Genomic DNA, 63,615 nt, shown 5'->3' on the forward strand with positions numbered 1-63,615 from the left:
GGAGTGACCATAAAACACAAATAATTGAAAGCAAGTCAAGATCTAGCAGACCTAATTGCATGTCTCTGTTAAACCCTCAACACTTTCTAGTTTTATGAGGAGTTTTGGGGAATCAAGAGCTATGTTGGTTTCTCCTGTCAATTGTTTCCAATGGGTTTGACATATGAACTACACTGATTGGTTTTTCCCTAACTTTTCAATGTTATATGTAAATCCCAGCAGTGTTAATGTACTAATTAATGTCTTTCCCTGCTGTCAGTCACTGCATTTCAAAGTTGTATTTTCCTTCAGTCTGCTATCCAGCATTTTCAGTCTCAGTATTTATTCTCAGCTTTTGAGTGTGTTTCAAATTGTTTGCTTTGCAGACCTATTACCTTCCAGAGGCAGAAAGTACATTATCTCTAATGTCAGCTCTCTTTTTAGTTTTCCAGAGTTATTATTCACCATAGCTGCTTCCTGTAATGCTTTTTCCTTAATGGATAAGGGAACAAGGGGCTGCAGTTCATTTAATTGTTCCAGACTTTCTTCTCTTCTCATTACCTGCCTCTTCCCTAGCATGCAGTAAAAGTGCACTTCATAGGACTAGATCTCCAAGTACCTTTAATACACACTGAAAATAGTGTTGCAGATAAGTCTGTGAATGGGCAAGCATGTAATGCTTCCTTTTCCTGAGACATCATAAATAATAACTTTAATTTCCTTCCTTTTATTTTTTTCCCCCCTAAGCAAGGGACAGAGTACATCAAACGAGCTCTTTCTCAACTTGTATTTATTTAATTTCTTATGCTGGAAGATGTGACAGAATGAGAAGAAATTCCATTTTGGAAGTTTACCTGATTTTAAAATAAGTCAAAACATCTAGGGGCCAAACATCTGAACTATTGTCCTCATACATACATCTAAAGCACAAGTAGTATCAAGTAGCTATATTTCTCCTTTAGAAAAAAAAAAATAGTACATTCACAGATTAAAAAGAAATAACCTGCCTTCCATGGTCAAAACTGTGGGTCAATGAGAGACAAAACAGACATATTTTGATGATGAATTTGGATATAAAATCTACCACTCTTGATTGCTGCAGAAACACAGATAGATGAAAAGCTTCATAGATTTACCTTGAGCTGTCTGATACCTCAAATATTTTGCATTTTGTTTTAATACAGATGGACCTACTCATACAAATTTCTTCTCTATTATTCCTAACATTGAATATGCAAGATTAACCACTGAAACTGGTTTTTCATTCTTTGAAACTAAATAATTTGTTCTAACGTTTTAGGAATCACACAAGAGGAATTTTAAAAATCTGTCACTTTGCAGTTTTCACTGAGGTGTTTGATCTTGAATGATTGATATAAAGGGAAATCATAGAGGCATTTTCACTACATTCACTCATTACTTACACTTTTATCTAGTGTTTGTGTCTGCAAGCCAACAGGCTGGGAGCTACTATGGAAAGACATAAGGGAAGTGTCCTGCTCTATTCTTAAAAATAAAACTAGATGCAATCAGAACTTGTTATCTGCTGGTCTTTACAGAGAAGCTTGAACAAGGACAAGTGTCTTATTTTTGGCTGAATATTAGCTAGCACAAATAAACAATGAAAGTATTAATCTCACAATTAGACAATTAGCTTCTTGATGGCAACTTTGATACAAAACCAGAGGATAGCCACGCTTCTTCCTCTGTAGGGAAACCATGGCCTGTTGGATGAGAGAATTGTAAATGTGATAGCTCTTCCTTTATCTATGATTTTGACAGTCCCACATAAGATTTCATGAGCAAGTGAGAGACTTAAATAACATCTCCTCCCATGGGGTAAATGGTTGAAAAGCCAATCTTAAGGAATATTTCTGGATGCTACACCTAATGTAAGTCCTGCCACTCTTTCCTTTGAAGCTTCACCCATGGAAAAGGATGCTTGGATGGCACCCCACGCATAAAGATATCACTCTATATGGTTCAAAATCATTCCCTTCTCGTATTTTTCCATGTAAACTATTTCTGTAATCACAAGTACTCCAGGTGTTTGTAAACAATGATAGGAATATAGCAAAGCTGATCTTTCAAGCTAGGGCTCAGACTAACACATATCAGTTTCTGAAGCCATTAATACGGAAGAAAGTGATATACATTCTTCAATCCTTTGCTATAACAGATAGACCAAATTTGCTCTTGCACCTCTAAATCCATTCTAGGATGTCATGATTGCTCTAACTTATGGCTGAGGGCACAAAGTCATACCATTCCAAAGGAATTTGAGAAGAAAATGGAGACCACACTTTCAATGCACCCTGGGTTTTGTTCTTAACATTCAGATAAATACATAAATTCTCATTTCAAAGAGCATCAGACAACATTCTGGCTGAAAAGCCTAGGATGAATCTAAGAGTAACATATGAATATTATTTGTTGACAATGTGCATAGAGATCTTGCATCCCAAATCTTCTTAAAATAATTCAATAAAGTTTATTCACTTCAGAAAGTATTTATACACTACACTGAATTAATTAGCTGATAATTTTATCTACTCTGAAAATTATGACTATGTATAAGACGAACATAAAGAACACAAAAGGAAAAGGTCACTCATCTCTCCCTCTCCTGACTCACCACTCCTTTTCTCATGCAGTCAGCCTGTTTTTCCCTAATGCATAAAATGCTGCATCTACAAATTTTTACCAAGGTATATCAGGTTGCACCACCACAAAAGAACTCATCTTAGATGATCTGAATATTTTAGGGGAGTGCATTAATTTAAGAGCAATTATTTCTGATCAAAAAAGCTTGCCAGAAAAGTTGAGTGATAAATTCAATAACAGGTTAACTACTGAAAAGGCAAAGAAACATTAATAATATATTGTAGGTTTACAGAGGATGTATCCAACAAAAGGAAATTATCTCTCTTACAATTATAATTAATTATATATTCATCTACTTCTATTACTTATGTAAATAACCTCTATTTTCTAACAACTTACTTATGCTGCTTGGCTGTTCAACTACAAGAAGAAAAAAGCATCCAGATTCTGAAGAGAAGATTAACAGAATATGTGTTCAAGTATTTTAAAAATTGTGCAAGAAAACATTTTGATGGAAAAAAAGAAAAAAAGGCAGGAGGAGGGGTAGGGAATCAGAAGCAAGGCATTCACAATCTGGTCCTGAGTAATGGACCCTCAGTTTCTAAAACTTCCTTGAGTTGTTGCTTAAAAATTCACTATGAATTCTCTAATGGTCAGAGAAGCAGAGAGATTTTTTTTTCCATAAAAAGATATAATTACCACATCAGCTGTCATCTTTTTAACAACCATCACTCTGAATATTCTCAGAACCCTTAATAATATCTCAAATCTTTCTTACAAGAGCCATTAAACTTTTTTCAAATCCAGGAAAGATTTTCTGTGTATGATCTTTTCCAAAATCTTGGTAAAAACCAAAAATTCTAGATAAGGGTCTAGATGCAAATAGATGGAGAGAAACTAGTGCAGTATTACTGTGCTTAATGTTCTGTTACTAAAATAAGGGACCATAACAATGATTAACATTTTAACTGTTTGCACAATAACAACAATAACATTGAGGCAGTAAATTATGGAGTCTAAACTGTCATTTCCCTATTAGATCAAGTACATTACAGCCAAAAGGGCAAGGTCAGACTTAGAATCCTGTGTGATGAACAGTAGCTATCTCCTTACCTTGTGCAGACATTTGATATTATATGACCCTGTGACAAGTCAGATCAACTGGCTATTTTCACAGATGCTACCCCTGTGGCCACATAATCATCAATGCTCATGCAAGGGAAACAGTGGGAATATACAGATGAGGACAAGTCTTGGATCTGCTCAGTCACCGCTGGAAAAGGTTGCCCAGGGAGGTAGTTGAGGCCCCATCCCTGGAGATCATAGAATCAAGAAGGTTGGAAGAGACCTCAAGGATTATTGAGTCCAACCTGTCACCCTACACCTCATGACTATCTAAACCATGGCACCAAGTGCCATGAGATATTCAAGATCAGGCTCAACAAGGCTCTGGTGACCTGATCTAATACAGGATGTCCCTCTGCACTGCAGGGGAGTTGGATTAGGAGGTCTCCTCCAACCTAAACCATTCTACGATTCTATTAAATTTGACCGATCAGAGGAAAACAGAACTAAAGCACTTTTCATTAAACATTCAGACTTAACGTAGCATTTTCCAACAGATCAGTGTTTTAAGAAATAATTCCTCTCTAGGTCTACTCTTGTGTAAACTCAAACTGACACCTACTCCATTGAGCTCAGTTTGCATCTAAGCAGTTCATAAATATTCAGTAAAGGGGTACTTATAGAGCATCTGGATTTAAACATCTGGTCATTAAGTATATGAATTTCAGTTACAAAATTCAAAACTGCTTAAGAAGTTCATTAACAGCTTTTCATTCACAGCATTTAACAAAGCTCAACAGAAAAAAAAATAGAGATGCAACAAAAAGACAGTTACTTCATATGTAAGAGAATTTAAAGCCAGAAGTCCAAGTTTTCCAAGCTCTGACACCAGTCTCTGGTGCCTTTACCATAGAAAGGGTTTCCACTGCTTCAGTATAACTGACTGACATTCAACCTTGTGAAAATCATGCCAGTTATATTGAGACACCAATTATGGCCTTGGAATGTGATTTCAGAGTTTCAAATTTAAAATTTTCCTCAATATTCACAGAAATCCACCAACTAAATAATTACCAAAAAAATTTAAAATTTCAGTTTACATTTACTTTCAATATATTAAGGACATGTTTTCAGCTAAAGATAAAACAAACATGTAATACAGATAACAGGACTTCAATTAGACTCCATCAAAACCAAAAAGTAGCAACTCCTGTCCACCTCACGTGAGATCTACAGTAAGGCTGGTTATACTTCTAACTAAAAAAAAGAAGTTAGAATGTATTTGGACCACAGAGCAGCTGAATTTCTAAGAAAACTCTCTTCAAAAATAAACTCTTTTGTACCAAATACTTTTTATAATTTGGGCAGAAGCATTTAAAGAAATTGTGGTGTCATCTCTGATGGCAGGCCTGATTCTCTTGTAAAGAACTCTCCACCCTTAATAGAAGTGCAATCATGCACTAAACGAAGGAAAATAACTTAAAAGCTGGAACAGCAGCAAGAAGAAAGAAAAAAAAGGGAAAAAAAGGCCACATGCTCATGCAGTGATATAAAGCTGTAATAAAAGCTGTCAATAACAAGAGTAAAACAGAAAAACCCCTTCATCAGTGCTTTCACTGTATCACGTTTGTTTTAGGTTTGTGATGTAGGGAGAAAAAAATACTCTGTTCAAGAAAAATCTTTGCAAATTCTTGGTATTATTGCAAATAATCTGTATTTTTTAAAAAAATCCATTCAGAGAGTTTCATTTAAGACTAACGCAGCACATGAAGCATATTACACATACTTTCTCCTTTATCATTATTTTACCTTGACTGTCAAATTGTTTTAGAAGTGATATTCAGTGCCTCATCCTACCATAAAGTCCAGGTGAAGGATTATATATATTTTCAAATCCAAGTCAATTTGGAATTAATCGAAGTTCCAGGGAATTCACAGCAATACATAATGAACATCCCCATAGACATGTCAAATACAAAGGGCACCAGAAATTATAGGGAACCTGTAATCATCTGATATTTTGGATGATATAATGGTGCTCAGAGATAGTTTATATCCTTCTTTCAAATTCCAGGACAAAAAAGTAGCTGGAATACAAGAAAGCACCCACAGACAAAACTATATGTGGCAAATATAGCAGCAAAGGCTCAGCCATGAAGCTTGATAATAAAGGCTAGTGTATTATTCAGCACTGAAATTTCTAAACTTATAATGAGATGGTTCATGAACATTCTCATTATGCTAATCCAGATTCCTTCAGGAACATCCAAGATAAAAGCTGACTCTGACAGAAACCACTTGTGGCTAAGCAACAGTTTCTGCACTCACATATCTGAAGTGCATGTTAGCTCTACAAAAATGCTTTGTTCCTAATCTTCTGAGCTGTTCTTCATTAGACATGCAAAACTTCCTCTTGTATAATTTGACTGAGTTAAAAAGGCAAAACAGAAAAAGTTTACATCCTACGCAAGTAGAACAGAAAACAGGTAACTGAAATTCTATTCAGATGGCCAAGCAAGTGAAGCAATCATTTATTCTTTTTTGCCAAAATTCTGATACAGTTTTAAATGCACTGTGGGTAACACATAATTGTTAAACCATCAGAAATAGCAACTTAATTACATGAGTTCAAGCATTATTTCTTAAACATTTCTTATTCAAAGTAATGTGCAAGAACTTGAAGACATTTCTTTTGGAGATTTGCAAATGGACAAACCTGATACTTTTTAACTTTTTTTTTTTCAATTATTCAAATACTGAACAGAGTTAAAAGAATAATAATACTATTACAAAAATTTTCCTTCATATTGGAACCTCATGATCTTTAGTCTAGCAGCAGGATTTGCAAACCTTAATGGAAGTTGGCATTAAAAATGCCTCATGTAAGCTGGAAGCAAAGTCTTTTCTCGTACACTCAGCAACATTCCAACTTACATGTGTAACTATTTCTCAAAACTATAGGCAAGTTTTCTACCTTCCAGTAAGCCCACAAAAGGACATAAAACTTTCAGGGAACAACCTATTCACATTTTTCATCTCCTGATTACAAATATAGTATCTTTGTGCTTAGCAAATACAAACACTCTTTCATGGGGAAAAAAAAAAATCCAAGAAAGAATCCATCTTCCACTCAAGATCTATGGTACAGTACCCTCACTAAAATCACCAAGACTATCAAAAGCTGAACATGGGTCATACTTGAACCTGAACTCTGATCAGTATCACAGAGAAGAGCTTTTAGTAAAAAAGCAGTTAGTGAAATACTAATGGTGTGCAAACAAATGCTGACCACCCCTGTTACTTTTAGTTCAACTACAGAAGTTTATATTAAAATAATTGTAAATGAGTCAATACCTACAACACTACAAATGTTTTTCAATTATTACTATTATTACGTTTACATGGAAAGAATTAGCTATCTCCATTGTCTAATATTTGAAATCTCTGGGGAATTCTCCATCAGTAAAAGGAAGTCACCTTCTCTGGAGACTTTCAAAACCCACCTGGGTGGGTTCCTGTGTGGCCTGCCCTAGGTGATCCTGCTTTAGCAGAGGGGTTGGACTCAGTGATCTCCAGGGCTCACATCCAATCCCTAACATTCTGTGATTCTGATTTCCAAGTTTTTATTAGAATTTCTTTAAAATTAATCATTGTCTCAGGAATATAAGATTATTAAGATAGTTACCTAGTTAAAGATGTCCCTGCTTGCTGCAGGGGAGTTGAACTGGATGTTCTTTAAAGATCACTTCCAACCCAATGCATTCTATGATTTTTTTTTCCAAAAATCTGAAAATATATATACATATATAGGTGTGTTAGACATCATCACCATCATCTATAAGAAAGGCACTAACTTAGACTAAGCAGTTACTAACTAGTCTAAGTAACTAATAAAACTAAGCGATAGTGAAGAGTTCTGTATGTCTAGGTACTAAAATTTTGCAAAATATATCACATTTTTCTGACCAAAATAATCTAGATTGAATTTGTAAGGGTTGTGGCTTTACATTGATTAAACATTATGTGTCATGAAAATGATGCAAGAACCTTTCTCAAGAATCATCAATAGATTAGGATCTCATCCTAAAATATGCCGGGAGGAGGTGCCAAAGAATGGCTGTAATGGAGGTAGCACTTTCCCTGAGGAGGTGCTGAAGGCAGAGCAATCATGAAGGTGAAACGTTTTTAAATATCTGTTCCTTTACTTAGGCTGGAGTAAAGAATGTAATTGGGCAATGTGCTGGTTTGGGGCCAGACAGATCGTCTCTTGCCCCGAAAGGGACAAAAGAATAAGACTCACACAAACGGATTGGAGAGTGATGGAAAGTTTAAATGGAAAAGCAATTGGTGAAGCTACAGAGAACTACAAGCTACAAAGCATAGTGACAAAGAGTATCCCAAAGCGTACAGAACCCCTCACAGAATTCCCAAAGCTTCCCAATCCTTCCCTTCTTCCCACCTGAGGGTAAACCCAAACCCCCCAGGGCTCTTTCTTCCCCCTCCCACTGCTAGGCAAGTCTCAGGCTGGCCAGGTCTGAGACTGCCCCCCCGCTCCATTCTCCTCCTGGCATTAGGCCTAGACAGGCCTAAGAGGCCTTGAGGATACTCCCCCGGCATTACCCGATAAGAGAGGACATCTCCCGGGGAGCAGAGAGGGAAGAAAGAGGAAGAGAATGACTTTGCAGATGGCCTTATAGGGTGCAGGATTTATGGGTAGAAATACGCCGTTTCCTGTGTCCACCCCTGTGGGTGGGCACCCAGGACACCAGAGGTGTATCTCATGCGGCAGTGGCAGGGGGCACCCAGCCTAAACTGCCACAGGCAAAAATTCTGGATCTTCTGCTGTTCCAGTGAAAAAGAGAAGTTCTTCACTGCTTCTACTTAAACCATCCAGACCACAGAGAAAGAGAAAGCAAACAAGCATGGAAGAGCAGTAAAGCACTGAAGTGAATTTATAACTATTTGACTTTGTTATAAACAATCATGTTGCTATCTAGTTTTCTTACATCTAACATGCATTTTCAAGCACTAATGGTTCAGAAATGATGTAAGTCTCATAAACCATATTTCATTAGTAAATAAAATAAAGATAAGGGGGGAACAATGCCTTACTATACAATTCTTGTAAGAATATGTCATATGCAGCTTAATAAACTAAACTCATAGAACGACTGGATCAGAAGGGACCTCCAAAGATCATCTAATCCATCAGGTACATCCTCCATTAGATCAGGTTGCCCAGAGCCTCATCAAGCCTGACCTTGAATATCTCCAGGGATGGGACCTCAACTACCTCCCTGGGCAATCTGACCCAGTGTTCTACTACCTTCATGGTAAAGAACTTCCTTCTAATGTCCAAACTAAATCTACTCTTTTCCAATTTAAAACCATTGCCCCCTGTCCAATCACTACAGGCTTTTGTAAACAGCCTCTCTCCAGCCTTCTTGGAGGCCCCTGATACTTCAGGTACTGGCAGGCTGCTATTAGGTCTCCCCAGAGGCTTCTTTTCTCCAGGCTAAACAACCCCAGCATGATCTATCATCATCTGGCTCAGGCTCTGTGTATCTAGAGTTCTTTTGCTTTTGCTGCACGTAGTTTTGCAAAGCAGTATTTATTTTGCTGTGTCTCACTACCTCTGTATTTCCTTTGGGTTTACCTACAACCATATCAACTACAACATGAAGAGCTTAACAGAGCTGCCAGACATTTGTAAATCTCCCCTCATAGTGCCTAAGAAAGGCTAAGTATATCAGTATCCCCACCTCAACACAGAGTGACTGAAGATTAAATTTTCTAAAGCAAACAGCTGCAGTGAAAGGAGATATTATATATATATACAAATAGACAAGTAAATCTGAAAAATCAGGATCATTGACATGTGAAGAACTTCCAGCTTTTCTTTAAGTGTGCCTGACTTGTACTCATCTCAAAACCACTGTACTGGAAATTATGCCAAAATGACACATCTGGAGGAAAATTCTCTCATACCAGTTTTGCCTTGTGAGCATTAGGAGCTTATACAACTTAGCATTCTGTGGCTATTCAAATAGCACCAGAAATCAGCAATATTTGTCTACCCACTCTGATTATTACTTTTTGTCTTATTCTAAAGTTGAAACACTGCAACAGTATTCATTATCACATTATGGATAGTTTTTTAAATTTAGCAATAAACATTCATGCAGAATAGTACCTAACAATGGCTAGTCATTTCAGTGTACATTTGAAAGTAAATGCTTCTGGAAATTCCAGTGCAGAATTATTACAGTATCTTCTAGACAACATGAGACAAAGAATGCCTTATTTAGACATTTTTAATGTTATGCTAGCTACTGATTTAATCCTTAAGTCTTATCTCCAAAATATGATAGTCAGAAATCCATAAACAGTTTCAGAAGCATTTGTTCTCATTAACAGCTTATCAGGGATGTATTAAAAAACAAAATAAAAAAATTAAAGATCAACATTTACTTTTGCAACTTATTAGCAGCCACAAAGAAGAATGCTGAGTAAAGATTAAAACTACTGTTTTAGAATTCTGGTGATATTGAGATTCAGTGACACACAAAAAACTTCCATACACAGATTTGCTGAAAGGAGATATTATATGCTTTACCCTTTACCCACAAAAGAATATGTCTACATCTTGGTAGACATAAATATTTATCATTCATGCTATTCCTTACTGGCTTTGATGAGTCATCAGTGAGTGGTCTAAGAATTAAATGTGGAAGTCATGACATAAAGCACATGAACACAGGCATCATTCTGCACTGAATGGCTCAAACATTCTCAAATGTCATTAAGCTTGTTTCTGGTACATATTTGAATCAGAGAACTAGAAAATTAAGTACAACTCAAAGAAAAAAAATTGAATAAAGGGCATGAGTTCTTCTCCTTGGACTACTCCAACAGATTGTTTCCTTTATGTCATGTTATTAACGATCACTTCAATTTTTTTTTTTTTTACCCTTTAGTCACCTTTCACTTTGTGTGAACCAACACTTAACCAATCTGATTTAATTGTCTCCATTCAGCAAGTTCTTCAGTACATGGCTTTTAAAAAAACACCTCTTTGTTGTGGTATTTACAATAGCCTGCACTTATCAACTATGCACAGTTACAAAGACTGACAGTGCTATTTAACGTAGGGTTTTAGTGAAAAAATTCACTTGCCAATTTATGTGGTCAACTTATTGTTTTGAAGAGGAAAAGACACTTTCTTATAAACATGATTTATACTGAGGAAATGAATGAGTCGAAAATAAAGAAGGATGAGTACGTTTGAAACAACGAGAAAAAACAGGTATGTCTTCAGCCATTGTGATTATTTTCTAAATCAGTCTTAGAAAACCACATGGAATATTAAATCTAGTTCTATGCTTAAGCTTATGGAAGATTAAGACTGTCACAGCAGCTAGCAGTCCTTATTTTAAAATAACATTAATGTCCTTAAAATATTAGTCTTCTCATCCTTTGTATTTTAATATGGGAGTTTCAAAAGTGAGCATGGTGGGATAGTAAATTAATACCAACAAAATGCTTAGTCTTTGGCTATATCTGAAGGCAAGTGACATTTCTGATGGTATTTGGTGAGCATAAATTGAACTGACCTTGGAAGAAAAATTAATGTCCTCATGTGCATAAACCAGTGAGGAGCTATCTATATGCAGTTTCACACCTCATGAACTTTTACACATTAGTCATCTAAATCAGAGATCCAAATACAAAATCTGGCACTTGGGATGTCATGTGGATTTCTGATATACCTTAGCAAATGTAGGTCCTGAAATAAATGCATAGATTTAAATGATTTACAGATGTACGGGTAGAATAGTAGGGGAGATGGTTATTTTCATTTTTTATTCCAGAGATATACCTAAGGTACAGATAGTCATTGTTATGCCTAAATGGTGTTTCAAAACACCATATTTGAGAGAGCACAATGGCATGGAAACTGATTATACAAAACATGAGTGGAGACTGCAGAATTTCCTAGCATCTGGCACACTCAGTTAAATGAAGAGCTTGTCATATGCTGGCTTTTCAAATGTGGCATGTCACTAAGAAGTCTGCAATGCTGCAGCGTGGGTGAAATGACACGGCTGAATGCCGGTATGTGACATACCTTTAATTTCACATGCCTTGCATAGATGCAGCCCCCACAGTGAAATGTAGCAGGGGCATATTTTTGAGGTGACATTACTTTTTTTTTTTTTTTTTGCTGGACTATTTGCTCCCATTTAAAGTCACAATTAACATTTGAGATTAGAGGAAAACGTTAGCCATGCTGGTACACTTCAACTGGAGACTGTTTTTTATCCTCTCATAATGCTAATCACCATTGCTACTGTAATTTATTTTATGTCCAGGAGATAAACAGTTTTTTTTCTGAATTGGACTATCAAAGAAGGCACATAATAGATGCGTGACGGAAACCTCTACATAACTATTTTTGGCAGAAGTGAAAAACAAAATAAAATGGCAAAATAGGCTATATATTCAACACAGAGAAATCAACAAACGAAGTGGTTTAACACATATTACAAATATTTCCAGTAATATGTTTTCATTTAAAAAAAATGACAAAATATACTTAAAATATATAGGCTTCAAAAAAAAGCTAAAACAGCAGCAGAAATAACAAAAGGATGCAGTGCTATAAATGCAATTACAGAAAAAGTTCTCATATTGCACCATTCAAACTGTAAAATTGCAAAATATCATCACAAACACATAGCTGAAACAGAATTCCAAAACAGGATTTTTAAGAGAGCTCCTCATGAAACGACAGGGCGCTCTGAAACTTAAAGAGATAGCATGTTATGCAAATAGATAGCATGTTATGCAAATAAAAGAGGCTGTTCTCAGTCCTCTCTTTATTAGCTTCTGCCATTCATTGAGTTGAATTTGCTGCTGATATTCAACAGCATGCTGCTGTCTTGACAGGTTCAAAATGAAAGTGCTCGCTGGAGCAAAGTACTATGGGGCTTGAAGTTCAGATTGTAAGACGAGAGCCTTCCTGTTCTGGTTACTGCTTTTGGGTTTTGGGGTGGTTAGCCTTTCCCATTTCACGAGCTCTGGGTCAGGGGTTGAGGGCACTGGTTTCTGCTGCTGCTTCTGCATTTTGCTGCTCTGTTCTGCAAATAGGCTAAGGTAGTTTTGTGCTGTATCACTTCCAGTAAAACTCTTTATCTCAGAGGGGTTTTTTTGGTTGGGTTGGGGTTTTTCTTGTTTGTTTTGGGTATTTTATTTTGGGGGAGGGAGTGTGGGGGGGACAGTGTTCAGGGTTTTGAGGTTTGTGTGTGTGCGTGTTACTTCACCTCCCATCTGCATGGAGAGGGAGGGGGGGCTTGTGAGAGCAGGCTGTGCTAACCCAGGACAACTTGCTTCTTTAAATCTGAACTGCATCTCTACCTCATGTCTGCCTTTGGGAGAGTATCTCACATCTGTATTTCAGAAGGAACATAAAATGCTGACCACTTGATCATTAATAAACATTTCAGCTAGGTTATAACTTTATAAACATACAATATATAACAATTTTTTTTCTCAACAATAAAAAACAATTTCAAAATATCAACATCATTTAAATGCTACTAGAAGTTTTGGGTTGGGTAGCAATGGATGTTTGAAGCTATGTTTGAGAGGACAGGTCCAAAATAAGGAAATAGACATATAGGCTTTAACACCGATCTACCAATATTCTTCAGTCATTGTCTGTATGTACTTATCCTAGGGCAACTCCATCTCTTGTCTATTTAGTCCTTGGTCTTTCTGCTGAAATGAACCTCTAATCTGCCTGTATGGTGGGTTGAAAATTCTGCTCCCCCCAGCCCCCCAATTAAATTTGCCAGGCCAACTCAGTTGGAAGTAAATGAGAGCTGTATTTACAAGCAAAACTACAATCTACTATGAAATGCAACGAGTAAGTACAAAGTATACAGTATTTACAGCTATTTACAATTAGTAAACAGCACAAGGACCCCCTGGTCAAAGACCAGGGAAGCTGCTAGTAGTTTCTCCCCCCCTGTCCTCCCTTACCCCCCTGTACAAAAAAAGAGATAAGAGAAAGAAGCAGAGAGATGTAAGACTTAGCCAAAACAATGCAGCCACGGTCAAGCAGAAGCAAGTTAGTATCTCCCAGAGCGAAGAGGCAAGAGAGCGACAGATTGTTTTGGTGCAACTAGTTTAAGTCTTTTATCTTTCCAATAGGATTGCTTACAGCTATCATTGTTTTCCCTTTTTACACCCAATAGTGATTTATTTACATTTTACTACTTTCTGTTCAAGATCTGTGAAAAAAAATTTAAAGGCATAGCCTAACACTACCACAGCCTATTCAGAAGAGAGTTCGGTAATCCAAAGGATTTGGTCTCTGCCACAGTGTGGATCAATACCCCCAGTCAGTTATTATGTGACAGTCCAGCAAACCAGTGTCCAACTGGTTTATCCAACGTTGAAGCAGTTGAAATCTTGACAAGCTCTGTATTCTATTGCCACTCCAACAATTTTATTGACAACATTTTGACACAATAGAGGGGAAGGTAACAATCCATTCAGTTCTAATACTTCATGTATTCAAATTTTAGCATGTACATATCCTTTTCCACTTGTATATAACCCTATTGTTTTATATACACTTCTAATCTAAAAGCCTATCATTCTTTTAGGTTAATTAATATTTTTTGAAATCTGGAACAAAAAGTCGGTTATTTCCAGGAGCTGGGCAGAAGGGAAAAAGAAAGACAGAAAGAAAATAATACAGAAGAAAAAACCTATTACTACTTTCTCAGAGATGAACAAATGGTATTGAATCATCAATAAATGCAGTATGAGCAGTCTGTATAATATACGCTCAGAACCAACAGAGAAAATAATTTTGAAATATAAAAAGAGATCCAAAAACTCGATAAAAGAATGTAAACAAGAGGTATTCTTTTTATTCCATATTACCCACCTGACTCACTCCCATAATTTTCTAGGTAGGAGGATGAGAAAGAAAAGAGAAAGCTTAAATATCTTTTCCCTTTAGTCTCTTTCTTAGTGAAGAAATAGCTGAAGAAAGCATAAGAATCTGAAAGGGCACATTTTCCTTTGTGATTGCAAGAGCTGTGATAGACTGTAATGCCTGGCACCTTTTAGCTATGTTCAAAGTTGTGATGTTATTTAAAAATGAATAATTTATGAAAAATTATAAAATTAAAACGCTTCCCATAACTCCCTTAACAATTTCATGCAAATATCTTAACTGCACATCACTTGTTCAACACCTTCTACTAACCCTTTCTGGTGGCATAAGGAGCTCTCTACACTGGGTTGTATATAACCCTAGGCATGAATAGCCTTGAAGGTAAAAAATCACAGACCAAGCCATTTCTATCACAATTGTAATTATGTAGCAGAACAACAGACATACGTTGATTTAATTATTTTCCCTAGGATTTTAAGTGAAACCATCATGCATTTAACACAGTATAGATTGAATATACAGCAACAATGCAAACCACTGTGGACCACATAAGTACACTGAAAACACTCCTCCACAAACACTGGCCCAGGAGTGGGCTGGCTGCACATTGGTTGGCCCAGTCTTTTCATAGAAATCATAGCTGTCCTACATCTAATCGGATTTGTACTGGCTGCCAACGTTCCTAAAGGCTTCTGCACCAGCCAGACTCACAGCTCTGTAAGGAAGGCCCAGCCATGCACTGTGCAGCCTCCAGGGAGAATCCTTATGTTGAGCACATCCCTCCATGGCCAATTAAACTGGCTTTAGAGTCACCTTGCACTGCTGGCATGGTGCAAAGAGCCTGCAGTGCAGCTGAGGACTGTGGCCAAGGTGTTGTCAGTTCTGATCTTAAGGTTAGGAAATGCTCTATTAGAGAAATTAGAGAGTTACTTTCACAGCTCATTGCAAAAGCACCACACACATAACCTTCTCATAAAATAAAACCCTTCCCTGCGATAAAGGCAGCAAATGAAAGCATTCTCATCTCAGCAGCTCCCGTACTCACTGAAGCAGGACTGGAAAAGACAGTTACAGTTGTTGACTAAGGAAATGTCTGAAAGCAAGTTCAGAAAACACTATGTATATCTTTTATAGGTAGAGCAAATTAAAAGATATTTGGGAAACTCTTCATTTTAGGAAGCATTTTAAGATTTATGTTGCTTGCAGAAGTTCTACATTTATTAAATACATACAATATTATTCAGTACAGCATTTTTACTGCTATACTATACAATGACAATCAGCTATAAAATGCTGACTAACCAGCAGCAGCTGTTGAACTTGCTGGAGCTGCAAACCAATCTTTCTCAGAAGCTTGAACTACAAGCTGCAAAACCTGAAATATTAAGGAAACAGCAAATGGAAACAATGAATAAAAACTAGCAGCTGACTTCACAACGCTTCCAGAAATCAAAGACTGAAAAATCTAACACCACAGTCACCTGTAACCTGAAGAAACTTGAGAACATAAAAAGAAAATCGGAAGTACACTATAAAGACTCAAGGAAGCAGCTGTTATAATTGTAACATAAGCATTTCACATTAATTGTGGAACACAAGCAAGATTTTATGCAGAATTCTTTTTTTGTGAATATATATATGTATATAACCACATATTTATATGCATGTATATGTATGGATTTGTATATATGTAAATACAAAGCCTTTTTGGTAAGGCCACTTTTGGAGCTAAACCAAAGCTAGCTGCACCACAGAGTATAGATGGTTCATTTACTATGCATGTGCACATATGTATATGGCACAGCTCTCCTTGGCTTTACTAAGAATGCACTTGGGCTCTGTGTCAGTTAATTAGGTACAATCAGGAAGCTGTGTGAATGTCTATTATGAATTTAATTAAATGAAATTGCAGAGATATTCTTTGAAGCATATTTTTAACACATGTTGCACAGCAATGTTTCATGTTGTGGTACACATCTTAATACCAACACATTCCAGCAGGCCACCAGTCCTTTGAAATGCTAGAATTATACCAGAAACACACATTAGTCCTGGGCCAATTTCACAACTGAAGGATCTTTCCTTGCTTCTTATTTTATACTTTCTTTGCATCAAATCATGGCTTGGTTTACAGTAAAAATCATTGGGTGCATGTATTAAAACTAAAATTAATTTAACACACTACAAGTTGGTGATATTTTTCTGTGTCCAATATACATTTCATTTTTGGTCATGTGCTTGTGGTAAGAAAAGGCAATGTTAAAAGCAGAGAATATCAGAGATGGCCTAATTCAAGACACTTAACAGCCTCAGGGCAATGGAATTCAAACCCAAATCATCTATTTACCTTGAGAAAGAGCAAACACTGAAAAGCAGACAAGTCTGCATGCACCCACATTTATGATAGTGTCCTTTCTTGAATGGAAATGGACAACATCTCTTTATATAAGTGGACTCTTAGGGATAAATGTCTTTAATCTTAATAACCCAGGCAACAGGTACATTGAAAATGACTTATGATTGCCATGATACAGTCAAAGAAATTAATATTAATGAGCTAAGACACCTTGCAAGGTAAAGCATTATGTATTCCTTTAAAAACAATGTGTTTCAGTAACAGATAGCAGGTCCCAAGAGGCAGCTGCCTTCCTGTGCAAATATCACAGATTCTTAAGGCACGTTCATTTCATACTTTTGGTTATTTCCCAAAATACATCACTTAGACATGAACTTGCTAAAATGAAATTTTTCTTCATCTTTTTTAGTAGTCTAAACTCTACTCAGAATAAAGTGATAGGAACATAAAGAAAATAAAAGGAAAAGAGCATTGTCTGAATCCAGGTAATGTTTTCTGTGCCTGAATAAGTTTCATTGATTCAGTTTAATTATTATTTTATCAGGAAAATATAGTCCATACAATAAAAAATTTTTAAATAAAATAAAAACCACTAAAAATCAAAACTTTTTTTCCGTTTATAATGCATGAGAAACACAAGGAAAGCACTTTTAGTCATACTATGATCAATCTCTACCCAATCAAAGTTTCTTTCTTACAGTCCCTCTCTGTGCTGTAAGCATCTCAGCAGAGGGAAAGAGAATTTGAGATGCTTCATCATGTCAGTAGCAAAGTCAACACTGAGCAGAAAAATAAGACATCTTTATCATTTTAACTTCAGGCACAAAAAAGTAGCAATTTACTCCAAACAAGGAGAGAACTCAGTCTTCATATTCTGGATTCATAGGGTCCTCTATTAGCCGAAACACTTTCTATTCAAAGAAACGTAGGAGAAAATTAAAATCTTGATTCTGTTATATTTCAAAAACATTAGACGAATTAGCACTGAAGTAGGAGCATGAGAGTCCAAACTTCAGGTTACTTCCAGCTATTCAACAGTCTTTTTGTGGACTCTCAGTGTATCTTTCCATCTTCATGCTGCCACTTTCCTATCAGATGTATTCAACATTTTCAGAAAATACCAGGAACATGAAATGCCATAACACTGTTGGTGAGATTTAAAAATTATACACTAAGTTCAATAAACACTGCTGTACCACAACTCTTCCAGATAACTAATAAAAGAAAATAGGTTACAACTGACGGGGTTTGCATTCAATGTGTCCCCTGGAATACTCAGCTGAGTATAGGCACAAAAGCATTTACAAAAAAATTATGCTTCAATAATTCTGGTGTAGCTGAATACGAGGGCCAGATCTAGACATCAATGATGCCACTAATTCCAAAATTTTGCTTCCTTATTGATTCATTCAGAGAGCCCACAAATGACAGTGCCCATCATGTGTAAAATTAAAAGTTGCAAGCATGCAGCTGCAGAACTGTGTAGAAGCAGGCATGGCATGCCCACTAAATGTTATGCCCTGTAGATCAGAACTCACTATAAATCCATCTATCTAGCAATTAAACACTGCAGCCTGAACCTTCTGCTAAAAAGGGCACTGGTACATATTGTACTGAAACTAATCATTATTCTCACACATATTAATTCATAGCATGTAGAGAAAAAGATTGTTTCAGAGAGCCAATCATTAAAGGCTTCCCAGTGGTACACAAAAGTACCACCAGTTGCATCTGGCTGTGCATTTTAAATGAATTTATTCCATGCTTTGGGTGAAATGAATAACCACACTTAGTAAAAAATGGCTCCTTCTTGAAGGAATATTCACAAAACACAAGAGTAATTGTTTTGGTATGAACACAACTCAAACACACAGAGAAATGGTTTGATATAAACAAACATTTTCTTCCATGTTCTCTCTCTGCCCTAATCAAAAAGAAAACAAAACTGCTTGCAGGCCTGCATGGCAAAAGCAGCAAGAAGGTAACCAAATCATTAGGAAAGTGACATTGAGTTGAGCAGCAATTTATAAGCTGCATTTTACTATCCTTGCAAAAATATATCGTTAAAACCACATGTAAAGTTACATGTACACTTGTAAAAGAGAGTTCCATATTTCCTAACACTAACTCTGTTGCAACTTTCATAGAACTGCAGCAACACCTCCAAGGTTTGTACTTGCCATAAAGAAGGAAAAGATGACAGGCCGTGAAGGGAAATTAATAGGCAGTAGATTGTCTCTTCATTTGAAATGAAACTGATGAAAACCATTCAATGAGGAATGAGGAAAATGCCTACCTCAGCAATCTGCTATTTTTCTGTGTGGATTCACTACAGAATTTAGAAATAACATCCATTGCACTGTAGATTCTTTTTTTTAAGATGAAATTCCAGAGAAAATATTGTTAATAGCTCCCGCCAAACGGAAAGATTCCCTTGCTCAGCCTTAGAAGTTCAAGATGTTCAGTATCAGTAACTCAAGGGTTTACTAGTTTACCAGCTCTTAGACTTGCCTCAAACTTAAAACCACCAGTGCTATGCAGCTCTGCCCCTGTATCTATGAGCCACTTAACAGCCAGTTAAACGTATAAAAATGTATCTATTAGGAAGAAATTCTTTACAGCAAGTGTGGTGGAACAGGTTGCCCACGGAGGTTGTGAATGCCCTCTCCCTGGAGGTGTTCATGGCCAGGTTGGGCAGGGCTTTGAGGAATCTGGTCTAGTGGAAGGTGTCCCTGCAATGGAGTTGGAACTAGATGATCTTTAAGGTCTCTTCCAATTCTATGATTCCATGATACAGAGGCAGTTCAGAAGTGTTCCATTTTGCATTGAGAAAAAAACCCTAGGTCAAATTTTTATTTTTTTATTTCAATGATTTTGTTTCTTTTTTTTTCTCACTAGTCTCACTTTCTTGACCTATCAGGATGTACAATATCACTATTACAGCAATGTACAATTAATACTATCACGAGGTAGTAAGATGATGTAATAGCAAGTCCTATTCTACAAAGCTCACCTATGCCCCACTTTGGTACATTCAGTTCAACGCAGCAGTAGCCTAGGAAGTTTTTAACACAGATTTTTGTACTAGTACAGTTCTAGAAAGTAGGAGTGAAAGAATAGAAGCTGTCAGGAATCTACATTGTCAAGGACTGAATATGGATTCTATCACCAAAATGGTCTATTATTGTATCATATACCATAGATTTTCATCTATGTAGATCTTTAATGAGCTCTAAGTATAGCTGAAGCTAAAAATTTTTTTAAAAATTAAAAAAAAACAGGTGCATCCAATATTAATATGAAGATATCAAGGCATGGAAAGCTTTACTTTCCTCAAGGATGTCATAAGAATCTTAGCCATACCAGTGTTTCGCACAGGCTCCTTTGCCCAGAAATCATACACAAGTGAGGTTTTTAAGGTGCACTTCAGATTAATGTTGCATTAAGAGGCTTTCCAGGATACAGCTTTCCTGTATGGATGGAGTGGAGGTGACGGTGGATGGAGGGATGTGAAGCATTTCGCTAGTTGTAAATCCATACCAAATGGTATGGCCAATACTGAAATCAAACCCAACGCAGAAGTCTGTAAGAATTGCAGATTTTGGCTACTATGATGAAATGATACCTGTTCCGATTGTTAGAATTACTGATCACCCCAAAAAGCACCTGGTAGGTGCTTTTGCATGTCTGTAGCCAGCATGAGAATGCTGTAAGCCCTGATGGTGTGGATGTTGAGAGAAAAAAAACGTCAGCAGAGAAGAGTTTCTTTGTCATGGTGCTCTCAAGAATACTAAAGAGCGATGAGGATATGGCCATTATGACTGCAGTTAAGAGTGTGGCTGAGAACCCACACCTAGGAAGAAAGGGCTCCAGGGATTATGTACCTGGTGGTTTATTAATTTCGAAGCTATCAGTCATTGTCATTACAGTGTGAAACAGGAATGACTGTAGCCAAAGGTGAAACAAATTTAGAAAGTGCTAGCACATGTCTAATTCAAAAGAAGAGTCTGGCTCAGAGTTCTGTAACTAATGTAAGGATTCAAAAAAGGAAGACAGCAGGATTTGGGAATCTCTCTTTCCTTTGAAAACCCTCTTCTACTTTGACACTACACTGGGACAGGAATTCCTTAAAGTTATACCAACATAGAAAGAATAGCTATCAACATGCATTTCTAAATTCTTTGATGAATGGAAGTGAGCTGGTGCTCAAGGCTCCAGATCTGGAAGGGAGGGTTTGTTTAGATATGCCCTTTTTCTATAATTTACCGTCAAACTGTACTTCAAAACATGTATTCACACATTCCCGTGGCTTTCACGTATTTGCTTTGAGAAGAGTGAATGTTTTTCCCCAGTAGTGTAGAGACACCCAGTGGAAAAAACAAAGTAGCACAGGAGTTCAGTGACACTAGAATAACCTGAGCTGCTAAGGAAAATTGTCTGTATTATCTTATGCAGCAACTTCCAGCAATTTAAGTGTTGCCTTAGCTATCAGTTGTGAGAAATTCTCACTTAAAAATCTTCACAATCAGTATCTGAAATAAACTATACATTTTAATCTTCTCAGTAGCAATTTCTTCTTTGAGATGCCTTTTCTGTGATTTGGAATAACAGAGGATGATAAAAAAAAAAAGACAGAATTAAAACTCATACTTTTCTTTTTTTAGGAATCATGAAAATATCCACAAAACGTTTTGGATTTCTATTTTGCATAAAGATTTGATTTTTCATTCTATTTTCTGATCTGATTTTATCTTCCTTTCCTTAAAACATATTGTAATGCATAAACAAGGGAAAGGGTTTAACAGAAAACATATGCATGCTACTTACTTGGGTGACCCAGAGAGAAGGGCAGCTTACCAGCTGTGTAGAAATCAAAACAATACATTTCATTTCTTAAAGAAACATTTTGTTTTGCTTAAAGTAAGCACTTTTTCATTTTATGTCCTGTGTCTAACGAGATCCTCATACATATCTTTGCTGATCTAGCAGGAGAAACAGATTAAAAGCCTTAATTTCACATCTCTCTAATACTTTTCAGGATTTTTTTTTTTTATTGGACAACTATTACTTAAAAAAATGGTAGAGTTCAAATTCTTCTTGCATTATGTTATCTCCTACATTCTTCATCTGACCAGTGCAGCAGATGAAAAACAAGGAAATAATTACAGCTTCACAATTCTGTGGGCAAGCTAACACCAACCTAATGTACTAGCAACACATGTTTTTCATCAGACATTACTCATCAGCTGGATTAATGGATCAAAATTTTGTCCCTCTTCTGATGTCAGAGAGGCAGAAGTGTTTGGGGCAGAAGCCAGCTCTGTGTGCTTCATTCCAGTTGAGAGTTTTCCATCAACAGAACAATTCTCTACTGATTAAGTACAGCCAGCATCTGGCTCCTTTATATCACCTGAACAGTAAAAGATGTCAGATCTGTGTGGAGATATCTGTCCTTTCATGTGGCAGTTAGTGGAACCAATACTACAGGATGTACTAGTTAATTATTACATACCATCCACGTAATTCTTTGAATAAATTAATGGTATGAATCACAGCATTAAGTGCCACTAGACATGATTGATGGAAAGGAATAGCAGATTAATATAAAACAAAACCAAAACAAAAAACTCCAAAAAATTCCCAAACTAAAGACAATAGAGAGTCTTAGTTTAGTTGATATTTTCTATTAATTTTGATAAGTATCTTAAAAGTAAATCAGTCAAAGAAAATTAAGGAATAGGATGGACAAGAGAACACTTTTCAATAATTCATTTTTCTTTTCAAAAGTGGATTTGTTAACAAAGCATACATTTCATCCAAACAAATATTTTCTAAAGCCACTTGGAACAATCCACTGAAAACCTTCATCTGACATTTTTGGAGAACCATCGATGACACTTCAGAGATTTTTTTTTTTTTTCCCCTCTGAATAACAGCAGTCATTATAGAAATCACCATGCAGAATTCTATTTGGTTTTCCTTTTCATATTACCTGGTGCTTATTGAATATTTCTTATAGCATCATATAGAGCTAAAAGATCCCTATAAATCTTTCTGCAGTCAGATTAAGTTTCACTGTTTATAGTCACTGAAGGAACAAAATTTCTTCTTGATACACATATTTACTCTTTTTAGTAATAACTTAGTCATGTATGGGATTATACAGAACAGCACAGGTCTATGGACAGATCCCTGTGAGATTTCATGGGTAACTCTGTCATAAACATGCACAATCTGTTCCTTTTCTGTCTTTTAAAAACCAGTACTTCAAATCTTCTTTAAGAGTTGTTGAAGAACAGCAATGATACTTTTTCAATAGTCCTTTAAGTGTATGCACATTTGGAAGAAGCAGATCTAAATCTTAATGCATATGGTTCTCTCTTTGACAACTTGCTAGGGGAAAACATGAAGGTAACAGGAGTAGTTAACTACAACTCTAATAAATGTAATTCTTGTCTCTTTTGATAAGCACAGGTAATCACATATTCACATAAACTTTTAAAATAACCATTCACTGTAAAATTACTTTAAGAGAAATATGCAAAATCTTACTCTGTATGACTAGAATTCAACAGATTACACCAGCACTGCAGCTTTACAGTTGGATCTCTAGACGCCCATTACATTTTGTGAGCTGTTTGTACTGTAGCTTTTGATATTCTTAAAGGATTGACGGCATCCATTTCCTTTCAAATAAGGTCGTTTTCAATTTAGCAGTATTCAGCAACCTGCAAATCTGAGTCTGCAAGGCACTCTTAAGAATATCACTTGCAGACGATGGATGTTTTCCAGGTGGTTTCGCAGAGAACCATGAAATGCAGCTGCTACAAAAGCTTTGATGAGACATAAGTAGAACAACATCAAAAGTGCACTTCTTTTTGAGCAAATACATGAAAGCACAAGACTAGCTGACAGTATCACATCATGGAATTCATTTTAACTTGCAGACAGAAATCAAGAGGAAAGATGATTTCTGTAGCCATTGCTTGGACTGTGGCTTAAGAAGCACAAAACTCATTATATGATCAGACACAAACCAAGAATTAAGGCTTTCAAATAGAAATATATATACAGACTTATATATGGTATCATAAATCATGATATTGACTTCTCTAAAATTTCATGTTACCACAGCCAGCAAGGTGCTTACATAAAATTCCCAATAGCAACTCCCCTCAGAGCCTGACCCAGACTCCTAAAAGGTGTAGCGGCTGCTATGGACAGCGATGCTCAGTAAGCCTGAGGCAAGCACAGCATATTTACACTCATTTGCCTAGTTTGTCAACAACCAGTTCAGTCTGAGTGTTTCATCAAACATTTATAAAACAAAGAACTGGCTGCTATATAGAAGGTCACTTCTCCAGGCAGAAATAATTGATTCCCACTTCATTATATGCCTAAGTTCCTAGTACGTGCTTCTTTACATCCTTTATAATTTGGTTCAGATTACTTTTCTGACTATTCTACACACGTGGACTCATTCTTACAATTCTTACAATTGTTGTATTTTGAATTCTTACAAAAGTTGATCCTGAATTGGGGGGAGGGAGAGAAATCATTTTTTACAGTACGTGTGGTTTATTGAAGGGAGAAAACTGTTCCTATTGCAGCCACAAGTGTATGTTCCATGCTAAAGACTAATAAGTAAAATATTTTGCCTTAATTAAACTATTATTAGCAGCACATCTTGTTTCTACAGTTAAGGATGTCAGCATTTCCACCAAACCCTTTATCAGGGCGTATGGAACCTAACTACAAAATGTGCTCAAGGCTGGCAACTAGTACATCTCAACTACAGATAATTTCTTACATTTTCTAGAAAAAAAATGTTTTATGTGTATTTCTCTGGTTAAAGCTACAGGTACAAGACTTGACTGGAAGTTTTGCCGCTGCTGTCAACAGAATTAAGTTGGATCCAATACAAATATGTACTTAGTATCTCTGCTGCTATTAATATTAACCTTGACTGTAGTCATTCCTCCAACCCCTACCACTTATGGTCTGCTCATGAGCACACTGTATCAACTTAAACAGAGTTTTTTTATGGACAGACCACACAAACTGATTTTTCCTTGCTGAAATCCAATGAGACATTTGAAACAAAAAGTCTGAGCAACCTGTGCAAATAACCTGTCATATTTGTACTGGCAGCGTTTTAAAAAACACTACACTAGCATCTTTCTGGTCTCCATAAGGGAAAAGTCCCAAAGATTTGCTTCTTACTTTAAGAGGGGAGGCTACACACCTTATCTACAGACTTGTTTGCTAGTTGTCCCAAAGTAAACCTCATCCTGTAGCAAGGACTAAAGCTATTAAGCTGTTAACATGAAATTATACTGATCAGGGAAAGAAAAAAAAAGTCTTAAAATTTAAAGCCTGCTTTAACTGTATATTGGTCACTTTTTCAGTATCTGGATATTACATTTATTTTACTTTAGCATATATCTTTATTCACATTTGCTCTCCAGTATCATTGTAGTTTTAAGTACTATATTTTATTTTGGTCCACTAAAGTCCCCCCAGTATTTTGCAATGAAAAACAATCAGTTGTATTTGTCTCAGACGGGGAGGGGGAAAAATCAACTTCAGTGCCATTTGCAATCATATTAAATATTGCTAAGTATAAAGACATTTCAGATCTGTTACCTTGCAAGAATTTCTTCCAATAAAAGCAGAAACCAAACATATTCAGTTCATTGAGTCATGTTCTAAACGGAAGAGTTTCAATAGCTCTTCTATTGCTACTATCCTTGAGTACTGTTAAGGTTTCCTGGCAATGTCCTTGCCTATACATTTTGGGCTCATAGCCATTCATAAGATTCTCTTTTTGGTCACCTCCATCCATTTCAGCTTTTCCCTTTCATGGTTCTTACAGAACAATCACAAGAGCAAAAAGGTTCTAGGCTCAGCATGCACATCCCTTCATTGTCATCTACACAAACTGGGTTTATTCCTTGTTTTCCTACTACTCTACCTCAAATTTCTAAAATGCTTTCTGTATTTGTGCTTTGGGGTTTGTTGGTTTGGTGTTTTTTTTTTTTGTTGTTTGTTTGGTTTGGGTTTTTTCTCCTTATTTTTTAAGGAAATCTGTAGAATCATAGAATGGTTTAGGTTGGAAGGGACTTTTAAAAATCATTTAGGCCACCCACAATTTTCAGGGACATCTTCAACTAAATAGGTTGTTCAGAGCCCTATGTAATCTAGTCTTGAATGTTTCTAGGGACAGAACTTCTAACATCTCTCTGGGGAACCTGTGCCAGTGCTTCATCACCATTATTTAAAAAAAAAAAAAAAATCTTTCATCATAATGATACTTTAGTCACAGGACATGCAACCAATTTTTCTTCTGGTTTAATTGAGTCTCATGACAACTTTCCCATCTGCTATGGTAACTTTCATTTACATGGAGCTCATGAACTTGTGTGCATTTTACACTAACTTTTTCGTGTGAAGAAAAATATGTGTGCATAAAGGCATAGCAAGGTATTTCAGAATTCTACCCAGAAGGTTGACTTCAATATTGTTATTCTATACCTGTCCATTATCAGGAAAACATCTACTGTCAGTATCATAAATGTTCAGCCTAGCTCCAGAAAACTATAGACAAAGTACTTCCTGATGAGCATAGAAGGACTTTTTTCCTGGATGCTATAGAATATTTACACTTCAAAGGATGTCCTGGTTGGAAGCAGAATTTCTTTGACATCTGTCACACACATTTCAGCATAGTCCTTTCCAACAACACATTCTCATGAATCATCTACTTCAAGTCTACCTCAGTTGCCAAAAAGATGGTGATAATGGAAACCTGACAGTTTTTTGGACTTGTTACACTGATGAAACCAGGCAATATGCTGAGGCAAGTCCATGCATTTATAGAAAAGGAGATGGAATGATACAATTGAATTCCATCTTTGCTACAAGCACTTGACTTTTCCAAATTATACAGTAAACCATTCATTTCTCATTCCACTCCCAGGTTAGCAACTCAGTCACCGACTGTCTTTAAAATGAGGGGATATAAATTCTAACCAGGTAGCCTAAATTTGCTGTAGAATCTCACTAAGTCCAGCAATCAAGGAGACAGCAACAAAGATATTTAGAATCAAGAAGACATAAACATATTTATCCTCAGTTCAAAGCCAATTACCACACTTGCCTTATCTAAATGTTGAAGCACCCATAAGACATTTGAAAGAAACTTTGTTATTAAACAGTTTTTTTTAAAATAGTGAAAATCCTTAAATGATTGCAATAACTTCTCTGCATTAAAGCCAGTCAGCCAACGCAGTATTTCCCTGTCTCCAACAGATACTGAGAAGAAAAAAAAAAAAAAAAAACAAAACCACAACACACTGACTTGGAATAATTCCAAAGTATACTCTCCCAACCTCCACCATTTTTCAGCTCAAGTCTTTTTGATCCAGAGTGGCTATCTTTGTGCTGCTCCATCCTTCAAGAATTTCTTTCACAAATTTGCATAGCCATTGTTTGAATTAACATAAAAATCTTCAATAAGATAGAAGGGTTCCACAACCTAATTGTATGGTGAGAACCATACAGAGTTTTTCATAAATCTGCCACTTGCAGCTCCTCTGAGCCAAAATGCCTGCAACTGACAGGAGTTTACTTCTGCAGTGCATGCTATAATGGAACTATTACAGCACGTACTACACACAGGTTATTGATCAGTAATTTGGAGATGATCCCTGTGATGAAAACCTGTTGTACAGAACTTGCAGTTAGATAAACGATGCCACAGAAAAACTGCACATTTAGTGAGTAACTGGATCGCTATCCTTGAGATTATGAAATGAGCTGCATCTGCACCTGTCAAACCAGTGACTACATATGCATTAACCACTGACTGAAATGAACAGAGATGTGCAAGCTGCACTTTTTAAGCAAAGAGACAGATGAGAGGAGCATAGTGTGAAAGGTCATTTCAGTGAAGATATGAAACAGATATTCATGTTTGAAATGTGTGTCTTCTAAGTGCCTCACATTACATTTAAAATGCTTTAATGAAAGAGTATCATTGCAATGGACCTCTTCAGATAACACTAAGGGCTGACATTTTAAACCTTACCTCATTCAGTCTATAATTTTTTTCCAAACTTGTTATTTTCCAATATTTCACTCAAGTACCAGCCAGGGTCTTTTGCAAATGTACTCTTAAAGTTCTGTATTACTCATATGAATAAGTTCTTTGCCTTTTAACTGTTGTTGGGTTTTGTTTGCTTGGGTCTTTTGACAGTTTTGATATTGCTTATGCCATTGATTTTCCAACGATGCATCAAGAACGCGATGGTCAAATCTTGTTGCTCTGCAGAATTCCAAAATCCCAAAGTCCATTATCTGTAATGTTACCCACTGGAAACACATGCTGGGCATGCCATGGGAGAAGGTTCCATTACAGAACAAAAAAGACCTATTAAGTAGAAAAGCAACAAACTATCACGAGATATACCTGATTTGTTTCATGCCACCCTCCTCTTGCTAATTTGCTGGAAATCTATTTCAGACACTACATTGGCTTTACTGGGTTTTTTTATGTCTACTGATCTATAATGAATTTGTAAAGGAGATTAACTTGCTGGAAAAGGTCAAACATGGATTGTTCTTAAAGGCCTCAAAAGTCTCCATTTTTCCTTTTCGCAAGTTTTTCACAGGAAGAACAGCACATGCAAGTGTGACGTGGAAAAGAACTTGTGGTTTTCACATAGGAATGATACCAGCATTAAAAAGACAGGCAGAAAGGTAATTCTCTGTACCCAGAATCAGCACAATTTTGTATGTACAATGACAGCCACTGCTAACTATCTATACATATACACTGGTATTTATACTGTTCCTGCACAGCATTTAGTGAATGTGGGTTTTACATGACATGGCCACTAAACTCCAAACATTCCACTCTATTTACAACCAAAGTCAAAATGCAGTTTATACTGCTAGCAATAGCTGTGAGCTAAGAAAATCCCTAAGAAGAGATGGTCTTCACAATGAAGGGGCAATACATGTAAAGTAGATTTTATCTCTCTTTCATTCACTTTTATGGTCAGTTATTTTATATTACTTATTGGTACTTTGAAATAGTATGACCATTTTATTCTGCTTATAAACTACTGCACCTTAATTTAAATACAGCTGTTTCAAGTCATTCTTTCCAAGAAGCCAATAAAAGCAATTTACAGAAACAAGAATAAAAGCATTGTCTTTTAATTTATAAAACTTAGGTTTTCTTTTAGTGTCCCATTTAATTGGATACATTTGTAAATTAGTTATTTTTACCCCAAGAGAAAAATATATCACAAAATAGCTACATATTAATAAGGAATGAGAACAGTCTCTTTGACCTATGATGCTGGTAACAGAGGTTCTTAAAGTCGGTGCAGTGAGTGAAACTAGTGCACTAGTAATGAACTAGCATCAGGACATCAGCCAGGAGATACCCACAAACTCTTTGCTATGCCATAATGACCTTAATATTATTAACTAAGAGAGATTGTCTGCATGTGATATAAACTGTTCTTCCAAATGTCTAGGTTAACAGATCATAGAATCACAGATTTGTTTTGGTTGGAAAAGACCTTTAAGATCATTGAGTCCAAAAGTCAAACTAACACCACCATGGCCATTAAACCATGTCCCAATGTGCCATGTCAACATGGTTTTCTAATACCATCAGGAAGGGTGACAGAACTCCTTGGGTTCTTTATTACAAATACTGAATGCAACACTAGTAAAACAGTAGTGTAAAAGGCTTCTTCTAGATGATGTCATTTATGGTTTTTTGTGTGTATGCTCATCTCACTACAATAACCTTAAGAGACATCAACTGCTTCAGAAAGACTAAAATATTGTCTCAATCAGTTTGTTACACATCTGAGTCAGTTTTAAAACATAAGATGTGATTTTGGTGATTTTGACAGTCACCAATGTTGATTGCTCAGCCTGTTATACAGTGAACACCAAGTGAAAAGAGCCAAACATCTGCAGTTCTCATTGAGTTTGTACAGGAGTGACAGACGCAGAATTTCTGATAAACAAGTGCGCATTTTCCAAAGAACCTGGAAAAGGGACTTTCCAATGAACATTCACTATGCTTTATCACGTAAAATGTACAAACACTTGTCAGTATTTGAAGACTACACAAAGGACAGAAGAGCAGATAGATCTCTGCTCAAAAAACGCATTTTGTAGAGGATTTTGCTCAGAAAGCGTCTGATTTTCTGACAAGGAAGTGGATGAGCTCATTAAAAGCAAATTTTCTTAGGCATTATATATTTTTCATCTCAATTCCATAAAAATTTGTATATATCCAAGAAATAAGCAATTATCTTCTCTTTAACTTTACTCCAAATCCATAAAAACACTAAGAAAGCCTACAGGAAAGCAATTTCTACAGCTATATGGCTACTGCATCAAACAAACAGCTGATGGATCACTAATTAATGACATTCATCATTAATTTAAAAACTGAAGCTAAGCTGTACATTAGAAACTATTGCCAAGACTATAGATCACACTGTGTTATATGAAATCTGTGGAATCCATCTGGCTACTGCACAAGAAAAACTCCATCATCTTTGACACTTATCAAGTCAGATGATTCTGCAGAACTGTGAAAGTTCTCAGTTTAAGTCAACATGCAAAGTACTGCAGACATATGCTTTCAAAGGCTGCCTAGACAAAAAAACTAAACTATATTAGAACATAAGGGCTATTAGAGATAATTCTCTTTATGGTATGCACCTGGGCTCAAAGTGAAAAAGCCAACATCTACCTAGAACTACAACCATTTCTCCAGAGTGTATTTTAAGGAATGATGCATCTCTGAAAAAAAGTTCATTTACACAACATGTCTCTAGCTCTACACCAGGAAGGTAGAATCTATTATATTCTTCACCAGCTCTATAGGAACAGTTTTATATCATTTTTTTCTGATCCTCTCAGTCAAATTGCAAAACATAGGTAATTTCTTTGAAAATTATTGACATGTGCATTTTCATTTTGACCAAGGCATAAAAATAGAACGCTCCCTGTTCCAAAAAGATCTAGTTGATTTATGCAGCAATAAAAGATGCTTCCTGTTCTGGTTGCTACTTTTGGATTGCTCCAGGTTTGGGATCCTGGTCTTTTCTGCAGGCTGGTGTCTGCTGCTGCTCTTTCTGTGGATCAGTGGTTTCTGCTGCTGCTTCTGTACTTTGCTGTGCTTTTATGCAAACAGGCTAAGGTTATTATCATCTAAAAGTTGTTTTTCTGTGTTACTTTCCCTCCTTTCTGTGTGTGGGGAGGGGGGTTTGTGAGAGTGAACCACATTAACCTAGCACACTGATGCCTGTAATAACAAAAACAAACAAAAAAAAAAAATCAATGCACTCTTCTTTCTTCTTTTTGGACTAGTTTCTAGCACACAAATATTTTTACATGTGATATTAATTCACTTCCTTGTTTCAAATATACGAGGTCTAATTGATAAAGACTAGAAGCTACCTGAATAACTGTTTCTGTAGGTTCACAGCTGTGTAAATGACATTGGAACCTTTATCCAGGTCTCTGTAGAATGAATTTCAGTTACACAGATTATCAGGACACTTCTAAACAAGAGTCAATTTTCAAAAAACAACCAGCTTTCTGTGCAGTTTTTGCCACTATTTAAGACATTTCTAAAAAGCATTTCACTCATGGACAGACCTACTACCTACCCCTGACTCATCTTCAGGTATGCTTACAGCCACCTCCAGCCAGTCCCAAGAGTTCTCACTAGAAAAGCCAACATGCCTTTGAATAAAAACAATTGCTTGAGAACTATCTGATGATTTCTTCTGAACCACCTTGTATCATATCCGTTACAGGACCTACAAACAGCTCTATATTTTTTTAATTCTAGACAAGCTTGAAAGTAACCTAACAGAGCATCCATCAAGATAAAAGCCACACATGCAACTGATTAAACACCAACAGGTTTTCAAATTATGGATGTAGAGACACCTGCTATTATTTCAGTGGTACTTTCAAGCAGCACTGAATTTTTTTCCCCATTGGTCCAACATAATTTCCAATACATGGAGACTTTGAGTAATATCTTGAGAACTAGAGAAGCATTAATATATTCTTGATCCAAGTGAGCATTAGTATCTTCCCTAAATCAGGTAAATGTAGTAGGGAGTACATGATGACAGTGTTAAACTTAACGACCCAATGCAATAGTATTTAAAACAGAGCTGGAGCTAGCTTAATCACATTAATTGCTATATTGGACAAACTGAAGAACAGTGAATACATTGTCCCTGAAAGTCCTGAGGCAGCATTTTGTCCATTACCTTAAGGATTCAGTGACATTCATGATCTTCAGGTAACTGGAACTTTGAGTGTACTTTGTTTGTCCTGCTACATCAGCTAACTATGAATTATTTATCTAAACAGTCCTCATGTTATTTTTTTCACATTCTGTTTAACAAAGCAATCTGTATCCTTCCTTAATCATAGCAATACTGGTCAAACACTGATTTTGGAACAAGATAGTAAGAATAGGAGAAAGAGAAAAATGTCATCTAGCACTACTGCTAGATGGTTGGGACTTAGCTTAAAATACATATCTACCCTTTCTTAAAAAAAAATTCATCACGAAGGAATTAGCTTTCTCAGAAAGCACCAGCAACCATTCTTCCAACAGTAACAACATATAACTCAGTTCCACCATGGTTAAGACAGTGTGAGAAGTTGAGTCTTTTTTTTAATTGTTAGTTTCAAGATTATTTAGAGTAGTTGCTATGTGGTCTTAGAGCAGCCCATCACAGAGTATTACTGCAGTTTCATGCTACCTATAGCCTTCTGAAAAGCCTGCAATGGTTTGGGTTTTGAAGGCTGGAGGGAGGAGGTTCTTTGCTTTTTGGTTCTTTGTTGTGGTTTTTTTTTCCTCCTATAGTCTCAGGCTAAGTATATCAATAAACTCATTGACCCTCAGACATTCCTCCCTCCAGACTGTCCAGCTCTCCTGGGAACCAAAGCAACACATGACAGTTCCCAACAGTTCTCCAGACACACAGAAACAATAATGAGTAGAATGGGGGTGGAGGAGAAAAAAAAAATAGCACTGTCATGCTAACTTTTGTGCAGTCACAGGAAAAGAAAGGCATGACAGCAGTGAACTACGTGAGAATGCTATAAACAAAGGGGGAAATCATGGCTGATAGCACTTAGATCTAATTTGGTTAATAATAACAAAATAAAGTTACATAAACCAAGATATGTGCTAGGAGAGTATGAATCAGACTATGCATACCTGACTGCTATCACAGTAATCAGATATTTAAAATAGGATCCTCGACAAAAGGAAGAGGAAATAATTGGAATAGAATTTCCCACAATACAACGAATATGTATTTTCATTTAAAAGTGTCTAAGGACACATATTCATTAATGAAACACGTAATGTAATTAATCAGATGTCAAAGTAAACATGTCATGTCTTTTTAATCAGATAAAAACTTACCTGGAAAACAAAAATAAACCCAAAACCCTTATTTATTTTTTCCTTAGATTTGCTGCAGTATATAGAATTAACAAATATCAAAACATAGAAAAATCTGTATTTGTTCAGATCTCAGAGAGCACAATGCTTAATAAATATTTCTTTTAAAAACTCCACAACAATATAGTTACTTGTCAAGTTCCTAGAATCTACCTCATTTTACCTCTTCCTTCAAAAAATTAGTCAAGTTTGTGTGTAGGACCAGCTGCACATTGCTTGAGCAACAAAGACAGGAATTCTTTTAATTACATCCAAGGTCATGGAACTGAACTAGGAAACAAGTCTTCCAGATTTGTTTCTGCTTATACTATCATATTATGTTTTCTTTTTGCAAGCATTATCTCTTAAGGGAAAGAATCTGCTGTCAGCAACTGCAGTATTTTCTGCTAAGTCATTCCACCACCTTGCAAAGACATTTGAAAACATAAAAGTGATTTACGACAACATTTTGCAACAAAATGCTGCACCAGTTATATCAGAGATAAGCACAACACATGAAAATGCAAAGAGTAGTAAAGCTTCTGCAAAAACAGTCCCAACCATCTGTAGGAGTTCTGCAAGCCACAGCAGGCCTAGGAGCTCAAAGATCTTTGTGATTTCCAAAAGCAACACATTATCAAAGCAGTGATCAAGTTTAAGTACTCTTTAAAGACACTTTGAAGGGTCATAGGTGAAGAATTCCAAGTCAGAAAAATTAGACTGACTTCACAACACACATTGCAAAGTGCCTCTATCTAACACACATAGGAACCTCTTCAGCCAAGAGAGAGAGAGAGAAAGAGAGAGAGAGACTTCTGCCTCATTCTAGCCAGTAGAAGCCACACCATAGTCTTAGAGAAGCCAATTACTGATGGGGGCTCAAAGAGCCACAAAGACATGTGAATGGCTTCAGACTTTGGAGGAACAGCTGACAATGATTTGTGTTTTCAGCACCACCCAGACCAGCAAGAAGACATAAGTAGCTGCAGCACATACACAATGACCAATGACTTGCATGAAAAACACTTTTCTTCTCCTTTATTTCCATATTTTATTTATATGCTTCATCTAGTTTCCATTTAAACCCAACTATTTTGTACTTTCCAATGGTGACATAGAAATGCCATAAAATACTGAAGGAATTAACTGCTAAGGTGAGGATAAGTGCATAATTTGCATGGTATCTATTACTACCAGATGACATATTGCAATGAATAACTACACTTCACAGTCAGGAGACAGAAGTTTTAGGAAGGCCAGCAGAAGTAAAAAGGGGGGGGGGGGGGTAAATCAAACCAACCAACCAAAACTTACAGAAGGTTATAAGGAAGCTAATTTTATGTTGAAGTAACAAGGTGATTATGGATTCCCATAGTATCATTAATACAAACTCTCGGGGGGGGGGGGGGTGTGGAAAATCACACTATAGAATTAGAGCTCTTTTGTTCTCAGTTAATATCTGCTGACTCTACTCTGAAGCAGTTACACTTTCAGTGTATCAGTGGCACAGAGGGAAAGTTTATGTGATGAAATGGAGAGGACTGCAATCCCTATTCTGTCCCTTTTAATTCTGGCTTTTCAACTGACATGAGGAACCCAGGTGGAAAGAAACGCTCTGCATGTCTGCCCATGTGGCAGAGAGGAAAATGTAATTGATTATTCTTATTAAGGAAACTGTTTTTGCCCGAAGGATCAAGCTTATTCAGTTTCATCCTTCAAATGAAACATGCAGTGTAGTTAAATATTCTATCTTTATTTTATACATAGCTTGAGCTGACTATATTTCAGTGACTGCAATAATGAAAAACACAATATTAACTTAATTAGAAAACTGGTAGAGAGGGAGGGATGCTGTGATCAAAAACTTAGATCTTTGAATACTGATGCTCCATACAATGTCACTGCTGCTGTCTGTAAAAATGTTGTTGCCTTAAGACCATCAAAAAAGAAGAATGCTAGAAAAAGACATGCATTCCCCATTAAGAGATTCAAATAATGGCTTCAGATGCTGAAAGAAACAAGCTGTCTTGCAATTTTTCTTTTATATCACTCTAATAATATATTACACTTCTGTGCTTAATCACTGTTTACAGAAGCATTACTTTGTGGGTACCCAGATACTGGATATATTCAGACACTGGATGTTATTTAGTGTAGTATTTGTAGATGGGTCAGAATCTGCTGAAGCCACGGGTCAGGGAAGATATGGAACCATATGAGCAATTTACCAAGTGAAAGAGACCCCCAGGTTTTATATTGTTGGTAAGAAAACAGAAGAGACCTCTACATTTGTGTTCCCAAAGGACAGGTGCTCTTTATTAGTATATCAGGAGTCTACTATTGGCTATGCAGATAAGGTAACTTATCTGAACTATGAAATGATGCAACTCCTGTGCAAAACCAGAAATTGCATAAGCTACTATTACATTATTTAAATTAAATCAATCAAAAAATGTTTAGTCAGTGTCATCTGAAAAAAAAAAAAGCTTTAGAAAATAAGCCTTAGGCAAAATCCACAAAAATCAACATCTGAAGCTGTCAAGCAATGAAACATTTGAAGGCAACAGTGTCACTTTCTTTATGCATGGAAAGTAACTGAAGGAACTTTAAGAAGCCATTAGTGAAGTTCCTGTCTCTTCAGAACAGCTGTAATTGACAGAAGAAAGCAACCTGACAAGATACAGCTCACTGGTTCCAGAACTTAGGTTCTGCCTCTCATCATTAAACAAGTAAAATCTGATGGGACCAGCCACACTGCAGCAGATCAAGTGATTGCCAAAACTTCTCTATTGACTTTAATTTTAAAAAAAATTATTATTTTTAATTGCTTTCGGGAACATGATATGAACAGCTTCAAGAGGAAATATGTAAACAAGCACTTTCTAAAGTCTATTAGCCTAATAAAGAGTTGCAATCTATTGTGAGTTCAATTATTTGGAAGCTTCTCTCATACCATTTTAGTTTTCATTTCTGTGATCAGGACTACAGTGATTAATGTACCTGGCTAACAGCCTGGAATAAAGTCCTGCAAAGAAGGATGGAAAAGACTGTGAATGAGTCTTTTTTGAAATTGATAAATAGGCAGAAGACAAAATGTTCAGGGTGGAAGTAAAAGCCCAGAGGAAACAAGTCTCTCTACCCTTTCTTTCTCCTTTATGGCTTTACATTATGAAAGTTTAAAACGTTTCAGAAAGGATCTTCATGTTAAGGAAACATGGAACTTCATTACAAAGTGCCTCCTGCTTACCTGGACGCCACACACCTGGAGACTTTCCACACAGTTAATTTTTGTTCACTATCTCAAGTCTGGCATTATTGTCCTTTCTTCTCTGGCAGCTGCACAAAAAAAGCCAAATGCTGATCTCCTCTCCTTTGTTACATATCAAGGAATGTGTGTGCTCTGTTTGGGCAATAGTAGAGGCTAGTCTACAGAGTCATGCTGTAACTGGGGGACTTTCAGGAGCACCTTCTCTGTGAGTCACACTCACCTAAAGCATTATCTAAATGATGCCGGATATCATTTGTAGAACTTCAATAGATAATGTAGCCTCACTGCTTTAGCAGCTCTTAAAGTTTGATTGAAGGTATATGCTTAGTAAGAAAGCTTACCCACGGGCCCTTTTTGTTGGAAACACCTGCATTTTCATGCTGGTGCCTGACTTGACTCTCACAATTATCATGAGCTGATGCCTACTGGTTCTCAGCAAGACCATGTCACACGATGGAACCATGCAGTACGTTATTATCTCACCTTACAAACAAGTTAGACAAACACTGCCAAGACAGCATATGGAAACTCTGTTAACTATGAAAAAAAAAATGAAACTGTAACACAAACAGAAAGGGAAGTATTCCATAAGCCTAATAACTTAATCTACCTTCCATGAGAAAGGCTGCAGATCTGCAGCAGCAAGGTACACAGGAGGCAGCAATGACTGGAAAGACTTTGAAGAGACTTCCAGGCATCAAATGCTTTGCTGTAGCTCTTTCCAGTACCTGATGTCAAATACTTCAAAGAAAAGTATGAGAGATACCGCATTGGATAAATATGGGAACAAGAATGAAGGACTCCAATGCCTGAGGAATAAAAATATTTCTTCAAATTCAACTCTACTTCTTCTTAAAATAAATCTACAGCAGCCAAGAAAGTGAAAATTTTACTATGAAAGCATAAGATCTAAAATGCTCAACTTCCAAAGAAATTCCAAAAACATTTCTTTAAAAAATAGTCTTAAAATGCAAGGTTTGGGGGGGTTTTTGTTTGAAGCAGCACAATTGCCTTCTGAGTGGACATTTGTCTATCAGTCAAGACAGCATGAAGGGCTCTCTGATACCTCTTATCACCCACTAATTTTCACTGACATCAAATGTTTTTATTACCAAAGAAAATGCAAAACTTTGCACTGCTTAATCCGTTTACATTTTTATATATGTCATCTCTCCTACTTTTTGTCCTCTCAAATACTTAGGTATTACTACATATCTGGGTTTATGCCTGACACTGCTTCTAAAAGAAATTGGCTTTTACTACCATCCTTTGTACTGCTATAATGTCCTTTTTTATGATGCAGTAATTAGAATTCAACATAGAGTACTATGGAAGAATTTAACAGGAAATTTTATTGTCTCATTACTTAGTCTAACTTGCATTTTTTTTCCTCTACCACTGAAGCTCCATGCTGACTGGATTGCTGGAGAATCTTAATTTTTACAATAGTTATTAGTAAATGAAATTTGCACTTACAAATTATTTACAGGGCACGAAACACATGGCAATTCAATCTCAATCAATTGCCAGCATAAAGGGGATTCTTCTCAATGTCCTGCATGCGTTCCTTTTGAGTTTAAAAAGGATTTAAGCCAGGCAGAAAAGGGAGACTTTTTAAAATCCTGACAATAGGAACATAGAGAATTGAAACAATGGGTTTGTCAGCCAGCCTGACAGAGATGGCCAAAGACATTAAGTGACTTCACATGCAATTATTTCTTACTGGGGGCTGGCTCTGCTTCTGATAGTACTAAGTCAGTTTTTATAAGGTTCTAGATTATGAGGTAAAACACAAGGCACTATCTTAAATGAGGAAAATGGAAAATGCAATAAATAGGATAATAAAGAATATCAGCCATATTTACAACCATACTCTTTGGGGTCTTCTATCACATGTCGATGACAGAAGCAAACGTGACACAAAGCTAAACTGGGGATGAGGTTATGTTCCCCAATCAGATATTACATAATACTTATTTGATTAACTCTTCTATAAAAAGTCTCACATGTACCTAAATTGATTTCACATGGTAACTCAAATTTATCTTTGCAACCCATGACTGTGCAGCATGGCATACCAGCCTCCTGTGAAATGTGGATTTTTTTTTCGGACTCTGCATTGTTCCAGGTGACCTCTATAGGTCACAGGGGATTTTTCCTACCACAAAACCATTGGCTTAAATATATCTCTTAGAGGAGGCAGTCTGTTTTGGCAGTAAATGCTTTTTCAGGACTGTAGCTTACGTTTATGTTCAGTAAAATCAAGAACGGCAAAGTTGCATACAGAGAAAAAAAAAATAAAAATCAAGAGCCTTAAGAACATGCAATGCACTTTTAAAACCTCCACAGAATCATCATGTCAGCACCTATTCCAGGCTTCACAGCATCTGCATCTTCCCAAACACCCCCTCACACATCATAACTATGTGCTTTTTAAATACCTACACCACTTGCACCCATTTAAAGTTTCTTCTATTGCATTAATATATTCCATTAAAGTAATAACTTCTCAGAAGACAAAAATTGATATTAATACTCCAACACAACCATAAGAGCTCTTCAGAATAACGTGTCAGTTATCACACCACTGTTTTATTCACCAAATAGATTATGAAATTGGCTTCATCCACCTACTTCTAACAAGTGTTTTAACTGCTATTTTTATCTTAGCTGTTAAGTCTAAAACAGTTGAACAAAGTTCAACAGCTCAAGCTGTAGATGTTTCTAACAACAGTTAGAGCCTTGTTTAATTTGCCAACCTTAGTTGTATTGCCCTCTCTAATATATATAATAGACATTCTCAATTCTTGTCATATACAATTTCTATTCCAAGTCTACATTACTGGCCATTAAGCTCTAAAGAGGGGAAAATCAAGGCTTCATTTGCTTAAATCCAGTATAATTCCAGAATTCCACATCCACAGTACATCTTTACCAGCAGTGAAGTTCATGCCAGCTGCCAGTCCTCAGTGCACACAGCATATGAGCAGAGAGCTAATAACCCTGAGCCCATGCTGCAGGAGAGCTCCAGCTGCTGTGCAGTCTCAGTCTTGGTTCACCAGGAGGGAATCCACTCTTAGCACAACATTCGTATGTTCAAGGCCTACCACAAGGTTCCAAACACAGACACAAAACTCCAAACATACAATAAAGCAAATATCCATCAAGAAGAAACATTCTTGCTCACTCAGTCATCAGTGTTGATGCAACCCATGCATATCCAGCAGAAAACTGCACTGTCTATAACCTAGCTGCATATATTTTCAGGGCCAAGTGCCACTTCAGTTGAGTATATGAGAAGCAAGAAACAATCAGGTGAGTTTGTCTTTGTTCTTCAACACTATTTAACAATTTAGCAATAGGAGTGTTGACTATATCAAAAGGATTAACACAGCCATGAAATGTAATTCATGTAATAAAAATCTCAGTTCATAAATATTCAGGAAGTCTCCCAAGAGCTACAGCTGGAGGTAGCACTAATGTTCAGTAGAACCGATTTAGGTTGTGAAACAAACTTTCTGATAAAATCAACCACAATAAACCCAACGTAGGAACGCAACAAACAGTAACCAGCTCTAACAAAAACAATGTACATACAAAGGAGAAAAGACGAACCTGAAAAACGTTCAAAGTGTTTCATGTTTCTTTTTTTCCAGGGACATGTATCCTTCAGCACAGACACTCCTAAAACTCACTCCTACTCTCCAGCTATGGCTTCACACCTCTGCCCCACCTATTCCATGAGGCACTGCCCACATGAGCCTCACCTGAAGGTCAGCAAGGCCAGAGTGCGTATTTTGTGCTGCAGTAGTCTCATACAGAAATGAAGATAAATGACAAGTGGTAACATCTTATTGGAATGTAGGTCTTTCCAGCTTCCTTTCCCATTTTTCATATAGGAGTTTTCTCAGTCATATAGCCCACCAGGTGGCAGATAAGAAAGTTCCATCTGTCTAAAAGAAGCTCTACAACATCTGCAAGCTAAAGCCTTTTTTCCTCCTTGGAGTGTATTAATAACCAAAGCTATCACCTAAAGTGGACAGTCTAACATATGCCAAACATTTAATGCAACTTTTACAGATAACAAAAACACACTAGATGACTTAACAGACCCCAGAGAACACATTCAATGGAACACCTTTTGAATGAAACCAGGTTTACTTAGATATGATAATGTCTGGCATTTAAACCTTTCTTCAACACAGAGATGCCTTTTTTCTTCTTTAACATGTTTATCTTTTCCCCAGTCTTTAAAACACCCCTCCCTGCTTTGCTAGTACTGCAGCACTAAACAAATTAGCACAAGCAAATTTTTTCATGCAGTTAAGACCAAAATGACAGTAGAAGGCTATGACACCAGTTCAACAACATTGTCACCTCCAGCTCATGTAGTGCTTTGGTCTATGGCCTAAATAGTCTGGCAGAAAAGCCAACACCCATATGGCTGCCACCTGATAGGCACAGTATCATCACTACTCTATAACCACTTGTAAAACATGAACACTGCTTCACTGTGCTCAAGTACTTTCATGCTCTGAATTACTGAACAGCACAGTGTTGACCCTGTGTAGAGGAATGTGGCAGTTTCTTTCTAGACTCACATACAACTTAAAATTGAGGACCAATGAATTCATTCTGCTGAGGGCTGAAGTCTTTGTTATTAAGAAGAATATGTAATATTTACAGAGAGTTGTGGCCTTCTGTGAAAAAGGATTTGTTCTTATCTAAAGACATATAAAGCACAAGAGAGTCCTTTGGGGTTCCTCCTGCATATATTTGCTTTCAAACCGTTAACTGTAGTAACTTTGCACTAAAGCCTCATCGTGTTTCTATCCAGATATCAACACAGTATTAAAAAAAAAAAAAAATCACATCACAAAAGAACACACAAAAGAACAATGACAACAACAACAAAAAAAAAACAACACAATTTGCAGACAAATTCTGTTACTAGAACATCTAGTGTCTCGCCCAGCTAGGGGAAAAAATAGTTCACAGCATTATGTGCTTATTTTCTTGACCTGATTTTTCGCTGAGATCAGAGCTGATGATTTTGCAAAATGTATCTTCCAGATGAAATTTGCACAAGATGCCTTTAACTCAAACCCCACAGCAGGAGTATATACTTGTCTGGGGCATCAAAGAACCCAGAATTAGGTCTTCAATCAATTATTCAGCACTGAAGCTTACTTAAACAGTTCTATTTATAATAATTTAGTTCCAAGAACTGAATTTCACCTCTTCCACAAACAGCAGATTATTTATATTTTTTTCTTATAAAAGCTGTTTAAAAACAGAATCCTGTAAAACATCCTGTGAATTTTATGTTTATGTTGCAATGAATATTCTGCATTTGCAATATGGAGTTTAGAAGACCTTAGCATTCAAATACATACAGAATTAATTGTGTGTGCATAAGGCCAATACTGCATGAAAATCAGCTCTTCTATGTCTAATTTAAGTCTATTTATTTTGAATATTTCCACTTAAATTATGTAGTGGGGCAACAAGAGAATCACTATGTGGAAAAAAAAACCACAAACAAACAAAAAAAAAACAGGCCAACAAAACAATATGCCTTTTCTAATTCTGCTGTTCAAAGATGGTCAATAGTTTACACATTCTCTTCAGGGCAGGGTCAAGTTTCTCCCATTTGGTTTTTGATTAAAAATTATTTTCTCTTTAAAAGTTTGGATCTGTATTAAAAATGCAACAAACATTTCAGAGAGTGCAAGCCCTGTTCATGCTGTTATCACCACTTACCTGTGCACACAGTTTTCTAGTTCTCTTGCATTAAACTAAAAGTTCAACCTTGAGTATACAAAGCACTATAAAAATAGCTGTGATTTTGTATAGGAATCAGCTATACAAGTCAACATTTGGAATACAGCCTTGTGGTAGTTTTAGGCTATGCCTTTTAAAATTTTTCACAGATCTTGAACAGGAAGCCATAGAATGTAAATAAATCACTATTGGGTGTAAAAAGGAAAATAATGATAGTTCTAAACAATCCCACTTAAAGTAGTTGTACCAAAACAATCTCACTCTCTTCTCCCTTCCTCAGGTTGGGAGATACTAACTTTGTGCTTCTGCTTGACCTTGGCTGCATTGTTTTGGCTAAGTTCTAACTTCTCTGCTCTGTCTCTTGTCCCCTTTGTTTACAGGGGGGTAAGGGGGGAGCCAGGGAGGTAGAAGCTATTGGCAGCTCCCCCGGTCTTTGACCTGGGAGGGTCCTTGTGCTGTTTACTAATTGTAAATACTGTATATTTTGTACATATTCATTGCATTTCATTGTAGATTGTAGTTTTGCTTGTAACTATAGCTTTCATTTGCTACTGACTGAGCTGGTCTAGCAAATTTAGTGTTGGGGGAGAAATTTCAATCCACCACAAGCCTAAAATACCAAACCACCTAAAGCCAGTTCTGACTGAATTAGAAAAAAAAAGAAAAGCCCATTTAGCATTGTCTTTTCCCATTATTTCTCTTAATATATGGCCTACACTACTGTTCGTGGCATTATACAGGTATTTGCCTACCACCACACGAGCACATCTCCCCAGTTTCTGTGTTCCTTGTGGCACCCACCTTCAGAAGGACAACCCAGGTGTTTTGTGTGTATGTGAAGCTGTATGTAAAGATCAGGTTTGTGAGGAGCCAGAACATACACAAGTTTATAGGACCTGATGAGATGCATCCCAGAGCCCTGAGAGAACTGGCTGATGTAGTTGCCAAGCCCCTCTCCATAACATTTGAAAAGTCCTGGCAGTCAGCTGAAGTCCCTGGAGACTGGAAGAAGGGATACATTACACCCATTTTTTAAAAAGGTTAGAAAGGAGAACTCTGGGAACTACCAACCTGTCAGCCCCACCTCTGTGCCTGCAAAGATCATGGAGCAGATTTGCCTAGAAGCTCTGATAAGGCACAGGGAGGCCAGGGAGGTGGTCAAAGAGACCCAACAAGGCTTCACTAAGAGCAAATCCTGCCTGACAAACCTAGTGGCCTTCTATGACAGAGTGACTACATCAGTAGAAAAGGGATGACCTATGGATGTCATCTTTCTGGACTTTCTGCAAGACCCTTGACATAGTGCCCCCAGTATCCTACTCACCAGGTTGCAGAGATGCAGATTTGATGGGTGGACTGCTCAGTAGACGAGGCTGGATGATCACAATCCAGACAGGAGTGGTCAATCAATCCAGATGGAGATCAGTGACAAGTGGCATCCTTCAGGCTTCCTTACTGGGACCCATACTATTTAATATTTTTATCAATGACATAGACAGGAGATTAAGCACACCATCAGCAAGTCTATAGATAACAGCAAACTCACTGGTGCTGTTTATATGCTGCAGGGACAGGATGTCACCCAGAAGGCCCTGGTCAAGATGGAGAAATGGGCCCAGGTGAACCTCATAAAGTTCAACAAGACCAAATGCAGGGTCCTGCACCTGGGCCTGACCAATCCTCATTATCAATACAGGCTGGGGGATGAGGTGATAGAAAACAGCCCTGAGAAAAAGAATTTGGGAGTTTTGGTGGATGAGAAGCTGGGCATGAGCCAACAATGTGCACTTGCAGCCCATAAGGCCAATGGCATCCTGGGCTGCATCAAAAGAAGCATTGGCAGGAGATCAAGAGAGGCGACTCTGCCACTTTGCTCTGGTGAGACCTCACCTGAGTACTGCATCCATCTCTGGAGCCCTGAACACAGGAACGGCATGGACCTGCAGAAGCGGGTCCAGAGAAGGGCCACAAAGATGATCACAAACTGGAACACCTCTCCTATGAGGACAGGCTGAGGGAGCTGGGGTTGTTCAGCCTGGAGAAGAGAAGGCTCTGGGCAAACCTAACAGTGGCCTTCCAGTATCTAAAGAGGGCCTGTAAGGCACCTGCAGAGGTACTGTTTACAAAGGCCTCTAGTGATAAGATGAGGGGCAATGGTTTGAAATTAGAGGAGATTTAGATTGGATGTTAAGGAGGAAATTCTTTACCATGAGGATGGTGGAATGCTGGAACAAGTTGCCCAGGGAGGTAGTCGAGGTCCCATCCCTGGAGATATTCAAGGTCAGGCTTGACGAGGCTCTGGGCAACCTGATCTAACAGATGATGTGCCTGCTGACTGCAGGGGGGTTGGATCAGATGGAGGTCCCTTCCAACCCAAACCATTCTATGGTTCTGATTCTATTCCTGTTACTGACTTGCACACCACCTTCTTCTACTGGTTTTCATTAAGTGCAGGTACACTACTGCTGTGATTCTCTGAACTTCCCAGTGCCAGACATGCAGACCCAAAGCAAAGGTGAGGGTCGCTGAAGGAGTCCAGGTAGTAACAGCTAAAGATACCTGCCCTGTCCTCTGTGAAGGAGCAGCTGCTTAGAGTGGGATGCCAGGGCTGTGGTGCTACCAAAAATGAGCTCCCACCAGAAATTCTGTTCACATCTGCTATCCCAGCTGTACCATAAAACAAATGTACATGAGTAAGTTTTCCTATTCCTCTTCTTGACTCTATTCCTGACCTGAGGACATTCCAACAAACAAAGCAAGGCTACCATTGATTTTTAACCATACCTTTGAAATGTTTATCATTTTATGCAATGGTTAGTTATTTTGCCACTGTTAAGTACTTGAATACTTTCTTGGAAACAAAAATACAAGCACACACTAGTACTCTCAGTATAAAAGGTACATTTCTTTAATGTCATTCACCAAAATTACATTTCACAGAGAAAGTCTGCATTTTAGTTGTATAATTGTAGGGCACTGAGTCAATAATTATTATTACATAATCCAAGACTATCTCACATATTATTTTACTTTAAAAACAGAACAAACCAAAACCAATCCCAAACTGAAGAACCCACTATTGCTCATCTTTGTTATTTGTGTTTGGGAGATTTTTATGTTCTTTCCTGCATGATTAACACATTCCCTCCAACAGGTGATACATTTTTAAAAAAAGACTGAATTGTCCAAAGTCTTATAATTCATGCAGGACATCAACTACATATAGAGCATGAGTTCAGGGCAAATAATTACCTGCTTGTATTCAGGTTCACTGTTTCTAGCTGAAGTACAGTGAAAAGTCAGGACTAGAATACTTTGGTTTATATTAGCAAGAGTGGGTTTGGGGGTGTTTTCATTCATCCACAAAATTTACAATACCTTCATCTGTGCTTACTCACATTTCCTTCCCATTGCCGTCACCTCTCTTTTTTGTTTTCTTCTTGGTAAATATACCTACAACTTGTGCAGCACTTCTTTAAGAAAGTTACTGGTTTGTCACAAGAGCTTAGTGAAAGCAAAGTGTACTTACGAAAGTCATTTAAAAATAAGACTATACCGTTTTCATGTTAGCATATTAATACAAAGGTAAGCATTTGTCGTACTTCAGGATTGGGTTTAAGTGGTGTTTTCACTTTCTGTGTATTTCTGTTTATGTTAAGAGCATCAACTAACACACAGTTATCAGATCTACTATGCATCCATGGGGATGGACAAGGCTCTAACACCTAGAAAAAATGAGGCGTTGATACAGGCCAAAAGCAGCAGCTTTCATTTAAGATCCAGCGGAAGCTAACTATGGAAAACCAGCATACTAACTGCGGCTACTATTTCATGTTACTGCCAACGATACCGTACACTTATGGCGCACAGCACGGAAGCTCCTACACCAGAATCGCCCGTTCTGAGTGAGGAGACACACCACCTGAACACGGCCCGCCGCAGATCGAGTCCGCGGCGAGGCTTCTGAGGGAAACCACACGGTACAACGGCAGTTACAGGCGCCCGCAGGCCACTACGGCCACCGTGACGAGTGAACAATAACGGGCACCACCCAGCGCAGCCACCGCCCCTTTCCCTTCTGCCCCGTCAGCCGGAAACGAGGAACCGGCAGCCCCGGCCGCGCAGGCGCCGTGGGCAGGTGACGGGGTCGGGGCCGTGGGCCGCCGCCATGGTGTACATCTCTAACGGTGAGGGGCCGCTGGCGGGAGGGTCGCGCCTTGTGCCCGCAGTGGGGCGGCGGGGGGACAGGCAGGAGTCAGGACAGCGAGCGAGGAACGGCTAGGAGGGCATCGGGCCTGCACTGGACAGGGACGTTCCCTGAGCCAGCAGCACGGCTGCCTGCTGCCGCTGCCCGATCAACGCCACATCCCACGCCCTTCTCTGCGGCCTGCGCTTGAGCCTTACGTGCTCCCAAACAGTTTTAGGGACTTTGAAATATCCCAAGTGTGTGCTGCCGACTTCAGGATCATAATAGAGAAGCAGCTTAACCACGTAGAGAGAGACAAGAGATTATACTGGTGGTTTTCCATAGGTTTACCCGAACATAGTGTTTGGTGGTGGTGATCCGATTATTTGACGTACTTGGAAAATACCCTGTAGCGAATGAACCTCACTGCCCATGAAGCATGATCTCTCCGTGCTGTTTACAAATTTTAGACTCAGAAGATATGTTTTTGTGTAACTTACTGCACAGTGTCACACACTAAACATCACAGGATGTTTTGTATCTTGATGTGTTACAGGACAAGTGTTGGATAGCCAGAGTCGGGCTCCTTGGCGCTTGTCATCTATAACAGATTTTTTGTGGTCGATAGCAGATTTTGTGGTTCTGTTGTAAGTAGAAATTAATTCTTTTAGTGAGCTTTATTCTTGATTTACCTAGGTAGAAGCTACTCATTGCTGTTAGTAACACAATAACAATATTAATTTACTCTCTAGTATTCCATCTCTACTGTCCCCAAAACATACAGGAAAGCTTTATTATGACTGTGAGGCTTTGGTTATTAAACACTATACCACATTTAATGAAAACTCATGCTAACTTACAGTCAAATTAGTTTAACTTTTGTTAAAAAGCTATTTTCTAATAGCTGATCAAATAAGATATTATTTAGAGAATAGATTCTGGCTTTGCGTAAGTAAATCACACAGCAGTAATCACAAATTTATGACCCCACGTCAGAGATGGTTAAGAAACAAAAAGTTCTAAAACACATCTTGAAATACATCTAAAAGATGTATTTAACAGCCCATTGTTTCAGTTACATGTTTATATATGATGCATTTCTGGCATATTTACCAGAAAACTGTATGTTGGATTGAGCCTCACTGTAATTTGGAATTACTTCAGATTTTAGATCCGTATGTAGGAAAATATTTATTAAACAACAACGATCTTGAGAAGATAGACTGTTAATTCCTAGACACTATTTAACTGTTCTTCAGGCCATTTCTTATCTCACATAAACTATACCTAGCAATCGATTCACCTAACTCCTGTTTGTTGGTTTGTTTTTTTGTTTTCAGTTTCCAGAGTATTATTCAACCAGATTTGAGAAGAAGAGGCTACACATCTTCCTCCTATTCAGGATACAATGATGGAAGAGGGTATTTTTTATTCACACTATTTCAGAAATTTTTTCCTCTCTTAGCAAAATGACAATGTATTCAGAGTACAATTTTAATTTGCACTGAATCAAGTCTGAAACACGTCAATAACACACAGCTTTGGATAGCTGCAGTAACAGTCTCATCTAACTCTCACTGAAGCAATTTTCCAAACTTAGTAGACAGTATGAATCTTAATTGAATTTCTTTTGTTAGACTTGCTTATACTTAGCATTGGTTTACATTACAATCAGTCATTTCATGTATATTCCCTACACGTAGAGCAAACTACTTTGTTATATGGCCATCATTTCTATAAACACTGTAGTTACCATGTTTCTTATTCATAGCTTGCCTGACTTGTAGGATTGTCTAAAAGCTTCAGTTAGCTGTAGCTCTCTGAGATAGGACTAATTAGAGCAGTTTGCATAAGTTTTGTGAAAGTGGGGTTGGGGATTTTGGGGGGAAGGGTTTGGTTGGGCTTTTTCAGAGTGTTGGTTGGAGTTTTTGTAGCTTTTCTTCTTTTTTTACAGTTGTCCATGTGAACCAAAATAAGTTTTCCAGAGGTTTTAACTTTCTAATTACTACAATTTAGAGATAGTGTTATTATTAAATTTGTATCTTAACAGTTTGATGTCAGTTGAATAGATGTTGTTTTCCTTGCTTTCTTTTCAGGCCTCCAGCACAACCTCGACGTAGGATGGGTCGAATAAATCACTGGGGTGGAGGCCCCAGTCCACCACCAATGGCTGGAGGTGGATGAGGAAGGTAACTCCAAATCTGCTGTATCCTGCTTTGAACTTTTTTGAATTGAAGCTTAAGACAAAATGGAGTGTTTCATCCTCCTTTTGCAAAAGTTACCAAAAGAGGAAGAGAATCAAAGTGGTTAGATCTGTCAGTAAGGGGGCAAAAAAATGGAAGGGGGTTATTGAAAGGTCTTGGCACAGAAGTAATGAGCTTCTCCTTTTAATTGCTTAGAACTGGATATACAAAGTATAGCAAAGGTTTTTTAGTAGAACTGATAAAAAAAAAATTAACTTTTCAGGCATTTTGGCTACTGAAGTCCTGTCAAGATCAGTAGCGACTGAAACTTTGCATTTCTAATAGTTCTTACATGACACATGAGGATTTTTGTTTAGATATTTCTCAGTAGAAGGGAATTCAATAAAGTTGGTAAAAGACTATTAGAAAAATATTTTTTTCCTGTTACAGTGATACAGCTATGCAAATCTTGAATTCTAGTGCAACAAAAATCAGGATTGCTTAGAGCTGGACAAAAATTATTAAAAAGACCTGATTTTTAAATTTCTCTCAGCTGCCTGAGTTTTAGTTCTGTTTCATTAGTTTACATAGTAAGAGTTTCATCTAACACTGAATTTAATACACTGTAATGTACTTCTAAGTAAACAATCCTTTTTCAAGATTCACTCTCCCTTGTTACCATAACAAAAGTTATAAGAAATAAAAACACATGCAGCTTGTTAATGTCTCTAAATCTTGGGGGAAAAAAAAAATTCATATTCCAATAAGTATATGCATTGGTGTTTCAGTTCCCTACAAAAAAAAGGTGAGGGTTTTTTTGTTTGGTTGGTTTTGTTTGTATGTAGTTTGCTAGACATGAAGCTAGCAAAGGCTGTGGGTAAAGCTTTTGAGTAATAACAGCAGTGTGTAACCTGCTCAGAAACAAGAGTTCTAAGCCTTTAGTTAAATTACAAACAATTGTATTTTGAAATAGTTACCTGCATAACTGTGTTTTACAAATAAAGACCTTCTCTTTAAATGTACTGTAATTTATCTTTTAGGTAAACGCCTGCTGAAGAGGCAGGCAAAAGCATACACATTTGGAAGATGAAAGGAGGAAAGAGGAGTTTATTGGTGGACCAAATTAATGTGGATGTTGTGAATGTGTATGCCTAACTGGAAACTGTTCTGTGAAGTAAGCAGATTAATGAAGTTGTCCTGGGAACTCCTTCAAGGATCCAGTGTAACTGAGCCACGGTTTCATTAAATACATGTTTACTGTCTAAAGTCTTTGTACAATTTCTGAATATTTTATTGTAGTTAAATAAGTAAATTATATTTGGCTTGTCACAAGGTTGGCTCTCATCATTTTTAGATAAAAAACACAAAAATGACTGTCTGAAGTACAGTAAGCTCTTTTTTACCCAAATGAGGAAGGACACATTTCAAACAGATAGTCCTATAGAAGTCAAACTCAAAGCAGTGCTTTGTAATAGGTTTTGTATTTATTTTTGTCAGTACTACCATTCTGTAATTAGCTGTATTTTCATAATGATACTCTAAATGCAGCTTACAAATAACTGTCTTACAGTCTCTGCCCTTTGCAAACTCACTTTGTCAAGGCCCATAATGTGTTTTAGAACATGCCTGTTTTGTAAACACCTCTTGAAACAGCTCCCTTCTCCATTATGAACTGACTCAAACACATAAGCCTATTTTCTGCACAGACTTCAGTAAGTCTTGTTCAATAAAATTAGGTTTATTACATGAAGAAAAAAGTTAGTGAAAAGGTACTGAGTACTAACATGGAAGAGTTCTTTCGAACAATACCTACCTTTTAACTAATTCAGTCTATTCCTGGGTTTTGGGGACTTTTTCCTTCAGAAAGGGCAATGTCTGAGCAAAGATTAGCTGCCAAGAATCCAGATTAAAATATCTTCCATAAAGTGCCACTGCAAAATTTTTACTTAAAACTCTCTAATCTCCTTAGCAGGAAATACTAACAATCAGCACTGCCTCTTTGTTAACATAAGCATCTATTGATTAGCTGAGTTTCATCAGCTAGTTACAGTGAAATGCCCTCCTCTGCCGGTTCTCTCCCTATATGTGCCCAACACAAAGTTACCATCTTGCTGCGTAACAGCAACCTTAAGCCTAATAAAGGGATCTCCCGCAGTTCCACTGAGCTATCACATATTCGCAGTTCATAAAAGGACCTCCCCGCCCCCAGATCAGGAGTGCCATTGTTAGTGCCTCACAGGCGTATCACGGAGCAGCTGCACTGTGAGATTTTCATAGGCAGCATATTTTTAAGGTGCTCCGAGGGCTGCATTACCGTTCCTCTAGCCCTACCTGCACTAATAGCCCAGCTTACGGGGTTTGGCTGCTGCCAGACAACTCCCGCAGCGGTGGTGGTGCTCCCCAGGGTTTCGACTGACGGCTGCTCGTCGCCTGGGCGCAGCGGCTGGAGCAGTCCCTCAGCACAGGCGTTCCCTCTCAGCTGCCAGCCGAGCCGAAGCTGGCCGGCTCAGCGACTCCCCTCCCTCCGAGCCCCCTGCGGTACCTGCCTGAGGGGCGGTGCCGGGCCCGGGCCCGCCCGCTTCCGCTCCGTGCGAACGCCGGACCCGCCGCCTCTGGGCCGCTGCAGGAGCGGCTTCCGCCTGCCGCTGCTGGCCCGGCCTAGAGTATGACCCAGGCGGAGAAGGGAGAGGCAGAGAACGGGAAGGACAAGGAGCGTGACCGGGAACGCGAGCAGCGCGGCGTCAAGCGTCCCATCGTCCCCGCCGCCGTGCCCGAGTCCTTGCAGGAGGTGAGGCCCGGCCGTCGGGGGAAGCGGTGAGAAACAAGGCCGCGGCGGCTCCTCCGTTTCCTTCCTTCTAGCCTGGCGGCTGCGCTGGAAGAAAAGGGGGCCGGGCTCGGCCTTTTAAAGGCCTGGGCGCGGGGAGGTGCCGGGTGGGGCCGCTCCAGGTGGGTGCGGGGCCGCTCCAGGTGGGTGCGGAGCCGCTCCAGGTGGGTGCGGGGCCGCTCCAGGTGGGTGCGGAGCCGCTCCAGGTGGGTGCGGGGCCACCTACTCCCCTGAGCCTTGTGGTGCTTTCAGCAAATCCAGAGCAACTTCATCGTGGTGATACACCCTGGCTCGACGACTCTGCGGCTCGGGAGGGCGACGGACACGCTACCCGTGGGCATTCCCCATGTCATCGCGCGGCGGCACAAGCAGCAAGGACAGACGGCCTACAGAGACAGCTGGCTCCTGAGGGAAGGGCTCAATGTAAGCAGCACCGTGCACCAGTGGCACGTCCTCCGAACTTGCTAAATCGGATGTTTTAACGATATATTTCAGTTGCAGTTTTTAGTTGTGTAGTGTGTAGCTGGCCCTCATGCATTATGTTGTTCCAGAGAAGAATACATACTAAATTTTCTTCGCTTTTGATGTGTTGTAGATGATACCTTACTGAAGTCAGTAGATTTGTACCAGTCACTGTTAGGGCTTTGATGTGTTCACAGTAAGCTAAATCTAATAAATTGTTGAGGGTTTGTATTCATAGAGGAAATGGTTTCAAGTTGTGCCAGGGAAGGTTTAGGCTGGATCTTAGGAAATATTTCTTCACTAAAAGGTTTATCAAATACTGGAATGGTCTGTCTATAGCAGTAGTGGAGTCACTGTCCCTGGAGGCGTTTAAGCAGCATGTGGACCTGGTGCTTACGGACATGGTTTAGTGTTGACGCTACAGTGCTGGGTCAAGGGTTAGACTAGATGATCTTCGAGGTCTCTTCCAACTGGATGTATTCTGTGATTATGTAATGTCTTTGCTCTGTGGTGATATCACACTCAGTATTTCTGTTCAAGAATGACATCTGTAGAAATAGAATTGGACTGCTCCATTTGCAAATGCATTCATTACAACTTGGCTTGTAACTTAATATTGCCAGTAATTTTAGTTTAACCTGCTGAAAAATATATGTAATTATCTTATTAATGCTTTGAATCTTTAAAAAATTATTAATGAAATTAATGTTTCAAATTTTAAACTTCACCTTTAAATACTTCAGATCTATTTAAGCATTTCTGAACCTACTTAATATATCTGTAAATAGATAACATCCTGAGTTCATCACTCTGGATTCCAGCAGCTGTTACAGTCAGTTAAGATTCAAGTTGTCTTAGACAAATAGGCATTAATAATTCTAATATAAAAGTTCCTTTAAAAATAAATATATGTCCATTTTACACTGTACAAACCTGTGTCCTTTTCTACCGTCTATCAACCACGATAATGATTTCATTGTTTATTCATTACAAAGGTGTTGTTGGAAAGCAGAGTGTTTACACTGCATATTTGTGGGCTTTGTTTAGAAACCTGAAAGTACTGAACAAAGACAAAATGGCCTTAAAATGGTGGACCAAGCTATATGGTCCAAGAAGATGTCAAATGGTGCGAGGCGTATACCAGTGTCACCTGATCAGGTAACTCATTTTCTGACGATTTTATTAAATTGTTTTTTCATATCGTCATTTGGTGCGATGCTATGTTTTAATGGACATGAATAAATATCTTTTATACAGCAAAGATGAATAGTGCTATCGTGTGACCTAACTATGAAGATCTGAGAAAATGAAGATCTGAAATGCTTCTTCGGAGCGGGGAGGGGTGCTTCTTTTTTCTTTCATGCATAAAAAGTGATTGGTAAATTATTTATCAACAGTGTTTGTTTTGGTTACATTTCAGGCAAGGTCATACAACAGACAGATGCGGCCAGCAATTTTAGATCACAGCTCTGGGGCCAAGTGGACAAACACATCAAATCACCCTGAGTTTTTGGTAGGAGAAGAGGTAAGATTCATTTTCCTGCTGAAGTGAGTTCTTGTATTTTGTTTTAATGTAGCTCTGTAATCAGTAGCAGTTTGCTATACACTAGTATGTACTGAAAAGCATCTAAACCTAGTCAAACCCATGAACTATCATTCAGCAAGACTAGACAGTTTCCCTCATTTGCCTAACTTGTGTCCTGGATCCTTTGCTGCTGTAAATCAGTGCTTCTGCAGGGACTAGGTGAGAACTTTGCCCGTGTGTTATAATTCAGAGAAAAATCAAGAAATTGGTAAAAGGATCAGTACCTGGAATCACTGCTCAGTAATTAGGTATTCATGAGCTTCATTATTTTAGTTACTCACTTGAGATAGTGGAAAAATGTACCATTATGTTCAGTAGATGTCCATGAAGATGAAAATTCAAACGATTTAAGCTATGTATTTAATGTCTCTTTTATATTAATGCTTTGTAATTCAAGTCTTGATAAAAAGAATTCCCCTGTATTGCTGCTACATCAGTATGAATGCTGCTATATGTCTTCTATCTGCTTCTGAAATAGCTTTCTAATACTTGTTACTACTCTTTTTGGGAAAAAAAAAATTATATAACATCCTCTCTTATTTTCAGGCACTGTATGTTAATCCACTAGATTCTTATAACATACATTGGCCTATTAGAAGAGGGCAGCTGAATCTCCACACAGGACCTGGTGGCTCCCTCACTGCAGTGTTAGCAGATCTTGAAGTTATTTGGTCACATGCAATACAAAAATACCTGGAAATACCGTTGAAAGACCTGAAGGTGAGCTGTGAACACATTCATGTGGGCTGTATCCACTTCTCTCAGTGTTACTCTTAGCCTCTTGCTGGTGGTTTTCTTAATGAATAATTTCTTTCTGGTGGTGTGCATGGTTCCTAAGATTTCACTTGGAATTTTGTGCATGTCTTTAAGAGAAAAACCATTCTAGAACTTCTACCAAGGAGGTTTGGAAATCCCATTATAGAAATTGCAGTCTTAGTCTGTTTGGGATTGTTTTTCATGACTAAAAAGGACTCAACTGAGGAATGGGTGGGTAATTCTGGCATAATTTCTTCTTGCTAAGATGTTTTTCTCCTGTGTGATGTACTTTTAAATGTTTTGGTAACCTATGGACTCTTAACCTGGTACTTATTCTGAACAAATGTTTTTAATTATTAAAACCCTTTCCATAATTTTGCTGCTTCCAATAAGTTGTATGTTACATGTTTTCTTCCTTAGCATTATGCAGTCAAGATAAACTTGAGAGCTGGCTTTAATTTACTGTGTTCTTATCGTCAGTATTACAGATGCATTTTATTAATTCCAGACATCTATAATAAACAACATGTGAAAGAACTGGTAAATATGATCCTAATGAAGATGGGCTTCTCAGGTAAAACCATACATAATCAAGCAAGTCTTACTTTCAGTAGAATATATGTGTAGATACTATTGCTTCCCATCTGAAAGAATTAAGCTTGTGATTCAAACATGAAGGTGGTCTTTTACAGAGTTAAAGGTGGATTGAAAAAGAAAGCACACAGTAAAATCTGACCTTGTTTTACAACTAGCTACTTAAAGAACATAACTATAATGCTAACGGTAATGGTATTTGATTAAAAAGTAGAAAAAAATTAGGAAAATGCCTCATATGCACTTGATAACCAAGACCCTGTTACAAGACCCTGTTACTGGTTACAAGAACAAGAGAAGTTTGGAGCAAATATCTTCAAACTCGGGGGGGGAAAAAAAGACAAAAAAAAAAAAAAAGAGAGAACTTTTGACTAAAGTATCTGCTCTTAGCTTTCCTCAGGACTCCTAAGGGCCTTCCCAACAAAAATAAATCTGTAAGCTCCACCCCCCCACCTCATGAAATATACAAACTTTCAGTGTAGAGCCAGGCTATTGGTGGATTTTAAAAGACATTAAGATGCCCTTTAAATATCAGCAATGTGGCTCTAGAGCTTGCCATTAATTGTATATAATTTTTTCTCATATTGCTAGGAATTGTTGTGCACCAGGAGTCAGTCTGTGCTACTTTTGGAAGTGGTTTAAGCAGTGCATGCATAGTAGATGTAGGAGATCAGAAGACAAGCGTTTGCTGTGTAGAAGATGGTGTTTCCCATCGCAACACCAGGTAACTTTTAGTATGCAGAATTACTATAACCATGTACTTAGATGCTTACCAAAGACTTTAAAAGCAAGATTTTTTTTTGACTGTAAGCTGTGTGACAGGATCATCATGTTTCAGTAGGAACCTTAAAGAATTCTAACATCTTTAAACAATCTCTGTGCTTCAGGCTGTGCCTTGCATATGGAGGATCTGATGTATCAAGGTGTTTTTACTGGCTTATGCAGCGAGCAGGATTCCCATATAGAGACTGTCAGTTAACTAATAAACTGGATTGCCTGCTGCTTCAGCACTTAAAGGAAACATTTTGTCATCTAGATCAGGTAAGAAGGAAAGGTGGTATATTCTTCAAGTATTTTTATTTTTTCCTTTACAGAATGCTACTCTGGGGAACCTTTTGCAGTCTGTAGTTGCTTGTAAGTGGAATACAATGTGGTGGTTTACTCAGTAGAATACTGGAAAAAGACAGAGAAGCTTTAGACTTGAAGTATTAGTAATTTATTTTTCTTCTAGTTGAAAGGAATCTCAACTCTTAGAAAGGTAGTCTGTTCTTACTGTTGAAGGAAGCTGATAGTAGCTGCATATTTGCTGGCTTTCATCTTGAGTCTTGTAAGATCTGTCATCACAACCCCTCATTTCAGAGGCTTAGGCATGTAGAAAGCTGGTTTGGCATTTTGAGCTACAAGAAAAAGAATAGATACATTAAATCCATAGTCAGAACAGTTCTGTTAATTTTGTTATTTCCTATAGTTTATTAAATAGATTATGCAGGTCAGTAGAGAGATATAAACGATACAAATTTGGTTACTTTTTTTTTTTTTACCTTAGGATATTTCTGGATTGCAAGACCATGAGTTCCAGATTCGTCATCCAGATTCTCCAGCTTTATTATACCAGTTCCGACTAGGAGATGAGAAATTACAGGTGATGTTTTATATATTGGTGGGGTTTTTTGTAATTAAAAAAAAATTATATTCAACATTCAGGCTCAGGGTTTCATTTTGTATCTCTCCAGTGCTACTAAGCCCACAAGATTTATGGACTGTTCTTAGATATACCTGTTGATAGTTTTAAAATTATTTTCTATATGTGTGAAAGGGCCTAATGCAAGCACTAGTGGATGCACAAGAGTTCATAATTAGCATTAGCCAGAATGGTTGTACCTTCAACTGAGTATAATCATATTTATCCTTCAAGAGCAAGGAGTGATGCAAGATTTTTACTGTACCATTTAATTTTATAATTCTATAACAAACTGCATTTGCATACTTACTTATCATTCAATGCCAGAATGTGCATGTAAAATTGTATGGCTTGGGGATTTTTTTAATTATACAGAGCTGAAGGCACTTTAGCCTTTTACAAAACTATTTGAAAAAAGTGTACTTCATTTTCAGTTGTGAGAAAAATAAACATTTTTTATAGTAAATACAAAAAAAAAAAGTAGTAAACCCATGTCAAATCTCTCATTCTTCAGGCTCCAATGGCTCTGTTTTATCCAGCAACTTTTGGAATTGTTGGACAGAAAATGACAACTCTGCAACACAGGTCACAAGGTGACCCTGAGGATCCTCATGATGAACATTATCTGCTGGCCACACAAAGTAAGCAGGAGCAGGTGTGTAAATGCTCCTTTTGTCATTAAGTGTCATTTAATTGGAGAATAAAATCAGGACTCATTATCTCATCTCAGAAACCCAAGTTTGTTATCTGGGCCAGAAGCACTAAAAAGTAAATTCAGAGTAAAGAATTACAGACGTCTAGACAAGTCCTTAATTAGAACTGTTTATTTTCAGAACCTAAGAGGGCTTCATATTATGGCATTGATACGTGTGATGGAGTTGAAAATAAAAGCCTTACTTTGAAAGAGGATTAAAATTAAATAATACAATGCTTAACCTTTCTGTGCAGAAAGGTGATAAGAAGTACAGTGGAGTTTAGTTAAGTCATTGTATTTTTCCATAACCTGTTGAAAATCTTTTTTTACATTTTTCATAGTTCAACTTGTTTTCTCATTTTTAAGTCTGCAAAAGCTACAGCTGATAGAAAAGCTGTGTCGAAGCTTGGTGCATTTGAGGGAGACTTGAGAAGTCAAGCCTCAGACATTTCAGAGAGGATGTACCCACAAGAAGTGGAACTGGGATCTTCCCAGAGTGATTGCATGATCGCTGGCAACGATTCAGAGGAACCTTTAACTGCACACATGTCCAGGAAAACAGCAATTTCTCAGTTTGAAGGCAAAGCCCTAGGCCTTGACAAAGCCATTCTTCATAGTATTGACTGCTGTGGTAAGAATTACATTTGTACAATTCTGTGATGTGTGTGTCAGTCGGTGTGGATTTGTGGTAACTCCTTTGGCAAAGCAGCACATGTGCTCCTAAGTTTTCATCATCTCTAGAGTAGCTGCGCCTTTTCTTCTACTTGCATCTTTGTTGAAGTTTCCTGAGCTAGTTTGAAACTTCAGGGAACTAAAGAAGAATTTTAAATGCAAACACCAATTTCTATCTGGTTTGAATTACACTAAAATCTTCATAAAACAAATACAGGCTGAATTAACTTTAAAAAAACACACATTTTTCTATGTATCCATTCATTCCAGCATCTGATGATACGAAAAAGAAGATGTACAGCTCCATCTTAGTAGTGGGAGGAGGCCTTATGTTTCATAAAGCTCAGGAGTTTCTACAACATCGAATTCTCAATAAAATGCCACCTTCCTTTAGAAGAGTCGTTGAAAATGTTGAAGTCATCACAAGACCTAAGGTATACTGTTAATTGATTGTTAATTGCTAAATTGTTAGTAAACTATAATTGGTTAAAATCATTAAAATATTTAAATAAATATATATATTCTTTCAGAACTACAGATTAATTGCATATCTGAGGAAATCCCAAAGGGCTTTCAGCTCATAACATGGTACTCTCCAGTTATAGGCAGGAAGTTACAGAGGTATAGCAAGAGTGTTACTAGTACTGGTCACTGAAGTGTTTATTAGCTAAAGGCTAAAAGAAGCAGTTAGTACTGGCCAGTGAAGTTAACCTGTCTGCTCAGGAAGAAATTTTGTTAGGGTTTATTACTATTAAGTTAAAAGAAAGCATAGCATTAAAAGAGCTATTTCCATTTGGCATTAACCAGGCAAAAGTTGTAAAATCAAAACTTGAATATTTTTCAGAACCTTTATTGCAGGATTTCCATGACATTCCTAAAAGGCATCTTAAAAAAAAGTGACTTTTCTAAACACTTTAAATAGCCTTTCCATATTGTTATCTCACTATTTTTCCTGAATAATTTTGAAAAACTTGTCTTCTCTTCCCTGAATCCCCAAGATTCTAAGTGCTGAATACTTCTGAATAATTTTGAAAAACTTCTTTTCTCTTCCCTGAATCCCCAAGATTCTAAGTGCTGAATACCGCTGGAAAAAGTTTAGACAACTATGCAAATATACACCAGTGATTGTGTACCATCTGTGTTTTGAATTTAGGATATGGATCCCCGCTTGATTGCATGGAAAGGAGGTGCAGTTTTAGCCTGCCTTGATACAACTCAGGAGCTGTGGATATATCAGCGAGAATGGCAGCGTTTTGGTGTCAGAATGTTGCGAGAGCGAGCCGCGTTCGTATGGTAATGGGTATGCTTACAGTGGAACACGATCAATGGAGCATTCCTGTCCCCAAGTGGCTCCTTTTCCCAGTGCAGATGTATTGATTTTTCTGCTGAGAGATATTTTTATATTTTGTTAAAACTAACTTCAACTGAGTTTTTTCCAAAAATGATGCGAAAGTCTTCAGCATCGTTATGCTTCATCTTTTGGATTGCATGCATTGCATTCTGTGTACAGAATATCACGGTGTGAGAATGTGAGGTAAAAAGTATTGACATGGCAGATGTTGAGCCAAGATTCATTCTAGATATGTGTACACAGAAGCAATATCTGAAGAATGCATGCTGAGGGCTTAATGCCTTATTCTGAGTCATACTCTCATGTTACCAGAAGATGAAATTTTTAAATAGGCTATCATCATGGCAAAACCCCAAACTATTCCTTGCTGTTGGTATTTTGCTTATACAATAAATTATATTATTCAGTGGAAAGACTTAAGAATGTGAAAGTGGAGTATTTTTTCTTGTCTGTTCTCATCATTAGAAGCTCTTGCTAGCTTTTCATTATCCATAGTAGCTATCCTCTCTTTTTCCTATTTAAAATAATCTAATATTCACTCAAAAAAACTACATGCGTTTTTATACAGCCAGCACCAACCTCAGTCCTGGGCTACAGGCACATTTCTAATTACACTAAATCCTTACTGCTATTTGCTCATTTGTTGGTTTTTTTTTGTAATAAAGACTCCCACCACCCTCCCATCACACCTCAAATCCATATCTGCAATTATAATCTAGATTAAAACTATTAAAATATTAAAACACTTTAACAATATAGTAACTACCAAAGATCAATTAATGTAGTTTCTATAAAGCACCCAAGAATGAACTGACTTCCTTTTAATTTTGCTTTTAATTAAGAGTTCTGAAAAGAAAGGGTATTTCCACCCAGTAATCTTGTCTGGAAACGGTTAACTCAGAATCAGGTTTTTCTACTTATTGTCTCCCAACAATACCAGTCAAAACAAGAAAGAAAATAAACAGGTATGACCTATTGCAAACTATAGTTAATTCAACCTCTTCTAGCTGGAGAACATCCTTTGTAGGCAAAAGTACTACGTACATAGCACCAATTTCCTGACGTGAGAAGTCAAATCTTTAAGGGAGGTATAATGAATGTCTGTCTTCTCATTACTAAGGACATATGCTGTCCTGGTGGACAGGTGTTCTGGAGAACAAGAACCCAGCTGGTGCTTGTCTTTGTGTGGAAACAGAAATCACCAGTTCTACGGTCCGAAGCCACTTAAAACTTGTACAGCCACTACACACAACAGTGTAGTGAGGTGTCCTTCCAAATTCTCTAATCTAGCCAATAAAGCAGGAGTATCAGTGGTTTCCTAGGTAACTAATAATGCCACTTGGTCAGCTTGTTTATTCAGGATATAAACGTAAGTAAATTTATTAACACTTCCTAAACACCTTTCTCTAAGTCTCTAAGTCTCACTATTAGTTAAGACTAACATTAGCAGGGCAGCAGGGAGTATTGCTTACAGACATCACCCCCTCTATATTATAATGCTTATCTTGAACTGCATGGTGACTGCCAGTGACACTTTTTTACATGCAGCTATTCCTGCAAATATTTAGCGAAAATGTGAAACATCAACTCCTGTCCTGAATTGAAATGCAAATTCAAGGGTGCAAACATACTTCTAAGAGCAAAATTTGCCCATAATGCATTTAATGAAATGCAGCAACATGAAATGTTGAGTGTCTTTAAAAGCCGATACATTACAAAATAAGACTACTATTATGTCTATATACTTTTCATTGTAAAGGATTTGAAAGTGCTTTGAAGAAATATTTAAGCACTACAACCACTTTTGAGGTTAAATAGACGACAAAAAACAATTATTAACTGTACTTTGTAAAAAAAAACATCTATTAACTGTATTTTGTGAAAATGCTTATGCATTTCACAAGAACAATGGAGAAAAAGCAGGATTAAGTGGCGTAGAAATAAAGGATGCTATTTATTTTGAAGTTTACATGCTAACTGCCACAGTATTTAAGCAGTTTACTAAGAACAGTTTAGGGAACGTATTCATTACTCTTTAGGCAACATGTTCGTTAATCTTTAACCCCCAAGTACAAATGAAAAATCAAGGGAGAGACATTGAATCATGAGACATTTTTCAAAGGGAGACTTGCTTAAGATCAGGGTGCTGAAACATGGAGAAACAAACCCTAAAGCTTGAATTTTCCACGGTATGCTCATTTGTGCCATCAATTAGTAGTATCTTTATGAAAGACCAGGAAATTGGACCTATGCTATATACGGTCAGCATGCCAAGATTCAAATAATTAGGCACGGAAGTCTGAACTTTGTATGATAAGTTCAACAACAAATCATGCCTTGCATGCATATGTATATCTAATACCTATTTTTAGCCCTCATGATTATACTTAATCTGGTCACATAAGGGAATTTTTTGAGTACATCTGATGGAAGTCTGTTACAGAACACCTTCTACCTTTCCTCTCCTGTCAACAAGGCTAAAGGTAGATGAGTGCCTTATTGTATGCTTAAAAGTAGGATTGACTCAGTAAGTGTCAGAAGAGTGTGCCTACATGATGGTTTGTGTGATCCAAACAGGGCAGTTCTGAAAAAATGGACACTGTTAAAAAAAAAAAGTCAGTGTGCAGCAAGATACAACATGACAGATAATGGGTGATGCTGCTGCTGGGTTTAGGCAACAGAAGAGAACTACAAAGATTCAGATTATAACAGTGGTACTATGTCATAGAAAAGATTACATGCTATCTGATAGCTCCTTGAGCCAAGGAAGAGCTGATCCTCTAAGTAGCCACAGATAAGGCAGCATCCCTGATTTCTAAACAGCAAACACATGGAATATTGAATACCTACAGAAGAAGCCCTTGCAATGAAGATGGGATTGAAAAAATAACATGCCTGAGTTGTAAAAGACTCATGAAATCCTGTAGTTCTCTTCTTAAGAGAAGATTAAGTAATTTTAATCCTCATCTGACTAGCCAAATATCAACAAGAATGAATTTGTGGACTCAATTTTTTCCAGCCTGAAGCCTTCCCTTGCTTAAAACAAGAAAAGTTTCCATAAAAACAATTGCTAGAAAAAAAGTGACAGAGTTTTAAATTACCATTTGCTTAATGTGAAAAGGGAAGAATAAACATGATTATCGTGACTTTCAAAAGTGACTCATGATTTTTTTTTCCTTAAGATGACAGATTTCAAATTAATCTCTTCAAAACATTCCACTCGAAATTCTACCTTAAAAACATAGCAAGTGAGAAACAGCAGCCTCAGTTCTAATGCTTCATTAAGGACTTAGATATAACTACTGCTTTGCACATTTAAACAGTCACAGACTCTTGTGACATTTGGTGCTCTGCTACACAGAACAGTGATATTTAAAAATCAGTTCTTTTCTTTTATAGCCCTCTTAAGATATTCCTAGCTGAAGACACTGTCTTGTAGAAACTAGAGTAGAAATTAGTAAAAGTTGTTAATATTGGCTGCAAGAAAAGAAAATGTACCAAAACTGGAGCAGGTTAAAGTACAGAAAATCCTGGATGCTCACTAAGCCTAGTGTATCCATGTAGATACTACAGCAAACTCACTTTGAATTTGTTTCTAGTCTGCTTCAGTCAGAGTTCTTGTAATGTGTTGTGTAAAAAAATTATAATGTCTTGCTTTGCTTTAAGTTTTGACACTGAAGATAATCCTGATTTATGGTAATCTGCTTTCAAGGATTAGGACCACAAAATTTTAGCATGTGGACCTATCCACTCCTCTTTATTCTGTTCTTTTCTGGTTTCCTGTAATGTTTTATTCCTGATAAATGTGTACCTACTAACTCACTTTTTCCTGTTGGGATTGCATTTACAGTGTCTCTGATAATTATTATTTCTAATGGCAAGCCCCAGAAGTTACACTGTCTCTATGTAATAATTTTCTTGTCTTTGAACTATAAACTCAAGCATAGATATTTCTATGCTTTTTTTTCCTAGTAAAATATTCTAGAACATTTTGTCATCAACTTCTGAAAAGCAGGTTAATGAAATGCATGCACCACTGACTACCCCAATGAGAAGATAAATCAGTAGAAAAGAAATTCT

At 37.4% G+C, this 63,615-nt stretch overlaps 2 protein-coding genes across 3 annotated transcripts; both read left to right on the forward strand.

Moving 5' to 3' along the window:
* The first annotated feature begins 46,688 nt into the window (after positions 1-46,688).
* Positions 46,689-48,926, forward strand: SELENOK (selenoprotein K). 2 transcript variants are annotated; one of them, XM_054387480.1, is made up of 4 exons: positions 46,689-46,734; positions 47,290-47,380; positions 48,074-48,154; positions 48,830-48,926. In XM_054387480.1, the coding sequence occupies exons 1-4, from the start codon at positions 46,716-46,718 to the stop codon at positions 48,924-48,926; spliced, it is 288 nt and encodes a 95-aa protein (XP_054243455.1). In that variant the 5' UTR covers positions 46,689-46,715. The 2 variants fall into 2 exon arrangements, with proteins under 2 accessions (XP_054243455.1, XP_054243456.1); XM_054387481.1 differs by having other exon boundaries at positions 48,830-48,917.
* Positions 48,927-51,581: 2,655 nt separating this feature from the next.
* Positions 51,582-59,939, forward strand: ACTR8 (actin related protein 8). Its single transcript, XM_054387264.1, has 13 exons — positions 51,582-51,704; positions 51,993-52,163; positions 53,250-53,360; positions 53,623-53,727; positions 54,334-54,507; positions 55,024-55,117; positions 55,729-55,861; positions 56,025-56,178; positions 56,684-56,779; positions 57,333-57,473; positions 57,879-58,143; positions 58,455-58,618; positions 59,338-59,939. Exons 1-13 carry the CDS (start codon positions 51,582-51,584, stop codon positions 59,479-59,481), a joined length of 1,875 nt encoding a protein of 624 aa, XP_054243239.1. The 3' UTR covers positions 59,482-59,939.
* The last annotated feature ends 3,676 nt before the right edge of the window (positions 59,940-63,615 follow it).

Source organism: Indicator indicator, chromosome 15 (assembly GCF_027791375.1).
Source record: "Indicator indicator isolate 239-I01 chromosome 15, UM_Iind_1.1, whole genome shotgun sequence".
Lineage (NCBI taxonomy): Eukaryota > Metazoa > Chordata > Aves > Piciformes > Indicatoridae > Indicator > Indicator indicator.

What these genes read in the sequence shown, in the direction of transcription:
- SELENOK (XM_054387481.1), top strand. An exon ending in GCAGATTTTGTGGTTCTGTT is followed by an intron (nt 47,381 to 48,073) that starts GTAAGTAGAAAT and finishes TTTTGTTTTCAG; the next exon opens with TTTCCAGAGTATTATTCAAC. An exon ending in GGATACAATGATGGAAGAGG is followed by an intron (nt 48,155 to 48,829) that starts GTATTTTTTATT and finishes CTTTCTTTTCAG; the next exon opens with GCCTCCAGCACAACCTCGAC.
- ACTR8 (XM_054387264.1), top strand. Translation starts at nt 51,582, where the DNA reads ATGACCCAGGCGGAGAAGGGAGAGGCAGAGAACGGGAAGGACAAGGAG. An exon ending in AGTTTTTGGTAGGAGAAGAG is followed by an intron (nt 53,728 to 54,333) that starts GTAAGATTCATT and finishes TCTTATTTTCAG; the next exon opens with GCACTGTATGTTAATCCACT. An exon ending in TCATAGTATTGACTGCTGTG is followed by an intron (nt 58,144 to 58,454) that starts GTAAGAATTACA and finishes CATTCATTCCAG; the next exon opens with CATCTGATGATACGAAAAAG.